This window comes from Trematomus bernacchii, unplaced genomic scaffold (genome assembly GCF_902827165.1).
Source record: "Trematomus bernacchii unplaced genomic scaffold, fTreBer1.1, whole genome shotgun sequence".
NCBI lineage: Eukaryota > Metazoa > Chordata > Actinopteri > Perciformes > Nototheniidae > Trematomus > Trematomus bernacchii.
This window is the reverse complement of record NW_022987641.1, coordinates 1,353,269-1,412,957: the sequence shown is the minus strand read 5'-3', so window position 1 is coordinate 1,412,957 and position 59,689 is coordinate 1,353,269. Positions and strand designations below refer to the sequence as shown.

At 41.1% G+C, this 59,689-nt stretch overlaps 5 protein-coding genes across 6 annotated transcripts; 2 read left to right on the top strand and 3 right to left on the bottom strand.

Moving 5' to 3' along the window:
• Positions 1 to 1,721: 1,721 nt before the first annotated feature.
• LOC117484846 lies at positions 1,722 to 4,642 on the top strand. Its single transcript, XM_034133283.1, has 9 exons — positions 1,722 to 1,953; positions 2,091 to 2,416; positions 2,494 to 2,578; positions 2,686 to 2,820; positions 2,913 to 3,070; positions 3,164 to 3,275; positions 3,631 to 3,874; positions 4,029 to 4,179; positions 4,280 to 4,642. The coding sequence occupies exons 1-9, from the start codon at positions 1,722 to 1,724 to the stop codon at positions 4,481 to 4,483; spliced, it is 1,647 nt and encodes a 548-aa protein (XP_033989174.1). The 3' UTR covers positions 4,484 to 4,642.
• A 3,199-nt stretch (positions 4,643 to 7,841) lies between these two features.
• On the bottom strand, positions 7,842 to 31,719 carry ube2h (ubiquitin-conjugating enzyme E2H (UBC8 homolog, yeast)). The gene is made up of 7 exons (XM_034133326.1): positions 31,453 to 31,719; positions 15,877 to 15,953; positions 14,846 to 14,920; positions 14,703 to 14,742; positions 13,136 to 13,188; positions 11,790 to 11,918; positions 7,842 to 11,413 (listed from the first exon to the last, which is right to left on the bottom strand). The coding sequence occupies exons 1-7, from the start codon at positions 31,503 to 31,505 to the stop codon at positions 11,289 to 11,291; spliced, it is 552 nt and encodes a 183-aa protein (XP_033989217.1). The 5' UTR covers positions 31,506 to 31,719; the 3' UTR covers positions 7,842 to 11,288.
• Positions 31,720 to 32,563: 844 nt separating this feature from the next.
• Positions 32,564 to 38,848, bottom strand: zc3hc1 (zinc finger, C3HC-type containing 1). The gene is made up of 10 exons (XM_034133324.1): positions 38,658 to 38,848; positions 37,311 to 37,413; positions 36,947 to 37,097; positions 36,756 to 36,839; positions 36,505 to 36,632; positions 36,175 to 36,314; positions 35,701 to 35,971; positions 35,358 to 35,567; positions 33,662 to 33,874; positions 32,564 to 33,499 (listed from the first exon to the last, which is right to left on the bottom strand). The coding sequence occupies exons 1-10, from the start codon at positions 38,789 to 38,791 to the stop codon at positions 33,428 to 33,430; spliced, it is 1,506 nt and encodes a 501-aa protein (XP_033989215.1). The 5' UTR covers positions 38,792 to 38,848; the 3' UTR covers positions 32,564 to 33,427.
• A 1,619-nt stretch (positions 38,849 to 40,467) lies between these two features.
• Positions 40,468 to 46,643, top strand: klhdc10 (kelch domain containing 10). Its single transcript, XM_034133628.1, has 9 exons — positions 40,468 to 40,693; positions 42,680 to 42,901; positions 42,993 to 43,147; positions 43,255 to 43,403; positions 43,496 to 43,580; positions 43,740 to 43,806; positions 43,886 to 43,933; positions 44,081 to 44,220; positions 44,663 to 46,643. The coding sequence occupies exons 1-9, from the start codon at positions 40,603 to 40,605 to the stop codon at positions 44,870 to 44,872; spliced, it is 1,167 nt and encodes a 388-aa protein (XP_033989519.1). The 5' UTR covers positions 40,468 to 40,602; the 3' UTR covers positions 44,873 to 46,643.
• A 241-nt stretch (positions 46,644 to 46,884) lies between these two features.
• Positions 46,885 to 58,813, bottom strand: cax1 (cation/H+ exchanger protein 1). 2 transcript variants are annotated; one of them, XM_034133571.1, is made up of 20 exons: positions 58,621 to 58,813; positions 56,271 to 56,435; positions 56,010 to 56,137; positions 54,784 to 54,892; positions 54,574 to 54,690; positions 54,375 to 54,436; positions 53,699 to 53,869; positions 53,425 to 53,610; positions 52,381 to 52,480; positions 51,969 to 52,110; positions 51,334 to 51,517; positions 51,156 to 51,255; positions 50,939 to 51,057; positions 50,033 to 50,070; positions 49,698 to 49,942; positions 49,336 to 49,469; positions 49,054 to 49,148; positions 47,676 to 47,754; positions 47,486 to 47,594; positions 46,885 to 47,243 (listed from the first exon to the last, which is right to left on the bottom strand). In XM_034133571.1, the coding sequence occupies exons 1-20, from the start codon at positions 58,733 to 58,735 to the stop codon at positions 47,170 to 47,172; spliced, it is 2,472 nt and encodes an 823-aa protein (XP_033989462.1). In that variant the 5' UTR covers positions 58,736 to 58,813; the 3' UTR covers positions 46,885 to 47,169. The 2 variants fall into 2 exon arrangements, with proteins under 2 accessions (XP_033989462.1, XP_033989463.1); XM_034133572.1 differs by having other exon boundaries at positions 49,812 to 49,942.
• Between the last annotated feature and the right edge of the window lie 876 nt (positions 58,814 to 59,689).

Genomic DNA, 59,689 nt, shown 5'->3' with positions numbered 1-59,689 from the left:
CCTGCGGAGGAAGAAGAGCTGCTGTCGAGCTTTTTTGGTGATGGTGGTACGTAGTGTGATGAGTCCATGTCAGGTCCTCAGTGATGTGGACACCGAGGAACCTGAAGCTGCTGACTCTCTCCACCGTAGTCCCATTGATGGCGATGGGGGCGTGTCCCTCTCCCTGCTGCTTCCTGTAATCTATGAGGTGTGATTTGTGCCAAAGAACGAACTCACTGAGCAGACAATCGTGTCGATCGTCGCCTACCATGCCGTGAACCAGGGCTGCCAACACTCACGCATTGAGCGTGAGAGTCACGCAATTAACACATATCTCACGCACTCACGCCACACATGCCTTTCCTCACGCTAAGTTTTCGTTCACAACAAATGTATATAAATATAAAAATAAAGTGAAGGAACAGCAAACCGAGCGGTCTACGAAATGAGACGGTCAGGCTTACGGAGGACTTCCTGTTTGCGTCACCTGACACCCGCGGTCCGTAGCACTGCCGCCTAGCAACCTGGACAGCGTCACGCATTGTGATTGGCTGTACGGTATTTGCACACTGATTGGATGTAACGAGGGTATACCGGGGGGTCTGAGCAAAGACGAAGGAGAAGGAGGATGAGAAGAATAAGAGAAGGTAAGGAGAATATATTATAAGATATTTTCGCGCCACAGGTAAAGTAAAAATATTTTCTTTTGTTCTTTTTTAATTAATTAAAGTTAATGCTAACAAGTGCCAGTATAGCCCTAATAATTACTACTACTTATTTCGTTTTGATTGTTATATTTGATAATATATTATCCAAAAATCATATATTAATTATATGCTTTTATATATTATATATTATCAAAAAGATAATTTTTCCATCTTGAAATAACATAATATAATATATTATCAAACATTTATATATGTATATAATATAAGATATTTTAGCACCATAGGTAAAGTACAATACTTTCTTTTGTTCTTTTTAAATAAAACAAATAATTGTAATAAAGAATTTATTAATACCGGAAAATATTTTTCTTATAGTTGATAAATAAATGTTTGCTGTTTGTTATAGGATGTTTTCTAAAGTGTCAGGGACAGCTGCAGGGAAGAAAAGGACCCTTATTTCCATGTGGGCGGCAAACCAGGCCCCCAAGAAGTCCTATGACCCTGAGAGAGCAGATAGGCCACAGGAACAAGAGGAAGAACTACTGTTGACACAGATAGATGAGCCCTCAGAGAAAGAGGGGACACCTGGTACAAAGACCAGAGCCCAGGGCGGTGCCGCAACATATAGGTGCTCTTTTAATAATGAATGGTCACATAAATGGCCATTCATTACAAAGGGGACACTTAGTACCCACTACTGGTGCTCTGTATGCAGAGTAGAAAATGCTTGCTGTCACCAGGGAATAGCCGATGTTGCAAGGCACGTTAACAGCAAATGCCATCAGGAAAAACAGAAAGCAGTGCAATCCAGCACTGGAATTCAGCAATTCTCAGTTCCACTTCCTTCTGCTGGGGCAATGACTGTCCAAGAAGTGAAGGTTGGTTATGCTCAGTGGTGTTGTGGTTATTTAGTGGATGATAAAGACACTACATGATAAGCTAATTTCCTAAATAGAGTTTTGCCTTTTTGGAACTAGCATACTCTATTAACTGAATTCATTGTGTACATTCACATATTTCATAATCTAACACCAATCCAACTGTATCTTGTAGACAAGGAGGGCAGAATTAAAGATGGCGGTGATGCTGGCAAACCATAATCTACCACTGGCTGTCACAGATCATCTGGGGCCACTCATGAAAGAGTGCTTCAAAGACTCACCCACTGCACAGGACTATAAATGTGCAAGGACCAAGACCTCTTGCCTCATAAACAAAGTATTGGCGCCACATTACCAGAACGCACTGGTGATGCTGATGAGGGAGAATCCATACACCATCATTACAGATGGCTCAAATGACACAGGTAGGAATTAAATACCTTTACATCCTGGTATGAACAACATTATTTTTCTTTTTTATTCTAGCCATATTTTTTAAGTATGAGATATATATTTATTTGATGTTCCCTAAGACAATGTGCTAATTTCTTTGTCAATGCAGGAAGAGAAAAGATGAACCCCCTTACTGTGCGTGTGTTTGATGTGAATAGGGTGGCACATCGGTTCCTAGATATGTGCACCACAAGTGGAACCAGATCTGGTACAGCAGAGCTAATCTTCCAAAAGATTGATGCCACCTTACAAAACCACAAGATTCCATGGTGCAACTGTATTGGTCTCTCTGTAGACAATGCAGCCGTGAACATCGGACAACACAATTTAATCGCATCAAGAGTTCTGCAAAACAACCACAGTGTTTATGTACATGGTTGCCCGTGTCATATTTTACACAACACTGCAAAGCGAGCAGGTCTTACCTTTACTGAGGTAAGTGTATGTTGAATATATGTTAAATATTTAGGTGATGTACAGGGGATACAGTTACAAAAAATGTTTAATTGCAGGTGTCACATTTTGATCTGGAGGACGTTGTGGTTGATGTGGGCTTTTGGTTTAAAGGAAGCACCAACCGCAAGGGATTTCTGGCAGGTATCAACTTTCCAGCCAGTTCTACACAAATTATACAAACTAAAATGTAAGTAGTTAACTGGTAATATGCGTCTTATACAACTGTGGAATATATTTCCTTTGAACAGAGTTTTGTGAGCTCTTTGAGTCAGAATACCTGGAAGTCCTACAGCATGCCTCTGTGCGGTGGTTGAGCCTTGAAACCTGTGTGACCCGCATTCTGAGATTGTACGAGCCACTTGCCAGCTATTTCCAATCAACAGGTAAGATATATATCCAAATATATGCTATATTATGCAGTCTTGAAATCAACATTATGTGTGTGATTTGTATCTTTGTTTTCTCTCACTTATAGAGGGGAATCAGCCAAGACTGAAGAGGCTACAGGGAGCCTTTTCTGACCCCATGACTGAAGTGTATCTCCTCTTCTACCAAGCAACCATACCAGCCTTCACCTCTCTGAATCTCCTCTTCCAGAGACAACATCCATCTATATTTTTATTGCAAGATGAGGTATATCTAGAGGAAGTGATTTAAGCCTGCATTCCAGTATTTTGTTAATGTAATATTCGGGTAAGATGTAATACTTTCTTAAATATATTTCAGATGATTACATTCATCCGCAAGCTCTGCTCCAAGTTCCTCTTGCCCACAGTACTGCAGACCCACCTTAAGCCTCAGGACATCCCATATGTGGATAAGGAGAACCATCTGCCTGGTAATTGTAATTTAGTGAAAAGTAAAGTAAGATGAAGTGTGTGTGTATATATGGTAACAGTCAAAAGTCTGGACACACTTCACATTAAATCTAATTATATTGAAGTTTATATATGAATACAATAATGGGATTAGTTCTAGACTGATTGTTTCATGATTTGACACAGAGAAAAAAAGCCTTCAACAACTGGGCATGTTCAGACCTTTGTATAGTACAGTATTTATATGTGTAATTGTCTTTTGGAATTACATGAGTAATCATTCAAATGCTATAATGAAGCTCACGGAAAGGTGTGTATGTAAGTGCTTTTATGAAAGTACATTGGATTTGATTGTGTTTTCTGCATCTCTAACAGGATACAAACTGAATGTCGGCTTCATCACCAGGGTGAGGCTCAATCATCTCCTGGATGCTGGGGACATCACCGCCCAGAAAGTGGAGTTATTCCACACCGCATCCCTCAACTTCTTTGTGAAAGCTGTAGAGTATGCTCTACAAAGGCTGCCTCTAAGTGAGCCCTTGCTGAAGCATGCCAGGTTTCTTGATGTGAGGCAGAGGGCAGAATGTGGGGTGGAGGATGCCCTCTACTTTGTTGACAGGTAAAATGTATATATTCATTTATTTTCTAATTCTTCAGAAATTAACAACCAATATAAACAAATATACCAACTACTCAGTTTCACCCTTACCTTTGAAGTATATCTCAAAGTGAATAGAAGTTTGTAACTCTACCTTTGTTTCTCTTCAAAAAAGGTATGCCCACCTTCTCCCCTACCACAGCCCACAAGATCATGACTCATTGGGGGAGGAGTTCCTGGACTACCAGACCATGCCTGTGCCAATATTGGAAGCAGACCCAGATATTGAGGGCTTCTGGGCCAACATGGCAAGTTTAAAACACAAGGTCAGATATCTAAGTGTGTCTCATTCCACAATGTGGACTAATTTCGAGTGACATGTGTGTATTCATTGTGCAACTTAACCCTGTTGTTCATGTTTTACAGGTGACAGGTGTGGGCAGGTTTGATAGACTCTCCACTGTTGCCAAACTTGTGTTAGTCTTGCCACACTCAAATGCTGACGCAGAGCGAGTGTTTTCTGTGGTGGGACTAAACAAAACAAAAACAAGGAACAGCCTGGCCCTGGAGGGGACACTGTCGTCTCTCATGACAATAAAGATGGCAGACTTGGAGCCATGCTTTAAGTGAGAGCCAACCCAATCAATGCTAAAGGCTGCAAAATCTGCCACCAGCAGTTACAACAGACCAGACCACAGCCAGAGCACAATATAGGTTTATGGAAACTACCTCTAATTGAATCAAGTTAATTCCTGTCAAGTTATGTATGTAAATATTTTTTTAATGTAAATAGTTTGTACATGTTCAATAAATGTGTAACACTGTACACATGAACGTTTCTTTTTTTGTATTTTTTTTTTGTGGTGACTAACCCCCGAAAATGTCCTAGCACCCTACTCTGTCCAGACGCATGTGGATTATATAAAAGAAAATGAACTGCATTATTCAGTGGCAAGTGATGCATCAAACAAAGGTACGATCAAGTGTTTCCCCAATACTGTACTGAGATATTTTCACTTTGAGGAGGGCGTGCAACATGCACTGTTGGATTTTTACAGTGATAGCAACGAAAAGTCAGAAGCTATAACAAATCAGCTGCTATCTAAACTGGAGATGTCTGGACTATGTGAAAAAAATGTCCGCATATGCAGCAGACAACGCCAGCGTTAACTATGGAAAACAACAGTGTTTATCAGAAACTGAAACTGGCTCAAAAAGACGTGCTCGCTGCAAACTGTTTAGCCCATATTCTGCACAATGCAACAAGATATGCAGCAAGCAACTTGGATATTGACATTGAAAATGTTGTGCTTATTAAGCACAACATTTTCAAACGGTTTGGTCACCATTTATGAGAATAAATGAAAAACAGTTATGAAATACTATATGACAGTAAAACAAGAATACAGTTTAAAAGGTGAGTGATTTGTAAAATATCCATAAAGAAAAAGAAAATCTGTTTAAAGTTGTGTTTCATATGGGTGTTGAGAGATGTATCCTTAAATTCATTTTGCTCTCAAAGTGCACCAGATTGATGCATTTAACTTCAATATTTTAAAAAGAAATCTTCCCGGGGGAGCATGCCCCCGGACCCCCCTAGAGGAGGTGAGGACCACCCCCACTTATAAAATAGCACTTTACCCCTGCTTACACCTATATGCCATTTTATATGCTGTGAGCTGATTATCGAGCCTTCATTGTAAGAGTAGCGGGTACACTGTGTATGTGCGTACTCCACTGTAGCGCCCGGTACATTAATGGGAAACCCTAGTTTGTACTTGTTCAATACATTTGTAACACTGTACACATGGACGTTTCTTTTTTCGGTTCACCAAAAAAAAAAAATCTCACTCCAAGCTGAACTCAAATGTTGGCAGCCCTGCGTGAACTATGCCGCGAGAGAAGTAACGTGACACTCTCGTCGCCACCCCTCTCGTCTGAGAAGCTACGTGACGTCTGCGTCTGAAGTTACTTTACTTAGTTATCACCAAATAACCCAATAATGTCACAGCTATGTTGCTGTTCAAGCTAGACTCTATTTCAATATAGTTTTGGTATTAAAATAATGTTACACCTCTTGTATGCCCTGAATGCAAAAACAACCACAGACAAGAATATATATTTTTAATTATCAAAATCTACGTCAACCCATTCAAAATTGATGGAGGCGTTGGCGCACGTTGACACGTCAGTTCTCCGCTCAGTTAGCTTAGTTATCTGTTCTTTGGCACAAATCACACCTCATAGCAGCACGCAGCCTTGAGGGGCTCCGGTGTTGAGGATCAGGGTGGAGGATGTGATGTTTCCCACCCACACTGCCTGGGGTCTGCCCGTCAGGAAGTTCAGGATCCAGTCACAGAGGGCGCTGTTGAGCCCGAGGTCTCTGAGCTTGATGACCAGCTTGGATGGCACAATGGTGTTGAAGGCTGAACTGTAGTCAATGAACAGCATTCTCACATATGTGTTCAGGGCTCCTGATCCTTCTCTGCACCCCCAGTCTGGCTGCTCTCGAAGCGAGCAAAAAAACTGTTCAGCTCATCTGGGAGAGATGCGCACGCAGACACTCAGCAGATGTGGCATTCCAATTCAGACCATTGAAACTCTAAAATGAGATTTAAAAGCAAGTTTACTAAATAAAAGAAGCAGGGTCTTCACAGTTCTGATGGATATGTATAGTGAATGGGATTAGACATCCGCTTAGGGTCACTGCTAACAGATCAGAGTATCAGGAGTCACAGCCAAATCAAATCAAATCAAGTTATATTTATATAGCACATTTTTAAACGATTTTTGGTCGAGCCAAAGTGCTGTACATATAATAAAAATACCCTACAGTAAAGACACTTTACAGCAAATACAACAGCACAGTTTGTTCAGAATATCAGAATGAGAAAAACGACACCCTCCGTCCTTAGACCCTCACATCGTACAAGGAAAAACTTCCAGAGAAAAACCCACATTTCAAAGGGAAAAATGGGAGAAACAGACAGACGGAAAAACAAGCACTCCCTTAGGATAGGTTAAAGTGGACCTATCATGCTATATTTGAATAATATAGTGTAGGACCATACCTATATATGGCATATTTATACTTTTTTCTTTTCAAAATACCAAACAGATCATGCATTTTAGCCATGCCTCATTTCGCTCAATTTGCACTTTTTTTTAGCTCTGCTCTGCAAGGGCAGATTCAGTGAGAACAGCACCATCTACTGGCCTGGCATATGTACTACAGCGTCTCCAGCGCTTTCGAACGGCAATGGCCGTGGCTGTCTCCTCCTGATTGGTGGAGTTGGCCCAATAGCCGTAGCGCCACCATCCTGACGTCAGGACAGTGTTCAAATCTGGATCAGTTTTTATCAGATCCGTTGCAGCCCCTTTTTTAGAGATTTGGGTATGGAGGAAAATAGAGAGGGTTGTGTTTTCTGACACTTGGTGAGTTCCCTGGAACACCGGGGACACATATTCATGTATAAAAGACGTACAAAAGTGCATTTTGCATGATAGGTCCCCTTTAAGGGAAAAGGGTAGCAATTAAGAGAGTAGAAACTAGAAACAGAGGTGGAGAGGCACACGCAGGGAACAAAGGCCCCACTGGAGCCTCAGTTGGAATTTAGCAGAGGTAGGGAGGAAGCTGTGAAAAACAATCATAACACTCCCCTGCCTAGATGAGCTTCTCTGCAAACCTGTTTCCCTCTTATTTTTCAATATAAGATCCACATTTTAGGATTTAAGTGAAGGCCAGAGAGAGGAAGTAAGTTTTAAGTTTTGATTTAAAAACCCCTAGGGTCTGGGCCGACCTCACATGGAGGGGCAAAGTGTTCCAGAGCCTGGGGCCCGCTGCTGCGAATGCTCGGTGCCCTCGGGTTTTAAGCCTGGTCTTAGGCACTATCAACAGCAACTGGTCAGCAGACCTTAAAGCTCTGGCTGGGGTGTAGCGCTGGAGGAGTTTGGCTATATAGGATCAGAATCATCAGCTCAGACAAAGACCTTTTATACACATTGAATGTTTTATTAAAAAAGAAGTTATAACAGTTTATTTTATACACAACTATTTATGAGGTTATAAGCCAATTAATAGAGAGCATTTGTCTTTTTGACAAGCATGCCCACTTCACAATGCAAAGAAAAAACAAGAGGGGGGCAAAGGGGGTGATAAAAATAGGACCAGGGATGGACTTTTCAGAACAAAGACAGAAAAAACCTTTTGACTTTCAACCCTCACACACTAGGTAACAAATACATAGTTTCCATAAAAAACCATGCTGTGTGTGCTGTGAATACGGATGTGGGACTATGGAGCTTCTCAGCAGGTTTGCATTTACAATTTTGAGGTTGTGTCAATCACGTGGTTATCTGGAGTCAAACTTAATTCATTTGTTATTGTAAGGACGAGAAAGGGGGGGGGGGGGCAAAAGGAACAAATAAAATAAAAAGCGCGGTAAACATGTTTTTTGTCAATTTAGAATTCAAGTTGCAATGGGTAGCATCATCATTCACTTGTTTCAGGACATTTTCTGAAGACAACCTGAAACACAAAGGCAGTCATTCTGTCGACCTTGAATAACAGAGCAGGAAAGAGAACGATCTGAAGGTCGTCATGTTTACCAGAGCTGAGTGTATCATCAATGTATCGCCCAGCAGATGCAAATAATGCTGAAAACCAAATGTATGATATTTACCAAAACACAAAAGTCTTGCTTTTAAAAAAGACACTAATATCATTAGTCCCCTGTTGCACCATTGCATCATAATGTGCTATTTTATTACAATTCTCAACTCAGATATACTGTATTTTCAGCACTCAAGTACAATACTGCACAAATGTAAAGTAAAACAAGAAGTCCAATATGAATGGCTTAAAAGTAAAAACTCAACATCAAGTTCTCATCAGGGTGAAGCCTAACTGATAACAGAGGCTCTGATGGGCAAGATTCAAAAAAAAAAAATGAGTTAATGAATAAATAAACATCTGTAGGCAGCGAAGGGAGAGTGGGGGATCTGCATAGTGCGCAGATTGGTTCTGTTTCAGTGGATCACAAACATTTTGAACACATGAAAACATTCACATATCTTCTCACTGCCTGCTGAGCATCACACAAGGTAGCGACAGTTAAAACGTCTGCATCCTGCTGGACGCTAACCCCCAGCTAACATTCAACCCCCCCCCCCCGGGCTGATGGGAGAAACTCTGTTTTTTTTTAAGAATGCCTATGTTCTCTGATCCACTTTTGATTTCTGTACATTCAGATCCATCAGGCTCACTACAGGTCCAACATCATCCTGGTTTGAAATCACTCTGTACAACTCTGAATCCAAAAGAAAAGGGCAAGCAGGCATGTCTATGGAGTTTTACATTTAACAACTGACACTAACTAAGATCAGATGAATGTATGGCAGACTAATTAACTATCTGTAATACAGCCATATAGCACATGTTGTTTGAAGTAGTGAAACTAACTATCCGGTCTAAAGCACACTTCAGCAAATATTAGTATGACTTCCATCTCTCCAGTATGTCTCTGGTGAAAATGCTAATCAATATACAAGATACAACCAAACTCTATTTCAAACCGGAGCCATAGATCCCACATTAGCTCAAATGTGCCTCCACACAGGGTATTTCCAACTGATCACACCTTCCCAGGATCACGTTGCAGAAAGAGGAGAATGAAAGTAATGCGAGTGTGCTTTTCAGTTACTTTTTGGAAACCTCCTGTCCTTTTGTGATGAGGCACAGGAAAAGGAGTTGAGTTTAGAAGCGATTCGTGACCTTTTAAGTTTGATTCAGCCTCCAATCTCCCACGTAGGATCCGCAACAAAGCAGCCAGTGATTCTTACTGCCATCTATGAAGTGAATACATTTCAAGGTTTCTAGGTAGTCTGACTGTCAGCCTCCACAAACACTCGCTCAGTGTTTCCTGTTCAACACTGAGTTTTCATGAGGCTACAGAGAGGTGGATTATCGCTGTACAAGGTAGCATGTACACAAAAAAAAAAATACAGGGAATAGAAGACGAAAAACAGCCTAAAGTCAAAGCAATTTCTTTCAACACTTGATGGATTTACATCTAATCCAGCCACATTGAATCAGAACAGAATCAAACCAACGTTTTTTTTTTTTTTTTAGATAAGAAGTCCAGTCTGTACAGATGAAATTAGATCCCCTCTACGAAAATGGCTACAAGCCTAAATGTCACACATTGGGCTCTTATTTTGGAATCTTCAAACTAATAATGAAAATGTGAATCCTGGATGGCAAACATAGAGGTCAGACCTGAATGAAGGTCATGGAGGAAACGTCAGGGAACAGTGGAATGTGAGGAGGACCCATACTTCACAAACTCAATTCTCTATATTTGTGTTGCTTTTCATCTCAAATAAAACTGACTTAGGTGCTGGTTTTCTAAATTCACCCGAATAGGTGATGATTACATTCTTTCTCTACCTGAAGAGTTGTTTCTGACCGATAATATGAATAGAAATTTGTTGTAAAAAGGTGATTGAAAGCAGGTGGCATCACGATGAGACGTCTGCTGGTGTAACGAGAACATTTAAACTCAGAGGGTTGAACGGTTAAAGGGTGGCTCTGTTTTAAACCAGTTCAAGACCAGTTATTACATCGTTACCGTAGTGATACAGTAACGTTGAGTTGTCACTCCCCTTGTAACGAGTCATGTGTTTTATTAATACGTTGACCTGACCTCATTTAGCAATAATTCTGCACTGCTGCAGCAGGTCAGAGAGTAACAAAGACTTCAAGTAACATGCCAATGCATTTGAACTAAACGAGAAACAAAGGTCTATTTCAGCTGACATTTTTCAATTTGTATAAAAAGATATGCTCAGAAAGCATTCATGGGGGAGTTATGAGCATCTATTGGCACCAAACTTTTTTATATTTTTAAATAAGATGTGCTATGACACCTTGTGTGTGTTTGTGTGCCTCTACAACCATCTGGACCTTAGGATAATATTGCAGAGCTGTGCACCGAGGCAAGCTAGACCTTAGCAGCTCTGCAGCGGAGCAACTAACAAAATGTTTGTCAGAATCATTTAGGAAAGAAAATTAGGATCCAGCTCATCAACAAATAGACTTTTATATTTAAAAAAGTGAAATTTGAGTAAAGAAATAAGACGCTCGCGGGGAGATTTCCTGCCTATGCTTACATGACACACCTTAAAAATGCAGAGATGATGGGGAGAGAGTATGAAAGCGATGAAGGGAGAACAGCTACAGAACGGGAGGGGTGTCTGTCAAACACACCAAAGGCTAAATATCCATAAAAATCCTTGTTTAGTAGTAATAATAATAATAAAAAAATCAACTTGTTTAAATGTGAATATTATAAGTCTGCTTTCTCATGGTTAGGAAATCAAATATAGTCTCTGTGGGGGTTAAAGGTGGAGGCGGGGTGGGGGGGGCCTCCCATCACTACAACTCCATGTCCTGGGCCTCGTCCTCTGAGAAGTCAGACATGGAGCTTTCAGATGAAGAGTCGCCGGCCCCCTCCTCCTGCTCCTTCAGAGCCTCCTCTGTTGCATATTTCTGGATGTACTCTGTGGAGGAAGAGAAAGAGAGAGTACGGTCAGACTGGGAAAAAACTATAATGATCAGAATGACTTTAGGTTGTTCCTCAGAGCGGAACAGGAACACATTCCTCCTCCTGCTATAACTCTGGAGAACAAATCAGCTCTGAGAGCTCACTGCTCCATAGCTTCTCTTTTGTTAACTGGACTTATTTGTCGGATAGTCTACAGATTTCTATCTTTCACAGTTAACTTTTGACCTGTTACTTTTTAGTTCCGTTTTATTTTCTATTCGGAGATGTTTATATTTCATGTTTGTTTATGTTCTACTCTTTTTATTTCCACATTTTAACGTGCTGATAATCCGTTTTTTTGCAGATGTGCAGTAATGATGTGAATGTTGAACCTTTGATTTTCTGCTTGTAGTCCTCAGGCCGGTGGAGGTACATGGCAGCTGCGTCTCCGTTCAGAGGGTCGATGGGGTTGGGGTAGGCCAGCAGCTGAGGCAGGAACGACTCAAAGATGTTGGTCAAATCTGGAGAAGAGGGCAAACGTTTACCACTTTAACAACTGGGAGAAGAAGTGATCACATAATTACATAATCTGGTGATTTAACGGCAGTTATTGTCAGGCTTCTGTCAGATTTGAATATTTCTCTGAAGGAACCTGATGGAGAAAAGCTCACACAGTATTCTGCCAATTACATGTCTGTGTATGTACGTTGTTATTGCCACAGGAAAAATCAACACACAGATATAGCATAAAGTGTTAACCTTACATGGTGTACATGCTAGAAGCAATACCATAAATGTGAACCCTGCAGCCTGACAGCCTCTCTCAGACTGGAGCCACACTGATCTGTGTCACTAGCCTCGTGCTAGCAGGCCTCAGCTTTCTCTCAGAGCCGAGGCCTAGTGGAAACACATGCAGTTCTGCTCTCATCTCCTAGGTGTCACTGATGGGACCATTTGAGTGGGAAAACAAACACTTATCTACCCCTCAATTGTCAAGTGTTCTCATGTTTGAGTGAAGTAATCAGCTGCTTTTGTTGCCTCTTGCTTTGTAAAGCGTTGTTACAGACAATGCTTGGTCGATTGTCCTATTTTAAAAATATGTCCAATCAGATTTTCTATTTTGAAACACCAAGCAAAACAAAATCAGCAGCATTGTATGTGTACACATGGGATTCTTACAGGGGTTTGACTTTATTTTAGAGAAGAAAAATAAACAGGCCAAGTTTACTCACATGGCATGCACGGTTTTCCCTTTTATATCAAAACACTGGAATCAGAGTTAATTCTGAATCAATTTGCTTACATTTTATTTATGAGGAAGGATGCTGAAACATCGGCTCGGGTTATAACTCTAACGCCGTTAATATTGCTCAACAGCTGTTGTTAATGGGGAAATAGGGAGAAGGGCAACATGGAGAGACCGAGTGACAGTGAGAGCAGCAGAGTGACAACACAGAGATGATGTGTGATGTCCCTGCCAGCTGACGCTCCGTAAATCAGTCCCTTCGGAGGTGAATGTTTCCTGACCTTGCCGAGTGAGGGTATTACCTCCTCAGTGATCACTTCTCCCCTCACTAAGTAGATTACAGCCAATTGTGCTCCACTCCCTAATGTGGTCAATGGAGGGGCCGACGTCACCTTTTGGTGCTGAGGGCACAGTGTCAAGTTCTCTGCACATCAACACACAGACCCCAGTGGGGAAACTCAATATGGACACATAAGCGGTTTGGACACTCACCATAAAGGGCCGTCCATGTCTGATTGATGACATCTAAGCACACTGTCCCTGACCTGGTAACCAAGGAGATAACAGAGTTAGAGGTGTGAGAGGAAGAGCCAACATGTGTGTGATACAGCAAAGGAGCTGGATCCCAAGAGAAGACCTCTCTCCTACCCAGAACAGTTCAACAGGGCTGTTCCTTCTGCAAATGTGGCCTTTGTTTGCCTCAAAGTGGAGAACAAAAGGTGATATATATGCAAGTATGTATATGTCAAAAGTACCAGCTACATACATTTACATTTTATATTGTCCCTTTTTTCAAAAATATACTGCCATCGTTTTTTTACTTTTACTTTTTATTATCAATAACGTGTGCCTACTTTGTTATATTATATTTTTTTAATATGCAAGACTATTCTCTTTACTTTATCTGCACTATACTTCTGCTGTTTTTATACTGTAAATGTCCCCATTGGGGGACAAATAAAGGAATTGTGATTCTGATTGTGCATTTTGTGTGGCAGTCAAGTGCATCAGGAGATTCTTGTCAAGCTATGACACATCATATGAACAGGTCGGACATAACAAGTTGTGAGGATCATTCTCTGGAAATATAGATAATTGAATAGACCAATAGGTTTGAATAATGGAACCCTGACTCTTGAAGTTACATGGATCTATTTACATTTGACCTTACACACTATTTAACTGTGTCCGTTGTGTGTACTACTTGTACTGTAAAACTGGTTGACATGTAACTTGCCTCAGTGTATACCTGGTGTTTACCATTCTGTTTGGTTTTGGTAGACCAGACTGTCCTATTAGTGGAGGAGTCCCAGGTTTAGCCTGTCCATCCAGTCCTCCCAGAGACCAACCTTCACACACACTGGGTGTTTCTCAATGTCGAGTACGCTTGCTTGGTAGCACATGTCTTCCGAGTCACTTGCTTCAGAAGAGAGGCAAGAATCCTTCCTGGCATTCAGAAAACGAAGAGTGGAACAGGCGAGCAAGTGTACGTCATATGAGAGGCCCCGCCTTACATTTTCCGCCACAGATTTGGGGAAATTGGTCCGTGCGCAAAGCATTGTGGGGATTTACACATGTGCAGCCTCAAAATTTCTCGCTACGAAGCTCGGTAGAATTCCAAGTATGCTGGAGATTGGAACAGTCCTTTGGCGAGACTCGATGACGTAGTATGCTTGAAATAGTGGCTCTGGAGCAGCTTTACTCGACATTGAGAAACACCCACTGTCCTTCTGTCCTCTTAAGCAGTGGATTACTCACAAAAGATCTTGACCCATTTCTATATTGGTGTGATTTGCTGCTGATGGTGAAAAAACTGGTGGCTGATAACATAACATTAGCTGATCTGTTCAAGTCATAGAAGCTAAAACATGAAAATACTATAAAACACATTAGGAAATATGAACACATTCAACAAAGGTTTTAGTTGACAATAAGGTAGGCCAGCATGACATCACAACGAGCAGACATCATAAGATGTAATACACAAGGTTCAAATGGGTGTTAAGGCACCATTAATATAAATATTGACACTTCAGATTTAGGGCTAAAATCAACTTACGCTTCGTCAATGTTGGGATGAAAAATCTTGTTCATGAATCCTGAAAAAGCAGTTAGAGAAGAGGAAAGTGTTAGAAAACGTGAAGTGGAACCCCCAAAAGTTCTAGGGTTATCTTGATTTTATAATCGCTCATGTGCTCCTACCTATTGATGGCGATTTGAAAGGATATTTGTCAGGAAGATCTACTCGCACCTTCCACACGCCTCCCTCGTACGGAGCTGTACACAGAAATAATAAAAGAACACTGTTGAGGGCAGAGGAGACTTTCATTCCATTCAGCATCATATTTCATCATGTATGCACTCCGATGGATTTGAACAGTGCAGGTTATATTATTTTCTGCACGCTCTCAGGAACACAACAGAGAAGACCGCTCGAGAAATGAGCTGCACATACTACTTCCCTTTGAAATGTTCCTTTATCTTATGCAGTAATGCATTTCATCTAAAGGACATTATTTCCTTCATATAAAACACTAACATCAAAGAGGAAGAAAATTATATTGTGTGATGTTTATGTGCCATACAACAGCACATATATGGCTTAAAAACACACTTGTTGAAGATGTATTGTGCAGCACATGTGGGCCGACAAAAGTGCCTTTATAATTGGCACAGTAACGAGGATCATAAACGGGGTTAAATATCAACTTCCTCTCTTTACCGATGTGCAGTGGTTTCAGTGCGACAGATGTTACGAATAGCACAAGAAGTATTTCCTGATGATGAGGCCACTCTCCTCATCCAATTTCCCCTGGAGGCTTGCTCCTCGCTTCTACACAGTGTGGCCTCAGTCTTGGTTTCAATCCATGTCACATTCCTGGCCTGCTGTCATGAACCTCTTTGTGTTCAATGACTGATTCCTGTGATGGCTGGTGTCAGTCCAAGATTCCTTGTCATTTCATGCTCCGTTTACCCTTCATAGATCATACGTTTTAGCAGAAAGGGCATTAGTGGGAGCGCCTTATACCCCATGTGGTGGAGACAAACATAAACCTTCTTTCATTCGTTTTATAGTTCTTACAACCCAGAAGAAAACGCATGATAAAAACCCTACGAGCACTTTATGGAGCACAATAACTAGCCCTAATGAAGATTCAACAAATAAAAGCAGCTTGTTCAACTTGTCAGGGCAATGCAAATATGTGTTTAATTAGAAAAGAGAACACACTTACTTCCTTGTTGTCCGAAAAACTTCACTACAAATTCATTGAGTCCACTGAGGATGGTGACTTCATGCTTGCTCTCGATGCTGTAAGGCTGTTAAGGACAACATCTTCACAAACATAAACAACCTGCGGGGACTACAACCAACATATTTAAGATCACTTACAATTTGGCCTCTCTAAAATGGAAAGTAAGCAGCAGTTGTTCCAGTGTAACACATTAGAACATGTTATGAAAACTAAAGAGAAAAACGATAGCTCTTGACATATAAGGCAAACTAATCGATGCGGAAAAATAACACTTGGATTCTGTTTTGACTCTTGTCCTGGAGCCTTACTTATTACTGACAATCGATAGCTGCCTGCCTATTTGTCATCTGCACGTTGAATTAATGACCTCAGACTGAATGTGAAGTATGCAGCATTCGTATCAGCCAGCGTATCATATTCACACAGAGCCATGACAGAGTGCAGAAGTCCCTCTCGGTACAAACACTGCCTGAAGTTTTCTTCACAAACTATACTACTGCCAAATGATGTGCCTGCTAAGTTGGCACTGTTTCAATACAAGTACAAAGAATAAAATATATAAACACAACTTTCCATGTGTTCCACCCCTAAACCTATTACCCGGCCAAATTTAGAAAACCTATATTTATTCAAATCATGTACCACAGGAGATATTTATACTCCGGTTACAGACTATATAAACAAACCCTGAACGAATGGTCGCTTATTTTCATTGTATCATGTGGCAAATCCAACATTACAGCTATGAGCATACATGCTTGCTCTGATTATTTTTCATCTCCACTCTAACACAGAATTATCGCAGAGAAATGATTTCCCTTTCATGTGAGCCGAGGGAAGAGGCGCAGGAAACCAGTACAGAGAAAATAAACAAAGGGAAAAGGAAAAAAAGGACACGTTATTGACAGGAGGTACAGGAGACGGGATGAAACTCAGGTTTCTGTGGCGCACAGCAGCAGCTGGCTCGTCAATCCTGATTGAGCGAGTATCCCATTAGCAGTAGCACTGACCCCAAAGGGTTAAATCAAACTGGAGGTTATTTTAAGCTCCGGTAGAGTCTGCGAAGAGCGGCTTCTGCAAGGAAATGTGTCATTGTCAGACAGAGCAGGAAGTTCTCTGCTTGGACTCTCGTTGGAGTCAAAGAGTCATTTTTTAACCGCTAACAACAGGAGACATACAGCATATTAGCAAAAATGACAACTAGCCATATTTAACTTCAGTCAGACACACTGCTTACATTATGTTTATATTGTGTGCCTCACTAAGTTCTGCCCTTCACAAGAGACAACTATGCACCTAACTAATGTAGTGTGAAACTACTGGTGTGTGAGTAAATGTGTGTATGACCTTACGAGATAGAGAAGCGATGCTGAGGAGGGGGATGGTATGGACTGTGTGTTTTATGTTATAGATAGAGGATGGCAGAGATGGGGGAAACGCTAATGAGGTTGAATCAACACTGATAATGCTGCAAGCTAATTGACATTAATAACGCTGACTGAGAAGCCAGAGAAGAACTGACACACCTGTGCAAAATGAAATCCTTACAATTACCTTTCAGACATTTAGTTGACCCCTATGAGTGCAGGGTTTTGTAATGATGGTGTAGCATGAGCTCAAACATGCTAACACAGCAAAGTTACAAGCGGACAGAAATGCAAAGGTCGGCGAGATATTCCACCATGTGGAGATCATGCGAGCGAGAGGTAAAGAGAGGAGCTCAGATTGCACCGATCCACTTCTCACTTAGTGTTACACCCACCCGATAATGACATCAGCACGTTACACACCTTCCTTCCCCACAATCACACATATAATCATCCACCAGGTCACACTCCTTACAAGCCCACTAAGTCATTCATATTAATAACAGTGAGGTGTTTGTTGATTTGCTTGGTAGCAGCAACATCCACACACATTACTCACAATATCTTAAGGAACCATCCCTGACTTTGACGTCATATTTCCACACTCTCAGCTTATCCTGTATAGTGATGAAGAAAACCCCCAAAATGATACATTCACTTTGATATCATTCTTACACAATGTTCTAATCCACTGTTATTTAGTTTATTGCCAAGCAATCATTCAGCCCAGCCAGTAAATTAATCAACAGCAGCAGCACCCCCCCCCCCCCCGAAGGAGTTTGGCAGTCGGGAGTTCCCGGTACAGCCTGTAAATTCTCAACTGTCTGAAGGAGAGAAAGATGTATTGAGAGTGTAGTAGACAGATAGCCAGTGAGCCAGCCAAATGCAGAGAAAAAGATAAGTGGGCTGTCAGAAAACTGGTTGGGTGGGATATTCAGTATACCAATTAACTATGTGCTGTTTTGTCTTTTTCTTTGGGGGGTTTCAACAGAGGTGACATGACACATTGTTTTTTAAAAGCAAAGCCAAATTGGTTAACCTTAAGCTGTCAAGAATGAGCGGTTACATGCCCATTAATGGTATATTTATATTAGAGTCAAATATTGTGTTTAAGTGCTAAAGTGTTTTAACTACAATCTTGAAAGTCATTACATACATGAACATCAGATGATAACCTGAATCAACCTATATCTTCTATTATAAAAAATAAATCAAATCTGACAAATCAAATACATAGTATCTTTCACTAACACAGTTGATAGGATGTAAAAATCATTCCGCACATTTCTCTATAGTATATGTGTCATACTCTGTATATCAATGTACATAAAACCCGCTTACTGTCACCTCAACAGGATGGTTTCAATTCATGTAACTCTTAACAGCGTTTTGATCAAGATTGTGCGTATATTTGTTCCCTATTTTAATCATTACGATTACGACTATCTTTCCATCCCCCACCTTGGATTATAGATTAATCATAATCTGTGGAAGGCACCAGGTCAATATCCTTCTACACACACACTTTAGCTCTATGTATCTGATTAATCTGCTACATAGAGCCCTATCAATCCAGAGGAAAAATACACACTCACATACTCATTGGTGTATCTTGGGTGCCGTTTACACAGGACAAAACGGGTTGTATCTGCTACTTTTCTCTCGCGTATTGCCCGTTCGTTCACACGAGGCCGACACGTAAACACGTAAACAGACCCCGCAAACGATAACAGGTCCCAAGGTGGATAGATCTGCAAACGGAACGCTCTGGGGGGGCAAACGGCTCCGTGTGTACGCCTCTATACGATCATTTTCTGATAACGATGAAATAGCCCCGCCCCGCCCCGCCCCGCCTCCCTCTCCCCACGTCTCCTGCTCAGAGATCAGCTGCTGGGCTGTCAGAAGAGGGGGAGGAAAAGAGAGGCTCCGTTTATTATTCTTATATTATTATAGAGTCGTTATCAATTTGTTTTAAAACTCAATAAATAACAAAGAAGACCTCTGACCGGCACTTTTCAAATTTTGTCCGGAAGATTTCAACTTTAACGGACATGTTGACCGGCGAAAAAAAATGTTAACGGAAACTCTGCCGCACGGTTCCCTCGTCCCTTGGAAGAGGCGGAGAGGTGGGTGTTTTTCATCTGCTGGTGGACTACCGGAGAGATCTACAGCAGGAGCACACGCCGTCCACCGCGGAGAATAAACAGAAGGGCAACCATGGCAACCATGCTCCGGGGTCTTCTTCGCTGCGTTTGGTGTATTTTGTGGCGGCAGCAGCGCCACTTACAGGCCCGGCATATGTACTACAGCGTTTCCAGCGGGTCGAGCGGTCTCGTGTGAACGGACACGTTAATTGAGCCGAATGCGTGTGAACAGAAGACTTTTTTGAAAACGCATACGGTGCGTAAACGCAAACATTCCCGTGTAACTGGGGTCTTAAGACAACCCTGACAGGACTCAAATGTAACAGCAACAAAGCTTTCTACATTAACACCATTTGTATTTATTCATATACTGGCTGAACAACACTCACACTTGAAAACACTGCAAAGAAAGAACTACCAATTAGCCTGCTTCAAAGTTTATCCAAGCACTAATGTCAATGTTATCCTGTTTTTGAACTTGCAGTACATTTAAAGGCTTAAGTGTCAAAATATGCAGTTTGTATTTATGGCTGTGGTCTCGACATGTCTTGTTTTCCTTTTGGTCGAGTCAGGCCACTATCCCCGTCTGACCCGGGATCAGAATATCCCATCCTGACCAACCTCTTTCTGAGTACGGAAAACAAACATGATGGGAATCATAAACACCACTCTGTCAAACAATGTGGTGTCACCCATGCATGAATATTTCTCTCTTTGGAGACAGATTACATTACATTACATTACATGTTACTTGTTAGACGCTTTTATCCAAAGCGACTTACATACTCAATGCTGTGGGCAATCCCCACAGGAGCAATTTGGGGTGAAGTGTCTTGCCCAGGGACACAACGACATGCTGACTACAGTGGGGTTTGAACCTGTGACCCCCTGATCCGAACACCAACGCACAATCCACTGGACCACACGCCTCCCCGACAGATGTTGTTGATCTAGTAAAGAGAGGCACTGGCTAGTATCAAAGCAGTCTCTTGTCTCAGCTTTCTTTTAAGGAGGAGGGGGATGCAATACATTAAAAAAAAATCCAGTATCAACTTAATATTTTCTTGTTTTTTTGAGTCTTTTCAATGTCTTAAAAACAAAAACGATCAAAGTGCTAACTAGCTTTACAACAACATGATCTCAGGAAGAACATTTTCTCCAACTTGGCTCATTGTTTATTTCTTTGGCATGAACAGTCATATTAACAAATACCAAACCAACTCCACCTGCTGACACCTCCGGCTTTGAGTAATCCTTTTAAAAAGGGGCTAAAAGAGCTTCTGGGCAGACAAGACTGAAGTCACAGGAAAGGCAGAAAATGAAATAATCCCGAAGGCATCGGAAGAGTGCAAGGTTTCTGAGTAACAGAAGGGAAGTCATGAAGCAATTGCAGTTCAAAGTAGCACTAACCAGAGAAGAACACTGTCAAAATATGAACACAAGAGGCAAAGCAAAGCCAAGAAGTCTGTTCGAAAGACATGCATAGTCTACTAACCCCAAAAAGCCTGCGGTGAAGAAGAACATGAAAAGATGGGCTAGAATAAGGTCATGCAAGGCATAAGAAAATGATACAGAGTTGTTGAAGACTAAAGCAAAAGAAAAGATGGAAGGAGTGATGCCAAAGGAGGGCAGGAGGATAGTGATGCAGAGATAATGAGGAAAAGAGTTCAGTCTGATGAATGCTGATCTAGCCTTGCAGGCAGGTCTGTGGATTTGAATGACATCATTTCTGTGGACTGCAGGCTTATTATGATGGCTTTGCCTGCTTACAAATAAACAGGAAAAACATGCGTCTGGATTTTTGACTGTACAAAGAAATATTAGCTATAATAGTTTAGAATCCATCCAGATTTCTAGATGATTGGCAGGTCTTTAAGCAAGTTCTTTTGTCCGGAACATAAAAGAGTACATCTCTATTGGACATTTTTCCACAAATCAGAAGTACAACAGGGGATATCATTAATGTGAATAGAAATGGGCCAAGTAAAGAGCCCTGTGGAACACTTTTATTGATTAGCCGTAAAGACTAGGGGCAGCTTTTCATGTTGAGGTTTTCAATAAGAATCAAATTGCTTAAGAACAGATTTTGAAAGAGAACCAGAGCAGGAAAGAGAGGTTCTGCTATTCAGTGCTGCACCTTAGAAACCAAACATCACAACTCACACAAAGTGCCTCTTGCTCTGGCTCCCATCAGAGGAGTGCTCTGGCATTGGCAAAAGTGATAACAGAACGTTTTCGGTTCAGCAGAAGATCAAGGTCAAACTGTGCACAGAGTGTAAATAATACGTTTGTATTAAATCTTTCTAAGTGGGACATTTCTCAGGCTTAGCACAGACGTGAGAGTCGCTAAACAGAGATACAACTTAGCAGGCTAGCATCAGACTGTAATGCAATAAAAGTAAATAACTGAGTAAATTAATTTTCTGTTCCAATTACATCTTTTGTTTGGACAGTACAGGTTTTTTTGAATGGCAGAAGAAATACTATAAGAGTATGTTTTTTATTGAACATCTTCTAGCGAGGCAGAATCAACTTCTCTTTCGTTTTCTCTCTTGCACACAGATTGTAGCAACAAAGCACAATCAAATGCCTTGCAGATGAAAGGCAGGAAATATAGCGGCCGTCCTCAGAGTCTAAGCATGGGTTGGCTTCCTGAGCCAAAAAACATCCGAGGGTAGACTACCGAAAGAACAAGCTAATATTCTCACCTAAAATGATAGAGAAAGAAGGCTAACTCTCGCACAAAGCAAAACAGAGCACATTTGCACATTTGACCCCAAAAAAGAACTAACAAAGTCAATACCAACATTACACCAACAACAAAGCTCTTTCTTCTTCTCCTCCCAATATGGGCTAAATTCCCACTCTCTGATATTCAAAGGAAGACTAAATTAAACTGAATTTTGAAAAAGTACGAGTGTAAGTGGGTTTGATGTATCTGGTCTCTTCAAGCATACACCTTTATCTATACATGTGCATTGCCCCAGTCCTAGCCTGTGTGTAAATATGCCCTGTGTTTGTCCATCAAACGTTCATGTATTAGTGCACTGCACCGAGCCAACAGGATTACTGTGACTTCCACTACACTCAGTGGCCTGAAAACAGAGGCAGCTAGTGTGGCACAGCAGGCAGAGCAAGCGATAGGCAGTGCGAGTGTGATTTAATCAGTCCACCACCAAACACCGTCACTGCAGCCGTCACCAGCCAACCCCACTGACCCACTCCGCTTCATCTCTCACACTGCCTCTCAAAATGAGGCTATCGTCTTACCCCAGCTGTTTACTTTATTTTATTGCTCATTAAGTAGAACTCTCACTGCTCCATTTTGATGCAGATTAGGAGCCTAACCTTTTCAACCATCAGAAACCCCCTTACACTCCAGCTCGTTTACTCAGCAGATAGATAATCCTGTGAATACATGGTGAGCTTCAAGGGGACAAAAATGAGAATAAATTAGACATGCAGCCAACTTTTAAAACAGCGGCCAGTCATTCAGACTGCAGATGGCAAAATACGATTTCATTTACAATTTGATAATATGAGAGCACCTAGCTATACCAATCAGAATGTTCAGATTTGTTTTCTATTTTATATCTCGTAAACTGTTACAAATCAATCAACATGCTGGTTGCCTGTTGCTTCAGGTGATAAATGAAATTAGATTCACTGTAGATTTGGCACTATAGGGGTCCTTCAAGGTTTAGATTTAATTTAAGAATAAAATTGGCTAATCATCAAGCAGGCTTGACAGAACTCGAAGGTCGCAAATGACCACGTTTTCTCTACATGTATAGTGGCCTATGGCAGAACAGAGACGCATTGATAAGACGTTTGAATGTGCTTGACCCTTTCGAAAATAATGGAGACTTCCCCTGTACAGGACCTACAAGCTAATGCAAAACATACTGCCATTTTTTCTCTGCCTCAAATCTGATTTAGCTAAGCTCTGCAACAACCGCAGCTCCTGGGCAGGGTTATTGTCAGTGTACGGCGTAGTTGATCTCAGCTCCAGTACGAGGCGAGAGGACCTTGGCTGGTACTGATAACTGAATACACTGCAGGTACAATGGTGTGATCCTAACAAGCCTGCGGTTATGCAAGCTGCTATCACTTCCCTATTCTATTCCACAGGAGATGCAAGTGATCTCCCCCCCTAGCTCTGTAGATCTACTTAATAAACCATACTATAACATACTGGTAAACAGATTAACACATGAGTTGATCTATGTAGAAGAAAACTAATTATTAAAGTGATCTAATCCTTAAAAGGCTAAATCGGTCCAACTAAAGGTTGTATACTAAGACTTTAGCAGCACTATGCAGATTAAATTTGGATGTTTGCACATTTTTCTCCATATAAACTCATGAAAGGTTTGTGCTATTTTTGAACATGCAGCTTTCCTTAGGGTTTAGAATTGAACAACATGACACAAAAACTCACAAATTGGTTACGTATGTGGCAAACGTTAACACTAAACAAAGCAACCATGTTTTTTCTCGCATGTATGCCAACTACAGCTGCCTCACAAATCATTCTAAGGAACGGTTTTCTTATGGTAACAAGGCTTAGGGTAATTATGATAACTGCACCACAGCAATTGTTTTGGCGCTCGGTTTGGTGATAAGCACTCCAAAAATAAGAAGGCTCAACATTTGGTATAGTCCATGCTGCTGATACAGGTTTCTACCTACTAACCACTTCTAGTGGAGTTACTTGGATCCATGTCAATAATATGGAATAGAGTAGGTGACCTTGCACACAGCTCTTTCCGACACAATATGTTCTGATGGAGCACTTGGTGCCAGCGTGTGCGGTCTGAGAGCAAGAAACCTTGCAGCATGTTTTACATATCAATGGACTCATGGTCCCAATGGACTGACTCACTGAAATCCACATGCTAATCTCTGATAGCTGTAAAGTGCTGCACTTACTGTATAGTGGATGGCAGGTCAATGAACTCAATGAATACCTCAGGTTTGATTCTGCTTTAAAAATAGAAAAGCATTAGTGTACGTTTTACCTGGCCTCATTCAAAGATAAGTGTTAATGAAATGTTTTTCTCAGCTCATCTAGAGATGCGTAAACACAGAAGAATACAATCTACCCCCGCCCTGGGGGTAGATTAAACACATCACCAACATAATAGTACCAGCTTTGAAAATGTACATACATATAAAAGCAGTTTCCTCTTAATAGTTGAAAATGTGCATGTGCAGTGAAACAATAACAAAAAGGAAGCTTTCACTTTAAATCAAAAACATGATGCTCGAGATTGAATAAGGATCTGTCTATACACTGCGTTGGCTCCCTGTAAGAGCTGGAGCAGCACAGTACTGCACAGGCGAAGTTCTTTGTCTTCTCTGGTGAGAGATGTGAGCCCACCCACTGCAATCAAACGTGAATCCCTCAGCTGCTCCTCCTCCTCTCAGCCCTTCACTAGATCAACAGTCTATTTACAGCATTAGCACGGAGTCTCTGTATGCATGCATGCGGATGAGCTGCGTGCATGCATACACAACACATATTATCATTAATGATCACAAAACTGAGCCAGGGCAGGAGAAACTGAATCTGAGAGAACCATCTAATGAGTCTTTTGTAAAGACATAAAAAAACAACTGGATTTCAACACTGACATGTTAACGAAACTGATAACTAACATGAACGTAATGAGACAGACACACGGCTAATTTGATCAAATTGATACAGAGGGGACGCATGAGGCAGCTCCCCAGATAGACTCAAGTGTAGGACGTGGATAGCGTTTGTTGCACTTTTTTGATAAGGCTCTTTTTTTCAATTTAAGAACAAGGGGCTCATTGTCGCTGGCCCATATGCCAACGTGTGAGCAAACATGTAGCTAACCTATCCTCACTACCTCGGTTTTCCACATTAAAGCAGCCGTGCACGTGAGCAGCAGAGGCAGACTGAACTCCCAAGTGCCTGAAAAAGAAAATCAGCCATGCGTGCAGGAAGCTTCACTGTGTCTTTTGTAAAGACATAAAAAAACAACTGGATTTCAACACTGACATGTTAACGAAACTGATAACTAACATGAACGTAATGAGACAGACACACGGCTAATTTGATCAAATTGATACAGAGGGGACGCATGAGGCAGCTCCCCAGATAGACTCAAGTGTAGGACGTGGATAGCGTTTGTTGCACTTTTTTGATAAGGCTCTTTTTTTCAATTTAAGAACAAGGGGCTCATTGTCGCTGGCCCATATGCCAACGTGTGAGCAAACATGTAGCTAACCTATCCTCACTACCTCGGTTTTCCACATTAAAGCAGCCGTGCACGTGAGCAGCAGAGGCAGACTGAACTCCCAAGTGCCTGAAAAAGAAAATCAGCCATGCGTGCAGGAAGCTTCACTGTTAGTACTGTAGGATTAACAGTGGGGGCCTCAAACCTCCTACTGTCGGATATGCCTTGCTCCTGGGCCCCCAACACTGGTCTGTCAATCAAGGTGGGGGGCCCCATGACTAGAATAAGCCTTATCCTCAATTCCCTATGTTACCTTAAGGTCACTCATGTAGAAATGAATTCATAGAAGACTAGGAGCTAAGTAAGGGCAGGATGACGTAGCAAACCAAGAAAACCTGCATGGATGCAGACAAAGGCAAATGTCCACTGAGCACAAACAAAAGAGATTAAGATTTAGAAGCAGGAACTGAAAGAAAAGAGCCAAAACATATATATCTTGGGAAAGAATACAAGACAAAACCATTTGAATATTATGAGCTTTTCCCAGGAGAAACACACTGTATGTTTCAGTTCAGCCCTCCATACCATCACTGGTTCAGTATGTGCAGCAGGGGGCCCCAACATTGTCTTGCTCAGGGTTTGAGCCTACAGATTATGTATTAACCTGTGGCCACATAAACATGGACTATGAAGAGATAACTGGGCTTTAGTGTGAACCATACGGCCATATCAACTGAAGCCAGGCTAAGTGGAAGAAATAACATGACACACACTATGGATTTGAAACCAAACATATAATTTGACTGAATTATTTGCAACGTTTGTTTCCGGTTTTATACCTACATTATATGTTTTCCAGCAGAATAAATAATATGATGTTGTTGGTTAAATGTATTCTGTAACCATCTTTGCTTCTTCTATTACTCATACGCATTTTGTTTATGCCAATTCATCAGCAGACCAGAGCATTCCCCATTCTTGTCATGAGTCCATCATGCTCCTATTCATCCAGTCAATCTCTCCGTCAGGCCCAGCTATCAGACAGAGAACTGGCTCCTTCACTACAGTAAACTGCGTCTAGTTGGTTCAGTCCTGCAATAATGGCGCTGTGTCCAGATTAGCTGCCTGTGACTGTGTGACACGGTCTGACACACCAGCGGGAGGTGGAGGTCACAGAGGCTTCTGTAAACGGGACACACAAAAGACCCCACTGCTGATGCTGTCCGGATGTCGTGTTCCAGGGGCACAATGGGGCTAAAACGCCAAGCGGAGGGCAGATAAAGCTCAGGATTGGTTTCCCTCTCAAGGAGGACGGATGGATGTGAAAGGGAGTAGGGGGGAGGACATTAAAATAAAATAAAGAGGAGGAGGAGATGGACACACTGCCCCTGAAAGCCTCCCCTATAGTGGGGGAATAAAACCGGATTACTGAGGAAAAGGACAAATAAATTCTTAAAGAAAAATAGAGCACAAACATGACATACAACATTCCTGTATCATACAGCTAATTATGACAGGTACGCTGATGGAAACTGGGGCTGATGAAGCATGTAATACCCCTCCCAACAACTCCCCACAGTCTCAAATATATTTCATCTGTGGCCATGCTTCAGAAAACTGCTATCCAATCACTTTCAGACCTTCTGGCAGCAAATGAGAGGTTGAAAAGTACAGCTGAGACACACTATTGTTTTCTTAAAAATGCCCTTAACATCCCCTCTGATGTAATGAGATTTTCTATCAAAACAAATAAACAACTGAAGTCGCCAGGGTCATGCTTTGATAAAGATAAACACTTCATGAGAAGAATGCAGTGGATAGAGAAGTGCAGTTTCAAAAAGATGAACAAGCAAGTCTCAAACTCTGCCACTCATGCTGAAAAGCCCTTTAGGTTACCTGTATCTTAAAGCAGGGTACCATACATTATTAGTTATAACATGCTACACATACAGCATCCAGAAATGATTTAACGTTTATCTATTAATGGTGTATTATAAAAGAGGCCAAAATATATAGCTTTTCATTACCAGATAATCTATTGAACATGTTGGCTTTGTGACAACAGAAAATGTATAAACACATTTGTACAAACATGTCTTCTTCTTCTAGTAATTCATACTTAATATAAACTGCTGCGCAGATAATTCCACACTGTTCCTTTTCTGTCCTGTTCTCTGCACTAAAATTGGGACATCACAAAAGCTTGCGTTAGCATTCAAAATAGGCCTTTGTAATCTACCTGTGCTCAAATTCCAGCAGTTTACCACTTGAACGCTTTTGTAAAGCGAGAAGAATGATGAATACATTCAAATAATAGCACAACAACCTACACAGTATGTGCTGTCAACCCCACACAGCAATGTGAATGAACAGCTCTTTGAAATGACACACTCTTAAGACTCTTGGTTCAAGAACGCCATGTACCAAAATTGAAGCAACATGTCCAAGACCAAGACCAGTGGCTAAAAGTTCAGGAGAAAAACTCGAATTAAAAGGTTTACAACTACAGTTTGGCAAGAACCATACAATATACAAGCCTTCTCTTTTCACTCCGGACTAAACGTTTGGAAAGAAGGGCGTGAAAGATTATAGGACACACAGAAAAAAACAGTGGCAGTGTAAACCAACACTTAATGCCTTCTCCGTGACTATATTTCATTAGATGGTACAAAGAGTTCAGGCAGCTGGCATGCAAACACCAACTGTACATTTGGTGCTGAAAGCAGGCTGCCCTCCATCGACCTGGCTTAGGACAAAGCTTAAACCCGGTCGTACCACACGCTGAGGTTACTCTGACATTCATTTTCATGAATTCCCTAATGGCCCACGGTCTAGATTCTCAGCTCTCCAGTGGCATCAGCAAATTAATGTCTGAGGGCTCTCAGTGTCAGCCCATGAGAAAGAAGCTGCTCCTGTGTAAAACGCAGTGTGAGTTTCAGGTTTGGGTTTCACCAGAGGGAGACGCAGGGATAGGGAGCACAGAGAGGAGGTTGTTACTGCTAGTTTTACACTGGGGACAAAACAGCTTCCCATAGCAGTAACCAGGAGCTCTCCCTACTTTAACCCACCAAGATGGACTATTCCGTTTTCAAACTATGTAAGCATTTCAATCTCAATCCTGCCGAAAAAAACACACGGCAGTCTTCCTCAACACTGACTCCTGCTCAGTCATGGTATGGTAAATCACAAGTGATTGCATGGAATAGAGCCGTTGGCATACAGCAAACCTGCCCCTGCCTGTCAGTCAAGTAGCTTTAGAAGGAGAGGGGGTGTAGTACTATTGCATGTCTGTGTGCTTCAAAACTATCTGCTTTATAACTCTGACATGGCTGCCATAGCCTACACAGGAGTGTATTCAACTGGGGGGAGAACAACCTGCTCAAATAAGCACTGTTGTGAGCGAGCAGACGTTATGAAATGCCTCAGGCAACAGGCCAAAATAAAGTTGAAAATGTACATGTCACAGATATTCCAACTCTAATGTGATGATAGGTGATGTATTATGAAATGCGGAATCTGTATTACATAAATCAGATGTTAGTTCTAAAAGAAGCACACTTAACAAAAGCTAAAACATTTAAAGGGGACCTATCATGCAAAATGCACTTTTGTACGTCTTTTATACATGAATATGTGTCCCCGGTGTTCCAGGGAACTCACCAAGTGTCAGAAAACACAACCCTCTCTATTTTCCTCCATACCCAAATCTCTAAAAAAGGGGCTGCAACGGATCTGATAAAAACTGATCCAGATTTGAACACTTCAATGACGTCACAGAAGTGGCGCTACGGCTATTGGGCCAACTCTCCACCTATCAGGGGAATGTGGGGTTGGGCCACGGCCGGCCATTGCCGCTCGAAAGCGCTGGAGACGCTGTAGTACATATGCCAGGCCTGTAAGTGGCGCTGTAGTCTGCCACAAAAGCAGCGAAGAAGACTTCCCGCCCATAGTTACCATGGTTACCCTTATGTTTATTCTCTGCTGTGGCTTTTTTTCTCCCTCCCCGAGGCAAGCGTTTGCTCCCGCTGCTTTAATTCAATGCAATCCCTCCCCGTCGAGGCAAGCACTGTAATTCTCTCCGGTTAGTCCACCAGCAGATGACAAACACCCACCTCTCCGCCTCTTCCAAGGAACGAGGGGATCGTGCGGCAGAATTTCAGTTTCAGTTTCTTTCGCCGGTCAAGATGTCCGTTAAAGTTTCAATCTTCCGGACAAAATTAGAAGTGCCGGTCAAAGGTCTTCTTTGTTATTTATTGAGCTTTAAAACAAATGAATAACGACTCTATAGGCCTATAACAATATAATAAAACACGGAGGACGAAGATCTTTTTTTCTCCCCCTCTTGACTTGATCAGAGCACGGCTCCCCTCTCCTGCAGGGGGGCGTGGTCAGCTAGCAAACAGCACATAGAGCGAAATGAGGCATGGCTAAAATGCATGATCTGTTTGGTATTTTGAAAACAGAAACGTATAAATATACCTTATATAGGTATGGCCCTACAATATATCATTTAAATATAGCATGATAGGTCCACTTTAAATTGATCAGACACTAAGCCCTTAAAACTTTGACTACAAAATCAGTATTTTGAACTTTGATTTTGGTTGTTTCAGACCAGCCCAATTCTAGGCCCACATTTGACTAACCCGTGCAGCCATCCCATCAGCTGTTCTAAGTCCCGCCCTCCTGTGGTTTCCAGCTAGTAACAGGCTACCCAATCATAAAGCTGGTTCCCACTGTGTTGGTACAAAAACAAAACGAGTTGTTCAAACTGTTCTTCTAGAAGACTGTATGGAATGACAATGAATTGATATGGCTAAACTCAGAGCTCCCTTTGTCAGCTCTAAGTGAGCTTTAACAAATACATCGGCAGGACAAAAGTAAACATGGTGACTTGAAAACAGAACACACTAGATGTTTCCTAAAAGTTCAAGCATTCCACAGAGAACAACTGCAGGCCACCTGATGTAACACTTAACCAACAGCTGCCACGTTCACTTCCAATTATTATAAAACAAAATATATCACAATCACTTTAAAATGATAGCCCATATTTGTGCCTGCAGACACTGAAGTACAGTGAGACACAGATCAGGTGGCCATTTTGATGTTGAAATTAACCAGCAAGCTCAGCAGCGTTACCATGTAACAGTTCAACTGGCAGATGCAACAACACAATTATAAAACATTTAGTGTGGTCACAATTCAAAGCTAAGAAGAATGCTATAAATGCCGCATCAACATCAGAGCTTTAGGAGAGTAACGTCAGAACAAAAGACAGCAGTATTTCAGTTGACGTTAGCCTTACGTTATGTAAACAAGCTCCTGTGTCAACGTGTAAAGGGCCAGTTTGACTCAACTCCCCTGACAACAGGCTGGACAAAGAAACCACATTTGCCAAAAGGTGTTAATACACAACCAGGTCTATTTGTGAGACAAGATGACAGACTGTCCTGGAAAAGCTAAATAACGTTAGCGTCTGTAGCAGCTATTTTCAAATATAGACAGCATGCTACACAGCCAACGTTAAGACTGACGACACAAACACAGAGTTGGTAAAAAAAAAGAAGGTAAAAAGACACAGAGCTGATCTGATTATCCTTCACAACTGTCCCGATAAGCGACTGAGGGTTCGCAGGACACAAATAGCTAACACTTGGGTTTGCTAGCAAAATGTTGTTTACACAAAAACATTCACAGTGAAAGCTTTTTCTGCTTAAGGTTACCAAGAGAAACAAGCAGCATCAACACATTGGGTTAGCTCATATCACATCTCCACATACAGCAGGACATAGCGAACAGACAGCGACTGTTGTTTATGTTTAGAAAGGATACAGTTTCACCACATCGGTATCCATTCGCCTTTTACCCGGACTTGGAGACGACATTTTCGTATTTCCACCGCAGAACACCAGTAAGTAAACTGAAAGCTAGCCCCCGAAACGCTAGACAGTCTAGCAAACGGTACTATCCGAAAGTTAACATTTACTTTCACAAATGTTCCCCGCAAAACGTCTTCACTGTTCAGTGTCTGCTGGCAGCTGAGCGGTAGACCTCTGCTGTTCACTGCCTCTGCGTTCTGACCATGGTTCTGACTAGGTGGGATCCCTCCGCGGACTACGTCATATATCTGCGACAGACGTCACCATAAATGGCTATGTTTGTAGTTTTATTTAGAAACCTTTAGTTTTATATTTTACATTTTTAATGTGCTATTTGACACAATTTACACTTTTATTTTATATTTAGGGAATAAACAATTTATTTAGAAATATAATGACAGAAGAAACTTCACTATGAAGACATTCTTCACAATTTGGCCCTCACTCAGTTGCACTGGCTTTGTCTGTTGTTTTGCCTCTCTTCCATGTTCTAAGGTAAAAGACACACCCAAGTGCTGAATGGCTGGATTTATAACTCAACATGTCTTGACACAGCTGGAAATCATTGACAGAAAACCCTTCCACAACTTGCAGTTGTGTTGCATAGATGTTTGAATCTAATTTTTAGAAACAAAACTTAAATCAGATAATTTCAATCACTTAGCTGGAAATATATAGTAACACAAGACACAAATGAGACCAAATGAGGGGAATGTTTACAAGAGCACAACCATAGCTAAAGCTATACCATCGCTCCAAGTATAGCCTCATTATATCTATTTAATAACAGACATCCTTTTCTCTTGTAATCACAAATGATGCAGTGAAGGCTGCCTTTGTGTTAATGTGATCCCTTCACACCAAATGTTTTGAGTTTAAAGGCATCAAAATGTCTGCCAGTGAGTGCTGAAAGGCTTCAGATAGCAGCAAAAGGTACAGATTAGATAACAAATACATTCTCATCCCATCGCCGTCTGAATGCGTTTTCCTTGTTTTTGCAATATAATATTTCATGGAATCCTCATTAATCCTTTCTTTTGATAAAATGTCAGAGGACCACAGTGTAACAAACTTTCAGAAGAGCAATTTATTAAACCCTTTTAGGAAACTCTACATTGATAAAAGCACATGCAAGACAGAGAAAACTGCTTTTTGAATGAGATGTCACAGGAAGGCCAAAAGGAAGTACAGTCATCCTGTATGCACATGGTTGCGCTTGCCCTCAGTGATCAGGATTGATGTAATGAAAACAAACATTTCACAATATCAAAAAAGGATTGTTCTTTCCAAATGAGAACTTATATCCACATTACTTTTCACAACGGCACACACAAAAAGTACTTCCTCACAGTTTTTTTGCTAATCTGAGGTTAAAAACTGACCACTCCTCCAATGCCTCAACATACATTGAAGGTAAACATTGCCTTTCCAGTGACAAGCCATGTGGCCTTTTCTCACAATAAGGATTTTTCACCTTGTATTCCACAGAAATCCAGACTCATGATGTCATGAAGGACTGCTGAATCAGACTTCATGGGGGGTTAATGGTGCTCGCCTCGTTTCTGGTTAATTTGTACGTTGTCTGTCTTCTATAACTTGAGGGCTTCTTGTGTATCCACGACACAAGGCCTATAGAAGCCCCAATTACTGCACATCTCAATCTTCATGAATCAGGATTTAAAGGTTTTAAAGCCTAACAGGCATCCTTCACATATCTCACTGTTCACAGAGAAGACAATCATTGATTTGTTTAGAAACACATTCATCTTCCTTTCCCCCCCAAGAAATACGTTGACTGTAAACACGACTTTAAAGGGATGGCATACATTGATATGATATGACACTCCTGTCATTGGACTCTGTACCACAAAATAAGGGCCGGTCAGTTCATCTATTCAGTGTTAAAATGCTGTCTGTATGCAAACAGTCTACTGAGACGGAGAGGAGGCCTGCCACTGACGAAATATAGCAAACACCCTTTTAGACTTATCTCGAGGGCCCTGGGAGAGAAAAGAGAAGATAGAAAAACATTAGATATTGTCTAAACCACAGTTAAATAGAGAAGTGGTAACTGGAGAAAAAAAAACATGAAGTCTGTGCATCATTTTCATGCCATGTGGTCTTTTCTGTTGTAAAAAGGCTGGGTTGATTATTCAACTTGCCTGTCCTGGGCTGCCTCCTGTTGGGTTGGAGTTTCTCTTCATCGGCATGAGTAGATCGAGAGCAGCCTTCCAGCCCTGCTGATGCATCACAGAGTCTCCATCCAGAAAGGGGGTCACACCTGGATCTACATTCTCCTTTCCCGCAGAGACCCAGGGACACCAGTCTCTGTGCTGAGCCAGGGGGTCAAAAGTATTCTTGGGCAGGAGATCATCCTGAAAAAAGAAGGTTGTTTTGTAACAGCCAATTCATTTGAGTAATACAAAACACTTGTTTCAAATCTAACCATGTTGAGGATTATATTATTATCATCAAAATTGAGATCAGAATTTTATCTCATGATGCTAAGGGAAATAATGTTTGTATAAACCTAAAGCACCTATGCTCTCCTTGTTACTGTTTGAAAAACTCTGCTTGCAAACCAGGTGTTTTTGACAGTATATGTCTCCTAATAATTATTTCTGCCCCTTTCTACCTGTGCACAACAAATTATTATCATTGTCTCTTGCAGATGCTTCCTATAAAGAAATTAGGAGCACTAACTGTGATGTAAACAGATCTCCTTGCTAATGTACATGGGTCTTAGGCCTAGGCTCCACGGGAACGAAAACGGGTTGAATCCGCATATTTCTCATGCGTATAGCCCTTTAAGCTCGACGACGCCATAACGGAAACGTAGAAACAGACCCTGCAAACGACAACGGGTCCAAAGGTGGATAGATCTGGGAACGGAGCGCTCTGGGGGGTCCAACGGGGCCGTGTGGTCGCCTATACGGTCATCCGTTTCTGATAATGACGACGCAATAGCCCCGCCTCTGCTGCTCACCCCCGCAAAAGTACACTGCACACTGAATTCAGATTATTTATCTTTATCTCGATATGGACATAAACGCGAGTGAAGTCTAATCTGACAGGACGGAGACACGCAGCTCCTCCCGCTGTGATGCAGCGGGAGCAAAACACACACTTCAAGTCAGATCATCACCCTTAGCTATTTTAATTACCTCTCAAACTACCTAAACTAGTTATAAATATGTTTATTTTTACTGTCGAGTCATCATTACTGGATCAGCTGCTGCATGAGACAGACACTGATGCTGTGAGAAGAGAGGAAAAAGAGACAGGCTCTGTGTATTTTATTATCATATATCATTATATCGTCGTTATTCATTTGTTTTAAAGCTCAATAAATAACAAAGAAGACCTTTGACCGGCACTTTTATAATTTTGTCCGGAAGATTTAAACTTTAACACACGTTGACCGGCGAAAAACTCTGCCCGGATCCCTCGGCCCCCACCAAGGAGAATAAACAGAAGTGCAGCCATGACAACCATTCTTCTTCGCTGCTTTTGTGGAGGAAGTTGCTGCTTTGGTGGAGGAAGTTACAGCGCCACGTACAGGTTCGGCATATGTACTGCAGCTTTTCCAGCGGTTGGATGTAAACGGAGCCGTCTCGTGGAGCTTGACACAATCCGGTGTATATTGCGTGTGGGCGGAAGGTTTTTTGCGGTTGCGTTTGCGTTACTCCGATGCGTTTTGCCGTATGCGTTCCCGTGGAGCCGGGGCCTTAAGTGTCATGCATTAATGAGATTGCATAGAATTAAGATTTGAAAATGACCAGGCAGCAAGTTGGCCCTGTGCCAAAAGAAAACTGCACAAAAGCAAGGTGTGAAATCAGTAATAATGTTAGTTCTTACAGGACCACCAACTGATGACAGGCACAGGCGTTTGGGAGGGGGCAGAGGCCGGGGGCTGGCAGGGCCCTCAGCTCCAGGGCTGTCCCCCTGTCCTCTGCCGCGGGTCGCAGTCCTTTTGCCCCGGCCCAGAGGACTTTGCAGCTCTTCCACAGGGCTGGGTGAGTCTCTGCTTCGGGCTCGCAAAGACACGGGGGAGGCAGTTCCCTCACCCTGTAACAAAAACCAAAGCATTTTTTAAAAGTGGATTTAACTTGCCATTGTTATACACCAGATTGTAGTTCTGCTTTGAGTGAATATATGAGCTAAGCTAGTTTAGCCTGTCAAGCCCCTGCTTAAAGCTTGCCTGGTCAGATCGGGTGAAGTCCTGGCTCCTGAGCTTCATACGAGCTGGAGGGGTGGATGAGGCAGAAGTGGGCTGGTCCCCCTGGCCCTCAGGCAGGGCCACGGCAGCAGTAACTGTAGTTGGAGTAGAGGGGGTAGAGGGCCCTACAGTGTGTGTTGAAACGTCTACATCGCATAGCGTTCCCTCCATCTGGAAGAAGTTCCACAAGCCCACTTTGCGCATACAGTACGAGCATCTGAGGATAGGCAGGTTCATCGCGTGCAGGGCGGGGCTAAAATAAAAATTCAGGGCTCAGACATCTTAAATCAGGTTTACTGAATGACATCACCTCTCCTTTCATTGTAGCTAGTACATGCTAGATACATTTGACACCGGAACTGTGCTTTTTTCGTTCTACGTCCAGTGTCTAATTTGTGTGTACTATAAAAAGGTAATGCGTTAGTGTTAGGTGTATTGAATAGTCCAGCATCTCACCTTGCAGACCAGCCACAGAGAGAAACAATGCATGCAGCCACCTGGACAGCCAAGGGTTCAGAACATGGAGAATCTTTCTTTCTTTTGTGTTCATCCTCGATCAGCTGCAGTATAACACTGATGACCTCCTCTGTCAAAGACTACAAAGGAAGCAAGGGATATTAATTACATGTGAGCAACTGAAATGGCAATTTCTTCAGTTGTTTTAACAATTAACTTGACAGTCCTTTCCATTATCTCCTGGAAGAGTTCTTAAGGAAAGCCATTTCTGTACTTCTTTATAGCGAGTGCATTTTTGTCAGTATCCAAAAGTCTCTTCTCCTAACTCACCATAGACTTCAGCTGCTCCGGCTTCATGGCAGGCAGCTGCTGTGCGAGCAGACAGGCGCTCTGGAAGCGCTCTAAGAAGGCGGTGAGAAGTGCTGACGGTTCACACGCTGGAACCAGCCAGAAACTCTCTGAAAAACATCAACAATAACCTTGACCATCATGCAGATACCTCAGGGTAAATTCAGCTGAAATGACACGTGTATGCTACTGATTATTTTTGTAAGTATGCCATTGAAGAAGCCGGCTCCTACCTGGGCTTGGAAAGTCAGGCCAGGGGCAAAACATCTCATGCTGCGACTGAAGCTGCCTCGAAATCTCCGCAATGCGGGATCCATCTATTAAGACACAAAGAGAGATGCTTGACCTTTCATTTTTAGGCAGACATCAGGGTTACCTTGCCAAAATGAAATTTGCCCTTGTGTTTTCTGTAACTTTTACTCACATTTTTCAAAGTCTAAAGTTGGTTGTAGTGTTGCACAGAGGAACGCCTGGCAGCTGGAGCACTTGAGCATATCGCAACCGACGTTGATCCAGCCATATCGGGCGCATATGAGAGGGGACAGAGTGCGGGGTTTGCCTGCCCATTTCAAACAGTGCCATGCTAAGGAAACCTTCACTCACACAAAAAGTATCATCACATTCATTAATACTCTAACTTTAGATAGCTAAACAAGGATCATATCATTTCAATAGATGTGATATTTCAAAATTAAACTAAACATCAACCTGAGCCATCTTTACTGATCACATGAGATGCAGAAAGGCCTGGATGAATCATACTGGGTTTAAATTGAGTAAAAGGATATTGAATATGACTCCACTCTTGAGAAAAAGGCCTCTTTGTTCGTTGCCTCACAAGGTGCTTGAGTGTTGCTCTTTACTTCCAGAACTTTCCCATTTTCTTGTTTACTGAAATACACACGAAGAGAAAAACAGATCTTCAGTTTCCACACACTTGTTTAATAATCAAAAACATTTTGTTCTTTGATTGTATTGAATATGAGAATATTTGTAAGATTGCCAATTTCTTCTAATAAACGTGCTTGTTCAGCTGGACTGTAATGCTTACTGCAGGCCTACTGTGTGCAATTAAACAAATACAAGTGAATTGCTGGGGATAGTAATGTTCAGGAAACAGGCAGCAAACTAGCAGTAACATGCATTTATCCTTTCACTAGAGGAAAACAGCTTCATTCTACCCCGGTGCTTACAACAAACTGTCTGCTATACTAATGCATAGTCGGCATTGATGGCTGGGCAGCAAGTGGACAATACCTCAGATATTAAAGGCTGTGGTGTAAACTAAGTATATTTATTCAAGTACAATTTTCAGGGACTTGTAATTTTACTTGAGTATTTAAATGTATTTGCTACTGTGTACTTCTACCCCACTACAATTCACAGATAAATCATGTACTTTTACGCCACTACATATATTTAATACATTTAATTACTTTACAGATTTGGATTAATGACGTGGAATATAATTAAGTCAGACTTTAGTTCCACCTGGAGTAAATGCACAAGCTACCCTGCAGTATACAAAGTCAATAAAACTAGCTGCACCTTTACCAGCTTTGATAACACTTTAATGATCAATAATTATAAAACATATCATATATATTATTCTGAAATGGACCAATCTGCAAGAGTACTTTTCATTTAGTACTTTAAGTACATTTGGATTATACTTGTGTACCCTTCCTTGAGTAACATTTTGATTGCAGGACTTTTAATTGTAACAAAGTATTCCTACACTCTGGTACTTCTACTTTAGTACCAGGTCCGAGTACTTCTCCCACCTCTGATATAAGGCAAACTAATGGAGGACCATGCTAGATTAGAACTTTGTGTCCCCATCCCCTTTATCTGGAACATGCACGGCAGCGATAGCACAATGACTACTATAACAAATCAGTCCGGTAAATGGACTAAATAACAACTGCAATCATGAATACAAATGGTGATCGAACTCGCATTGCTGGCCTACAAGATTCCATTATCTGTAGACCTGTGCCTCCTCACATTCCGCTGAGTGAAGGCGGCGAAAGCAGCAGAGAAAGCTAGGTGGCTAGCCAAATTAGCTCATGTCAACTTGCTCTTCGGCCTCTTAAAATCAAACAAAGGAGCGCGCGACTGTTCCAAACACCCACCTGTTAGACCCGACCTGTGCCGGGGACACTCCTGTATTAAGAAGTGCTCGGACTTTCTCTGGAGATGCAAAAGAAGACTTTCGTTGATTAGTGTTGCCGAAGCGATCCCCACGACTGCCGCTGAGAGTCGCCATGATCGGCTCTGTGGTCCCCGGGAAAATAAGACCTGAAACCAATCGTTCCGCTTTGAAAGACCCCGACCACAGCACGAGCCTGAGCCCCCCGAACTGCCTGACTCTTCACTGACCAGATTTATTTATTATTCAATTAAGGAGGTGTTTCTATGTGTGTCAAAATGTCATTTTAGAGTATTTATTCAAGACTATAACATCCCTGTTGTGCAATATTACTGTGTGCAATATTACTAATACTATATGCAATATTACTGTGTGCAATATTACTATATGCAATATATATATATGTATATACATCGCTTCATAATTAGTATTATTATTATTACTGGCTGCTGTGCTGTCAACTTCTGTAATAAATAATCTGTCAATAACCGTGCAATATATACTTTCACTTGTAATATCACCTGGCTGCTATCAGACTATTTGATACATAGGCTACACTTATTATTATTTTTAAATACTGTTACTGGTACTGGATGTGTAATTTGTAAAATTGTAATTTGTGTCATTTCAATTTGTATCGATAATATTTTATGCATGCTTCTTAATTAATATTTAGCTATGTTTGGCTCTTTACTTTGCTGTAACAACGTAAACTTTCAGTTTGTGGGACGAATAAAGGTATTCTGATTGTGAAATAGGACCTTTAGTTGCAGGAAACCATATATGTCCAAATCTCTGTTTTATTTGACAGGGGAGAATGAGTGACTTTATTAAAGGCAGCATACATTAAATCTATATTATTTTGTATTTTTTTAGGGAATAACCTACTACTAACTTCAGAATCACCTCTAACAAGCTGGTGAGGGAACTGGATGTGATGTTACAGATGCCACTAAACTGCATTCCTAATGGGCACGGCCTAGATTCAGTCTGGACGTCATGTGCCTATTCCTGCTTTGTATGGAGTGAACAAAGTATACTCCACCTCATCTGCAGATTTTTAAATCAATATTGCCAAAAACATAAATAACGCACGAACATGCTTTATTTGCAATTGTTGACATGCCACAGGTTTCCTTTTTTCTTTTGGTAATCCAGTTCCATCCAACAGGGCAGACCACCTGTCCATCTATCATAGGAAAAATACATAGACATATCCTATGGAGGGCACTGTTTAGCCATTTTGAACAGACAGACCCCAACTCATGTGAAAGGTGACTGTGGAGTCAGAGGTCTATTTGGACATTAGTGGATATCTGAAAATATTGTTTTCTCAGATATAGAGATTATTTAAACTTAATTTTATGATTTTATTTTGTTCAGGGCAGCTACTAAAATGTAGTTATTTAAGGTCATGCGCATGGTAATATTTCTAAGGATTTGGGGAGTTTAATGACATGAAGATGTGTTTACATAAAATGAAATATAGGCTAACTAGATTACTATGAACCCATAACGTTACACTATAACTTCTTACCTGGAGGATTTTGGACTCAATGTTTTATTCTTCTAAATACTGCGTTCAGCTCTGCTAGTGTGCGTTTTTTTTAAGTGAGAAACTTTCCACAAGATGAATCCTCCTCTCCAGCGTCTGAGGTCCATGCACCGCACTTGTTGGACAGAGAGAAAAGTACCTGTTGTTGTTGTGGAGACCGACCGCTGACACGCGCAGCCCCGCCCATCTCTAATGACGCCACGTCCCAATAACAAGCCCTCTGATTGGTCAGGTGCCTCACGGCCAGGGGGTAACATTTGTGAATGGCTTCATACTGACTGAGACGTGAAATGATTTATAATGTTTTATCAGCACTTTATGTTGTTTTTATTTGATGTGAAGTTCTCCAGGACTGGATTATAACGGAGAAAAGATGTCGGACGGTGAAGGAGCTCGCACGCGAGACCAGCTGAATATATTCGAGAAGCTGACACACAGGCCGCCCCACGGGGAGACGTTAGCAGGTCGGTCAACAACATTAGCTACACATGCTAACGACAGGTTAAACCTCAACCATGGCACATTTTGCCTGTCAAATTCAAAATGTGAGACTGAGATCATCTGCTCCACATACTATGTCACCTTTACATGTAAATAATTCAGACGTTGCCCTTATTGGTGACATTGCTAAGCTCTATGTTCAAGCTAGCAACATTCAGCTATTCTGTATCTTACATAGCTTTTTACACACCATGTCCAAGATAATACGTGTTACTTAATGGATTAAAAGGGTTATCATAGCGTTTACTTATTGGTAAAACACTATATTTGACCGACATGGTCCACTAAGTAGCAATATGTCCCGAAACACAGTCAACGAGTATTAGCTAGGTTTACAGACCTGCACACACCTCAATGCTTTGAGGTTGTGTTTTTAGATGAGTCAGGGCTGTGAATCGTTACTGGGTAACACGTATTAATAACACGAATAATCATTATCTCCAGAAAATCATTGGTTTTAAGTAGCTAAGTACATTTACTCAAGTACTATACTTAAGTACAATTTTGAGCTTCTTGTACTTTAATTGAGTATTTCCATTTGATGTCACTTTGTACTTCTACTCCACTACAATTTAGAGGTACATCATGTTGTACTTTTACTCCACTACATTTATGTAGTACCTTTAGTTACTTTGCAGATATAGATAAACAATATTATCAACGCTTAAATAACAATTTAGTTACACCTAGATACAATTCACATGCTACCCAGCAGTAAATTAAATAATTGCAATTAGTACTCAAAGGACATGCATGGTTTTGATGATCCATGATGTGTGGACAAAGCCAGGAAGGATCGACTACTTTGAGAGTCTTTTGATTTCTATTATTTTCAATTTGACTGTTATTATTAGATGTATATGTTGGGAAGATATTTAGTACACATCCTGGTCCTAGTCTCTATTCTGATGTGCGTGTCACAGAAACAGTTTGACACTCAGCAAGGCCAGTCATACCTAGGGTCCAGCAACATAGTACACAGTCCAAATCAGGTATCTCTGATTGATATTGACAAGCAGCTGCAACAAATATTAAATGACGTGAAATACTTGGTCACCATAAACTGCCTACATGTATAATGTATTGTTTTGCTTTTCTTTGATCATATTAATTCAACTAACTGATTACTATGGTTGGGCAATAATTGTATATGATTATTAATTGTCTTTCTATGGAGTCATTGTGATAAATTCATATTTTGATTGGCATTATAACAAGCACATACTAACTCAAAATGCTCTTTCTTTTATTTGACGCTTTACCAGAAAACATGCCGTTTTGTGAGATATATTGTATCAAGATATGAAATGACCTAGGTTATTAGTTTTTACAGAGTAGCAGTTCTAGAAATGAATAGTTCTAACAGACCTCTAACCACTGACAAATGTGGCCCAAAGGAGCAGCCTTTCCCCCCCTCTGCCTTCCAGCTACATTGGTAGAGGTTTGTGCTCGTCTCACATGTCAGAAATGAATGAAACACTAACTCTAGGTATGTAGTCATGTATAGCTGTCTGAACACTTAGCTGTTTATTTTGAACAGTTGTGCTTAAGATTTCTGTTCAGATTTCGCTCTAGAGTTTGTTGCCCTTGTTGTCTTTTGGACAAAACCATCTGCCAATCAAATGTAATGTAATGATAGAAGTGTTGCAGTTAATCATGGTCTGCTGCGATTCAGGAATATTTTATTAGGTTTCAGACATAAATAAGAAAACTAAGTATAACTTTTGTTGTGTTAAATTTGTATCTGTGCTTTCGACCATGCCTCCACTAAACATTCCACAGGTCATTTAATGTTATTTAATTAGTGCAAATAGAGATATTAACTTAGTTAAACTAACTTGTATTTCAGTTGTTTTCTCGTATCTTTTTGTGCGGATGTTTAGCCAACTGTCTGGTACCTCTGTCACTATGCTCTCTCTCCTCATTAAAATATTTTCCTCCCTCTCCAGGCCACCGTACTCCCCCTGCCCGCAGTGGGCATCGCTGTGTTGCCGACAACACAAACCTTTATGTGTTTGGAGGGTACAACCCTGACTACGATGAGTCAGGAGGCTCAGAGAATGAAGACTACCCCCTGTTCAGGGAGCTGTGGAGGTACCACTTTGCCACGGGCTGCTGGCAGCAGATCCAAACAGACGGCTATATGCCAACAGAGCTGGCGTCCATGTCAGGTGAAACATTGTTTGAACATTACACAAACACAATCAAGTTTTCTGTTGCAAAATGTTTAAAATTGAGATTGGTGTTCCTGTGTTGCTTTAGCTGTTTTGCACGGAAACAACCTCCTGGTGTTTGGCGGCACCGGGATCCCCTTTGGTGAAAATAATGGCAACGACGTACATGTTTGTAACGTGAAGTACAAGCGGTGGTCACTGCTCAACTGTCGGGGAAAGAAGCCCAACAGAATATATGGACAGGTAACCTCATAAATCACCCTGCCATGTGATTAACTCTGGTTCAAATTAAAAGTAGGGATTTGAAATATTGTAGAGACTGAGGTTTGTTCATATCTTTCCTTCTTCAGGCAATGGTTATTATAAATGGCTTTCTGTACGTATTTGGGGGGACAACGGGCTACATCTACAGCACAGACCTGCACAGGCTGGACCTGACCACCAGGGAGTGGATTCATCTCAAGCCCAACAACCCTCCAGACGACCTTCCTGAGGAACGGTAAGTCTATATGACCCCTGAATGTGCTGAAGGATCAAACATAGCTAGAGATGTAAGTAAATCTCCATGACACGCTGTTGTATTTGTTACAGGTACAGGCATGAAATAGCACATGACGGACAGAGGATCTACATTCTAGGAGGAGGAACTTCCTGGACATCTTACCCTCTGGACAAGGTACAACATCAATAAGGGTATAACTTACCAAACACATTTCACTGTGTGCCAGCCAGAATTCAAAATGCTTATCACTGTTTATGTTACCATTTCATTTTGTACACAAATCCATGTTAACACTCCTTTTGCCTCACAGTAATTATTGTGTCCGTTTAATAGATACATGCTTATAATCTGGAGACAAATTCCTGGGAGGAGATTACAACTAAACCTCACGACAAAATAGGTCTGTATTCCGTACTATAAACTGAGCCAGTTTTTGTTCTCTCACAAAGCCATTCTAAAAGTGTCTGTGCTTCTGACAGGGTATCCTGCTCCCAGGAGATGCCATAGCTGTGTACAAATTCGAAACGGTGAGCAGCTCTGCAACCGATATCATCTGATAAAAATCCTACTTCTGTTATTCCGCCATCATCCTGACATTTGATATCACATCCGCGTATGTGTAAGTGTTTTAGTAGTACAACAGTGTCTGACAGTTCTTTTTTTCTCTGTTGTAGATGTATTTATCTGTGGAGGCTACAACGGGGAATTGATATTATCTGATCTGTGGAAGATCAACCTGCAGACTTTCGAGTGGAGTAAACTACCAGCAGTGATGCCTGAGCCCGCCTACTTCCACTGTGCTGCTGTCACTCCAGTTAGTACACCAGTCTTTAGTCTACGCATTCATGTTCAAATAATGAGCCGCCGTTTGAGGGGAACTCGGTTACTCAATCCTCTTCATTTAGACGAAGTGAAGAGAAGTTTGATAAAAGTAATTGAATCATGTAATGTAAGCCATGAAATTCCTTTAAATGCTGAGAACAAATCCCTTAATGTTAGTCAAACTTCCTACTAGATAAAGTATTTTAAGTTCTGTAATCAAAGCAAAATGAGGGGAAATGTGAGTGACTGAGAAATACTGTACTTTCTATCAGATGGTATTTAATGAACCTATATTTAAACTTTTTCAATGTTTTAACTGCACAAAACGAACTGAAATAATTGTCAGTCACACTCCAAAGGGGCATCTCAGAACCTAAAGCTATTATCTCTAGTAGATATATATCTGAATATAATATTTCTCCGTCCCTCCCTAGGCTGGCTGTATGTACATCCACGGTGGTGTGGTGAACATCCATGAGAACAAGAGAACTGGCTCTCTGTTTAAGATCTGGCTGGCTGGGCCCAGCCTGCTGGAGCTCTGCTGGGAGAAGCTCCTCAAGTCCTTTCCCCATCTGACTTCACTACCCACAATGCAGCTGCTCAACCTGGGCCTCACACAGGAACTCATTGAACGCTTGAAATAGGTCGCACAGTAGAGGACGGACAAATAAATGGACAGACTGGGAGGAGGCGAGGTCGGACAGAGCACAGAATTTGATTCAGAGCTAAATTCTGGGGAAATGCCCGCTCCTTCCCCCGCCTAACGTAGCCCCGCCTTAAAACCAAAAACAATCGGATGCCTTTTTTTTTGTTCTTATTTCTTTCGCAGTTTTAGTGATAAAGAAAATAAATATGGAATGTTTAATGGATTTTACTCAACCCCCCCCAGCCACCACGGTTCCTTACATGATGCCTTTGGGTCAAGCTAAACATGAAATCCTGCTCCTCATCCTCCAACCTGTCACACCCGGAAATACTTCATCTTGCCACGTCTTGTGTTCAACGACTTACCCCCCATTATAAAACAAATCTGCCTACTCTAGTACTTTTAAGAATTCTGTGCAAAGGACGAATGCATGTGTATTTATTTGAAGGACTAAATCAGTTTTCCTGGGGGTCTTCTCGTCACCCGGTATCGCTGTTTGCACTTTGTCTTATACTTGTGGACATTTTCCTCTTTTTTTTTATAGATCCTATAAGCAGCTGACCTTCAGTCAATGAGTGGCAGCCAGTGGTTTTGCTAAAGACCATGCCAATGTTTAGCCAATTTAATTCAAATCTCATGAATGATTTTCATTTCTGCTGACGTGCTGTTTTAGGTTTTTAAATGTGTTTGCAACCTACCAGGCAGCCTTTTTATTTGTTATATCTTTACGGTATGAAAATCTATTAAAGCCAGTGTTTGTCTAAAGGGAAGGAAAAACATTTATTTTTATTTTAAAGTTATGGTATGCCTTGGAAATGTTCATGAGTAAGATGTTGTAAGTTAGGAACACTGTATGCTCTTAGTTTGTGAAGGAAAGGGTGAATGCAGGGTTTGCCGATGTCTGAGCCTTGTGTTTCCGGATCTCTCCATCATACAGCCTAGTTGGGAAAACCATCTGCAAAAAAGTTCAAAAGAATTTCACCCCGTTTCCTTGCAGCTCTCATTTGTAAACCAAACCATGCAACACATCACTGTGAATTTGGTGCTCTTTAAACTTAATTCTAAATGCTTTTATCAAATAAAGACTTAACTCTGTTCACTATTACTCCCTCTCTGTTGATACTAACTGTTTTGCACAAGGAGTTGATTTAGAAGCAGGCTCATACAAACATTTGTTATACTGCAGTGCCTTTTTCAAACTTGAATGAGGCTGAAATATTGGCAGTAAAAGATCTGTGTAGGCATGCAATAGTTTTTGTTAAAAAGTTAGTGAACATTTACATAAAATCACTCTTTGCTCTTTGTGAAAAATAGCGATTGTGTATCCTGTTTAAAGGATGCAGAGGCTTTGATTTAGCTGTTAATGGCCAGAGCTAGTAGACTTCAGGATGCATCACATTGGGCCTTTTGGACATTACGCCTGTCAAGTTACTGACTTAATTACAGTTGCTGTTTCATTCATGATTTGATCAGATGCCAAATGATGTTGCAACTTGAACAAAGTGATGAGTGCTAAGAGATAAGGAGAGGCCCAGGATGAGACGTTTGATCTGCCTGCTCTTCTTTCCCTTGCCCTTTATTTTCCTTCTGCATAACTCACTGCTCTGTGCATGATGTCATGACCTGCTTTTTTTTTTTTTTTTATAAACATCAAACCTTTACTTTAGGAAATAGCTTTAAAGGTGACCACTAAAATGTTGTACAGTAGGCTTGTGTGAATGTTGTGTTGGAGTACTGTCAATAAAAGGTTCTGTGAATAGCTCTCTGAACCTCGGTTCCCGTTGCTTCACTAAACATAAGCATGATGCACGACAGAAATATGTTCTAGGTTTTGCACGAGTTAATGTTGCCATGTCCAGCCAGAGAAAACATGTTTAATCTACGCTATAACAGGTGTGTCCTCTGTCCTGTTATGTGGACATACTAAATGTGCCAAATGTTAACAATTAACTTATTTCGTCAAAACAAAAGGACGTTGGTACTGAAGATACAAAAATATTCTTATTCCATGTTTTATAAATTGTTGCATTTATTATATTCTTTATAAACAGCATATTACATACCAGAAGCAAACATAATTACTACAAATTCACATTTCCAAAAGATTCACAGATTTCTTTAACATTGCCAGGACGGGAAATATGTTCCAGCATCCAAAACAACATTTCATATCATATATTGACAAATAGCTCACAGCTATTCACTTACAGCTTTACTGTGCAATTTCAAATCTCAATCCAAATATTCGTCCATCTTTTGAGGCGCTGAATCCACTGGGAATGTTGGAGACTTTGATCAACAAGAGCGTGGAGAAGGAGCAAAGAAGTAAAGAGCCAGAAGGATGAGGTAGACCACCACCAGAGCAGTGCCTGCAAAACAAACAGAGTTCATCAAAAACACATGTGTGTTAAGACCTTTTATCAAGACTAAAATAAAAATCTGTCCACACATCCTCTTTTTCTGCTTCCTCATGACGATGCATGCTTTAGAAGTTAGATATGACTGATTGTGTACTTGTTCTTTTGCTGAAACATCCAACGAATCTCTCTTGGTCAGTGTGAACTGCTGCGGTTTATTTCTGATGTGGAGTAATCTCGGAAATATGACTCACCCTGAAAGTAGTCAGACTTTCCATCCATGAAGATGTAATTGACCAGAATGACACTGAAGATGCTGGCCCAGAGGTGAATATCACTGAACACCAGCACAAATCCCACATCCTGGGAGAAAATAAAAGGTTTGCTGCTGCAGGATTGAAACTACTTCATTATGTACAGATGTATTCATTACGGGGCACTTACGTAGAAGGCGTTGAAGAGAATGAGCAGTGGAATCTGAATCATGCACACCTGCACAGCAATGCAACTGCCCACTTCAAGGCTGTGGACCAAAGATATACAAGTTATTTGATACTTCTTTTTATGATGGCTAAATTGACAATGGTATGGACTAGGCTTATACATTTGTACATACTATGTTAATACACGAGTAAAATGACATTTAACTACCACACATTACTGTGCTTTAAATATTGTGCTCGCTTGTCAGATCCATTAGCTCAAAATGAAGTGAATCAGAATTCCTTTATTTAAAGGTCCCATGTCATGGCCATTTCTACTGATCAGAATTCCATTGTTGAGGTCTACTAGAATAGATTTACATTGTTCAATGTTCCAAAATCACATTGGTTTCTCATACAGCATCTCTGTATAGTATGTGTATTCACTCTCTGTCCTACACGCCTTGTTGGAGCTCCTGCCCCCCCCTCCCTGTGAGCCCACTGTGCTCTGATGTGTGTTTGTGTGTTACAATGGCGTTTGTTAGCAACCAGAAAATGACACCAGTAATGACAAACAGATGAGAATGCTGCGTGGGGTCTGGATGCCGTGTTGGCGGGACGTTGCGGGGCTCGCTGCTCCGCCCTTTGAGGCTCGAGGAGCGGACAGTGTGAGCTGGATTACTGGTGTCGTTTCCTGGTTGCTGCGTGGGGTCTGCGAGACACCGCGGAACTCAGCCTGAGCACGCGAGTGTGTGGCGAACTGTGAGTGGAGATCCACGGAGCCGCGGCTAAGAAAAGATAAGGCTGAGTGAGTGAGTGAGTGAGTGAGTGAGTGAGTGTGTGTGTGAGTGTGTGTGTGAGGAGCTCCACGGATTGGTCCATTTGGACCTGGGTATCGTTACGTCACTATACTCAGGAAGAAAAAAATGGAAAAAGAAAAATCTCCAACGAGGCGTTCTGGGGCAGCATACAGGGTGTACTTTGAGGGTTTGTGACTCTGCAGACGGTTTACATGCATAAAAAGCTACATAACACACAATGGGACCTTTAAAGTTAAAGTTAAAAGAATAGACTTACATATTAAAACATTTAAATAACCAAGTATGCACACTTTATTAATAATAAAAAAACACAATAAGTGAAAACAAATGATAGCAGTTAAGTACACCATTAGAAAGATGTAGCAGTATATATTTTTTTTAAGTGACCATATCAAATTAAAGAGGTTGCTGGTACTGTTTATAAATAAATAATTTGAGAAAGAAAATTAAGCGTGAATTGCACGAGGGTATATTGCACATGTGTGTTTATTGCCCAAAGTGTTATATTCACAGGTGTTATTGCAAGGTAGTGTTATGGCAAGTATGGCCTTTATAAAGTGGAATAAATGATGCTGGTACCTCAGGCTGATGTTGTTCTGCAGTGCAAACAGGATCCCATTGACAATCTCAGGAATCTCCGGCACCATGGCCAACACTGTGACACTGATGAAGTACTGCAACAGGAAGTACACAGAAACACATTGAGGTACACACATCATTGCTTTGGATTGAGTTAATCTAAATGTGTATTCATCAAAGGTTTGCTTCTAAATGCTAAAGTGGGCTTATCAACCAAGGAGCAATGACTTTGAATCTAAGTGGTGTTTTATTCCTCTATAGAAAACAATACATGTTGATTACCAGGGAGATGGAGGAATGGGCCAGTATGGGCTGGATATTCTCCGTGCTGAGGTCAGCGCAGCAGGCCATTAGTACCGTGGCAACAATCAGCACTACAAGGGCCCTCGTCCGGGACCAGTGCACTACATGATGCCCTGCAGGTGGAAAACACAGCATGAGTGTAATATGTATTACTTACCTCAATGTTGGGCGACATTTTTCCTCCCCTTTCTCATCCAAAGTCTACTGTATTTTAAGTTTTCCCCCTCACATCAAGGGTTTTAGCATGCCGTTTCCTTACATACACTAACATAGCAGGCAACAAGCAGTCAGTGCATTTCATGCTCCTTCACCCAACATATTAAAGAACACTTCACACACACCTGTGGCAATGTGACTGTTGGAAACAATGCTGCCATTAATACACGTGTTGGCTGCAAGTAGATGGCCCGAGGTGACATCACCAGTGGTGCTAGTGCCCTCTTGTGCGTACTGACCCCCGGGGGCCTGGCCCCCGTGCCCGTCGCTGATGTGGATATCATAGATGTGGGAGTGGGTCTTCAGGGTGAAGATGAGGCCGATCAGGTAGGCAGCAGGCAGCAGCACGGAGATGGTGTACACCAGGGGCCTGGAGGACATTTATTTCATTATTAGATAAAACACTATTGAGGGGACGAGCCCTGCAAAATAAAAATAAAGGCATGGTGCATGTACTTACTCAATATGGGACAGGATCAACTGTGGGTCCACTGTACTCTATTAAAAACAACAGAATTGGAGAAAATGTGGTCAGCACATCACACATATATTCTGTGGTCCTGCCCAGAACTGAGTGAAAACTGGAAGGATGTATTTGATGCTCTCCAGGAAGTTGTTCAGTAAGAGAAACCCAAGGACCCTACAGTAGTTCTCCTTGGTGTACTCCCAGAAGGGTTTACTGGCAGAGATAAAGCATATTTACTACAACTCCTGTTAGCGTCAGCCATCAAGTGCATCACGCTTTGATGGTTAAACCTGAACCACCAACATACAGTGTAACGACTGGACCCTGAAGGGTGGGGAGTTATACGAAATTGAAAGAAATATTATAAATGTATATACAAATTAAATAAATCACACATGCCTTGGTTTACGGCTTCAGAAACCAACATGTTTCTAGAGATGGATGCCTGTAATGCCTATGCTACGACAATAATGTAGTGCTTAGTATACACAATACTTAATTTAGTATGATCAAGGCCAAGTCCCCTCAACCATTGTACCTTGTTAGCTTGATTCATTATTAATTGTTTATTTATGTTCCCCCCGCATTAATCGTTATTATTAGTGACTATGCAGGGAATTTCTCATTTATTTTTATCTGCTGTATTTGTTGTTTTAATCTTGTCAACTGCTTCTGTATTGGTTTTGTACGATGACCTGTATGTGAACTAGAAATGCTTCACTATCGGTGCAGCAGGAGTGTAAAACAAAAGAGTATGTAAATATGGCAATTAAAGAATTTATATATATCAAGCGGTCGGTGTAATCTTTATGGTAGAAGAGTGAGGAATGTCCCTTCCAAGTCCATGAGCAGTTGATAAAACGTTGTGAAACACATGAAGCTCTGAGTGAAGCGGCTCACCGTGTCGTAGTGACAGTCCCTGCAGATGAACGGGACGCTGCTGTTGCCTGGAACATTGGTGCAGCTCTCACACACCAGATCCCCAAACGTCTTTGAGAAGAGGGTGGGAGCAAAAACACCTAGGGACAATATAACATCATGAGGATCAAATATTATGAATCTGGTAGTGGAGGACATATCGTTTGAAATTAATTGAATGTGCCGCTACGATACAGACCTCCTACGGAGATGAAGAGCAGAGCAGAGCTCACTCCGGCTGAACGACTGTTAAATCTCTGCTCTCTGTGTTTGATGCCCCCGATGATCATACAGATACCCTGTCAAACACAGACAGTCATTCAGAGGGTCATACTGCTGCATGTTAACTGATGAGTTGTTGCTTCTCAGGCCCTCACCGGTACGAACAGTATACACCCGAGCAGGGTCCCAGTGAGCGCTGCTTTGACGATCTCCTCATAACATTTGGTTTTAGCGTTGTGTCCCTGCAGCAGTGCTGTGATGTAGAAAGTCATCTCTGTGATGGAGCCGAACGTGGCATTCACCACCGCCCCCACTGCAAAGTTACTCTGAGCAGAAATGCTGTGGAAATACGCACAGTCATCAGAATTCAGGAGCAAAATTACACCACAAGTCAGAATCAGAATTCCTTTATTAGCCCAACAGCGGGGACATTTACAGTGTTGCAGCTAAAGTGGCATAGCAGGTATACAAGGCAAGCAATGATACAAAAAGAAAAGCACGCATAAGTAATACAAATGACTAAAATAAAAGACAAATAAGAAAACCATGGCTAACAATGAGTAGCAGCATGTTAGAAAAAACTAAGTGTGATAATTAACATATTAAAGTATTGAGACCATATCAAATAAATGTATGTTTTTACTAGAAGTGATTATGTCACACTACAATTGGTTAGTGCATAAGATTGCAACAGTCTGTATTGTTTGGGGGGTCTACCAGGGGCCGTGGTGGTTATACAGTCCAATACTCACCTCTTTATTCACAACTATCAGGGACAAACTAAACGTACCTGGCTATTCCCATGCCAATATAGTAGGAGAGAGGGATGATGGAGATGATGGCGGTGATAAACTTGGTCTCTGCGCTGCAGAATGTGTGTTTACGGTCAGTGTATCCAATAATGATCGTGATGAACACCAAGGGGAGCAGGTCTGCAGGGAGCAGGGACTTAAGGAGAACACATTGATGGACAGCAGACAGAGCAGGGCTGGATCCACATGTGCATCTGCAGGACATGATGCCACCTGTTCAGACCATACATGACATGCAGATCAGGGCCGCTGGTTGCACACAGTCCATATTACACTTTGTGATAAAACAAGGGTACAGTATATTGAAATGCAATCTAATTTACCAATAGTTGACCTCTTGGAATTTGTCTTACAAGCCCCTTACTGTAATCAACAGCAGGAAAAGGATACTGATGGGGATAATGTTGATTCCTTGTACGCTGTATTTGTAGTAATACACATTAAAGGCTCGATAACAGCATAAGATGACTTTGGTCTCACACACAGCGGTCTGCAAAAGAGAACACAAGACATTTAACCCCAAAGTTACAAAATTTTTTTTAAAATAAGATTTCAATGGTCCATATGGTTTAAAGGGCAAGGTTAGATAATTGAAGAAAACCTTTTCTGTGCTCTCTTCTAGTGGTATGTGGATTTTGAAAACATCTGAGCCACATGTCTTTCTATGAACAATTTATCTTTTCTTTTTCTTTTGAGGTCCATTCCAAAAGCAAACTGCCCACAGCGCAAGAGGAATAGATTTGAAAAGCAATTGCAAATAAAACCAAAACTATGTTCAGCGTGGGGAATGTGGGGAAGAACAACAGAACACTGTTCTGTGTGATTTGCCTGAACTGACCCGTTAAGGAAAAGTCAGTAGATGCACTAATTAGATTTACCACACACTTCAGTAACATGTTACCATAGCTAATAAGGAGACTAATATAACCTTGCACTTGATGTTTTGATACGCTTGACTGGTGCAGCTGAGGAAGGAGAATACTGCACACATTCTTTGCCTTGACATCTTTCTCTTCACTGTCTGCTGATATTTAACAACTTGTACAAAACTGCTCCACCAGTTGAGAATCTGCTCAAAGAATGTAGGTCAACCCTGTGAGAAACTCTATGAATCAGCTTACCACAACAACAGTGTCTCTGACTCCAACCATGTCCTGAACAGAGAATATGAATTGTGACCATCAAATCAGAGATGCAGGTTCCCACGGTTTAATAAAGTTAGACTGAAGCACTCCTTTGTGCACCAGTCTATCCTCAAATTAAATACAGAGCTAAATCCCAGGTCTTTGAGCATGTTACTCTTAAGTGATTGTGATGTTGTTTTCCTTGCATCATGTCTTAATATTTGTCCTTGTTTGATGTTGCAAATGGTGCTGCTGTGATGCAAGAAAAATGTCAGACTGGATCTGACAATAACTGTATCGTACATCGTACCTTTTCCAGTTTGTGAACCTGAACGTCCTCTGGAGCCATGAGGAGGACGATGGTCATTGTGCGGGCGTTCATCTTGGCTACAGGTATGGTGAAGACCAGCAGCCAGGAGAGCACACAGGCCAGCGAGTGGACCACCGCCAGGACAGGGTAACCTAGCAACAGCCAAACATAAGTGCTGACGCGACACTGCAGAGAGACAAAGTATATTCAAAAGCATTATTAATATATAAATATTACTTGCATCCAGGGATTAGGGTGATTCTGACCTTCTTACCCAGTGATTGGACGTTTTCCCAGCTGCTGGCTCTGGGACGGGGATCTCCACAGGGATCGGGGAGGACATCAGGAGAGGAGCAGAGTCCTTGTTCCCAGAACGGTCGCTCTCCTCTGGGATCACCTCACACTTCGGAGGCTTCGCAATGGATCTCCTAACTACCTCTCCAGCCTGAGAAGGGCAGACAATCAACAGGATATGGTCAATGACTTTTCATCATCATGTAAATCTCAGCTTCTTTTGAAATGGCACATAAAGGTAGGGTAGGTAAGTTTGAGAAACCGGCTTGAGATACACTTTTTGTTATATTCCATGGAATGCTCTTAACATCCCGATAGCAATGAATATCTTAAGTGCTTTGACAAAAAATCCATAAAAAAAATGTCATCTGTGGAAGCGGTAATACTGTAAAAAGCACGACCAATCATTTTAGCCGGCCTGGCTAAAATAACTGGATGGCCTACCTGCCTGTCAGCCTTCCATCTGTGCACAAACTTATCTCGTGTCCTCATTGGTCATGTGCGCGTTCGTGTGTGTTGGAGGAGGGGCTCTGTAAGGAAGTGGCAGATTTTCTCCGGTTGTGTATTTTCAAATTCTAGCGATCTCGAGCCGGTTTCTCAAACTTACCTACCCTACCTTTAAATATGGAAATGTTTAATACTATATTTCAAAATACCTTTTCTATGGACTTCCCAAATGGCCAAATAAAGTACAACGCCAACCTAAAACAAAGTTTGCCTGAAAGAAATGAATTTATTTATAGAGCGCTTTTCAAGAAAATCAAAGACACTTTAAATAAATACATAATTAAAACGACACACTTCAAATATATAAAACACAAATGACATGATGCAGCTGGTGTACAGGATACGTACCATAAGGTGCACCGATGATGGTTAGGAACATTACAGGGCAAATGAGGAAGTAGATTAATGATATCCACCATCCGAATAAAATTACATAAATGATGTTCCCAAAGGTGATCACCGAGCCTGAAAGAGAGGAAAGATAACAAGTACGGGTTATTGCTTTCCTGTAGGCTGCAACAGAATGAAAGTTTAAGGATAGAAAAGAGAGAAGAAGACCTTCTTGAGGCTTAACAACACTGAGGTCAGAGTAGAGCTCTTTGATGATGTCCGATCGGTCTTCAATGGGCTTCTCTGTCACGTGACCCTTCCACTTCCTGAAGCCAAACTGAAACAAGCATGGCACAGAACAATGAATGTCAAGAGGACTACTTATAAACTACCATAATACTCAGAGATGGGAAGTAGTGGAGTACAAATACTTCGTTTCTGGTATCAGTACTTTACTACATATTTTTCTGATGACTTTTTACTTTTACTTCTTACATTTTTAACGCAAATAGCTGTACTTTTACTTCTTACATTTCCCAAACAGGCTGGTTCCTTTAGTTTGAATGTGTGTTTGGTGGCGTGATCATTATTATTTAGAGTCATTGCGTGCCTATTGATTTGAACACGATCCGTGTATCCATCATTTCCTGGTCTTCTCTAAAGAAGAGGGACCAATGAAAACGTTGTCATGTAGCCGTTGTTCAGCATGGAAACATTCATTAGCTAACAATGACATTATTGTTCTTTTAATATAAAGGGAGGTCAGGTACTCTTTAAAACAGCTGGTAGTTATGGGTACTTTTTACTTAAGTACATTTCAAAGCCCTCTTTACTTTTACTTGAGTAAAGAAGTTTAGTCAGTACTTTTAAGTATTTTTAAACACGAGTATCTGTACTTCTACTTGAGTAAAGGATGTGTGTACTTTTGCCATCTCTGATAATACTTTACCACATTTATGCCAAAGTGTTATAAATAGTAAAGTTTTAGCAAAAAGACATATGTTGGAAAGTAGTAAGCATACAGTATGACTTGGATCATATCACAGGATATATTTTACTTTTAATAAAACCTTGTAATATAGTACACTATGTTTAAATGTTGCTGTCCCTTTAGTAGATCGGTATTCTAATTTATTCAGTATATTTTAAAGTGCATCGATACTTTTCTGATTATGTATTTTCTACTGATAATATGTATATATAGTTTTTAATGTTTAATGTTTATTTTATTATATTTTAGAAGAATGTTTTAATTCTTGTACATTGATTGTCAAAGCACTGCTGTGAGAAAACAATTTCCCAACTTGTGAAATAAAGTATCTATATCTGTTTTTGATATTTCATTCCCTGTGAAGGCATCAGAGAATAAAAACATTCAGTGTAACAGGGGGTGAGAAATTGGTATTCTGATTCTAGGGTTAGGGGAGTATACTCTAAAGCCAGTCGTTGCCCACCTTGTAGTTGTTGGCCTCCCTGTGAGCCTCCACCTCATTATCAGCTCTGATGGTGGTCTTTGTGGTGCCTTCATGCCAAGCCTCTTCTCCATACTGAGACGGAGTAGATCGGGTGATGCCATGTCCTCCTGTGCAGATCACAGTGAGAAAGCTCTTCCACATGGCAAGAGAAAATACACTGCTCTCTCTCCTTTAGTTGACTTATATGAAACTACATATCTCCCATGTCCACAGATCCCTACAGAAACAGTGGTGGTTTACCTCTGTGCATGGTGAGGAAGCACTTGGGGGTGTAGTGGCAGTAGTGGTGTGCAGAAGCTTCCGGGGAGGGGGTCTCCACTGCGCCCAGCTCTGGATGCTGGAACCTTTCATCTTGACACTGTTGCTGCGGCAACCAGTGATGCTGTTCAGGATCCACAGAGTTCTCTAAATATGACAAAATCATGCAGAACTGTCAAGGGTTTAAAAAGGCAAAGTACAGTACCAACACTTGAAATCTTGCCAAGTATATTTGTCTAACATCTAGACAGAATATGTCTTTGCACTTTGTACAAGACCTAATAAATAAGATATACTTTATTCATCCCAAATTGGGAATTGTTTTCGTTGCAGCAACATATAAGACAAGGCATTGCACATAATTAGAAATTAAAAAGAGTAGAAAAATAAATAATTATAAAATAGAATCATCTCAAAATAGAAAAAATATGAGTATAAAATATACAAGTTGACTGTGAATATAAAAGTAGGATAGTAACAATACAGTGAGATAGGGTCTTATTTTTAGACAATGCATCTTAAGTATATTGTTCAATCAAAGACTCTTAAAAAACATCTTATTTTGACTTGTATCTCAGATTAAACTTTTTTGATTTACATATTTATTAGAAAAAAATTCAAATCAGAAAACTAAAAACTTTGGAGCATTTCTGGCTCGTTTTGTAACACAACATTTCCTGATTCTGGTCAAATATAGATCAAAATAAGTTTCCCCAGCTAATAACAACATCGGATTTATCTAAATATCCCACCTTATTTCAAGAAATCTTACCAAGCAATGTTCACTTGTTCTATTGGCAGATTTGTGTACTTATTACAAGCAAAAATACCTTGTTTTCTTTATTTTTGGATTTGCATCAGTAATATTTTGACATGACATGACTTGTAGGAGAAGCAGAGAAAAATGCTAAATGAAGTCTGGAGACGAGTAGATCCAATCTAATTCAATACACTTGACTGATGTATTGAATATCTGTTTCTCTGTTCTCTACTTTCTGTTCTTTGTTGTGCATAAGTTGCTCGGGCTGAACAATGCTGTTCCTGCAGATGAGCAACAGTGTGTGTTCATGCTTAGAACACAGGGAAAGCCATGGATGTATAGAGAGAGAAAACAGTGATGGTGAGAGGACGGTAAATCTGGAGGGGGTATTTGTTTTGGTGTCCGTCCTTCCCCATATCCGCCGACTCCACCTAAAAAATCAATCTACACACCTCCCTGCAGGGTATCACTGCAGAGGTGTGAGCTTGATTGACATCCTCCACCAAAGCCCTCCAGCCATGGAGATGTGTGTGACTAACAAAAACCTCCTGAGAGTCATGCAGTGTCACCTCAGCCCCCAGCCCCCCCGCCCCCCCCCCTCCCTGCAGGACTGATCACATTAGAAATGCATTGCAGCACACAGAGACATGAACTCAGTGCTATGCTTTGCAATTAAAACAGAAGCATGCATGGACTGTTGATATTTAATCTGCTTATAATGCCTTGACTGTTACTCCCTGTGTCTCAGTAAAGAAACAGTGGATGTATTTTGAAGGCAACTGGAAGAGGATAAGTCTCATTCAGACTTCACAACTGACTGGTGCCTTTTTAAAACTACTTGCTGTGAGCTGACACCTTTTGAAAACAGCAATGAATTGTGGGGAGATGACAGAACCAGTGTGTTAGATGAAGAATGAAAGTGGGGAACAATCCAGACTGACAATCTACCAAACCAACATGATGTAAACAACTTGGATTAGGGTTCAAAAGTTGTGATCATCCCAAAACAATCCCTTTTAAAAGTACAGGAAAGAACTGCTTCTGATTCAGGACACAATCCTCACCACTAGATAGATAGATACTTTATTCTTCCCAAATTGGGACATTATTTTAACAAGGTGTTTTTAAAAATAAACAGTGAATATATAAATATCTGCAGTAGAAAAGAAACATATCACAAAGAATACACAATATAAAATGTTCTGGATAAGTTAGAATGTTCTGTAAAAGACCAGTAAACAATATACTTCTAAGCTTCTGTCTGAATAAAAGTATACCAAAGTTCACATCAGTTAAGTTTATAATAAATTCACACTTTACTCTAGGAAGAAAGTGACTTCTTTAGTTGTCAGGCAGACAGCAGACAGAGACAAATGCTGAGCTCTAATTAGAGGGAAGTTTGCAGCACAGGTGACTTTGATCAACGCGTTAACGACCAAGTCAAATGTAAAATAAACACAAAGACGAATCTGACAGCCTGGGTTTTAAACACGCAGATAAAGACCAAAAAGCAGCGTGTTAGTTGAACGGAGGTCCCACAAAGCTCCAGCAGCGGCAGGAGCTTGGTCTTACCTGAGGTGTCCGCCGCTGACCCTCGCCGCAGGCTCTCCACATCTCCCGGCGTCCGGGAGCACTTTCTGAGGAACATGCTAGCTCTGTTTATCCCCGAGTCTCCCTCCTGTTTCATCTGCGCGAGGAGCGGTAACACACTCCTTAAGAAGGCTGATCTGCGCGAGACCTTTATATATACAGTCTATGCGCGAGACCCACCAGCAGAGCCTACACCGGCACACAGAGGGGAGGGAACTATCGAACACAGAAACATTTAAAATATTACCATTTTATGTATGAATGTCACTCCTACGTCCTATTTTATTCACACGTATGTGTTACATGTATCTGTTTCTCTTTTTTAATTTTTTTTATCCATTAAAGCGCTGTGTGTGGGATTTTAACCTTTGTTACCACAGTTTCCCTAGTGTTACAAATTGACACTGCAGTTTTTAGTAAAACCAGGTTTGGGGAGTAACAGATTACATCTAAAGGGATTACATAAACAGGATACAAAAAAAAGGTAAGTGTATTCCGTCACAGTGACAACAAAAATCAGATTACTGTTACGTTTCTAAAAATGGGGATTACAACGTTAGTTAAAGACTAAAAAGAGCGTAAAGTGTTTGTTGTGAAAGGATCAGATTGTATTTCTTCTTTGTAAACTGTACTGTCCTGTGGGCTAATACTTTAAAGGGGACCTATCATGCAAAATGCACTTTTGTATGTCTTGTATTTTGTATGTATACTACATGAATATGTGTTCCAGGGAACTCACCAAGTGTCAGAAAACACAACCCTCTCTATTTTCCTTTTCGGATCTGATAAAAACTGATCCAGATTTGAACACTGTCCTGACGTCAGGACAGTGGCGCTACGGCTATTGGGCCAACTCCAGCAATCAGGAGGAGACAGCCACGGCCATTGCCGTTCGAAAGCGCTGGAGACGCTGTAGTACATATGCCAGGCCTCTAGATGGTGCTGTTCTCACATAATCAGCCCTTGCAAAAACAGAGCTAACATTTTTCAAATTGAGCGAAATGAGGCATGGCTAAAATGCATGATCTGTTTGGTATTTTGAAAAAAAAAG

What these genes read in the sequence shown, in the direction of transcription:
- LOC117484846 (XM_034133283.1), top strand. Translation starts at nt 1,722, where the DNA reads ATGGCGGTGATGCTGGCAAACCATAATCTACCACTGGCTGTCACAGAT. An exon ending in CCGCAAGGGATTTCTGGCAG is followed by an intron (nt 2,579 to 2,685) that starts GTATCAACTTTC and finishes TCCTTTGAACAG; the next exon opens with AGTTTTGTGAGCTCTTTGAG. An exon ending in TGGCAAGTTTAAAACACAAG is followed by an intron (nt 4,180 to 4,279) that starts GTCAGATATCTA and finishes CATGTTTTACAG; the next exon opens with GTGACAGGTGTGGGCAGGTT.
- ube2h (XM_034133326.1), bottom strand. Translation starts at nt 31,505, where the DNA reads ATGTCGTCTCCAAGTCCGGGTAAAAGGCGAATGGATACCGATGTGGTG. An exon ending in GATACCGATGTGGTGAAACT is followed by an intron (nt 15,954 to 31,452) that starts GTATCCTTTCTA and finishes ACAGCCTTACAG; the next exon opens with CATCGAGAGCAAGCATGAAG. An exon ending in TTTCAAATCGCCATCAATAG is followed by an intron (nt 14,743 to 14,845) that starts GTAGGAGCACAT and finishes CTGCTTTTTCAG; the next exon opens with GATTCATGAACAAGATTTTT.
- zc3hc1 (XM_034133324.1), bottom strand. Translation starts at nt 38,791, where the DNA reads ATGGCGACTCTCAGCGGCAGTCGTGGGGATCGCTTCGGCAACACTAAT. An exon ending in GCACAGGTCGGGTCTAACAG is followed by an intron (nt 37,414 to 38,657) that starts GTGGGTGTTTGG and finishes TGTGTATTTCAG; the next exon opens with TAAACAAGAAAATGGGAAAG. An exon ending in CAAGAGTGGAGTCATATTCA is followed by an intron (nt 37,098 to 37,310) that starts ATATCCTTTTAC and finishes TTAGCATGGCAC; the next exon opens with TGTTTGAAATGGGCAGGCAA.
- klhdc10 (XM_034133628.1), top strand. Translation starts at nt 40,603, where the DNA reads ATGTCGGACGGTGAAGGAGCTCGCACGCGAGACCAGCTGAATATATTC. An exon ending in AGAGCTGGCGTCCATGTCAG is followed by an intron (nt 42,902 to 42,992) that starts GTGAAACATTGT and finishes GTGTTGCTTTAG; the next exon opens with CTGTTTTGCACGGAAACAAC. An exon ending in CATCTTACCCTCTGGACAAG is followed by an intron (nt 43,581 to 43,739) that starts GTACAACATCAA and finishes TCCGTTTAATAG; the next exon opens with ATACATGCTTATAATCTGGA.
- cax1 (XM_034133571.1), bottom strand. Translation starts at nt 58,735, where the DNA reads ATGAAACAGGAGGGAGACTCGGGGATAAACAGAGCTAGCATGTTCCTC. An exon ending in ATTGGCATGGGAATAGCCAG is followed by an intron (nt 51,518 to 51,968) that starts GTACGTTTAGTT and finishes GTATTTCCACAG; the next exon opens with CATTTCTGCTCAGAGTAACT. An exon ending in TTCTCTTCAACGCCTTCTAC is followed by an intron (nt 47,595 to 47,675) that starts GTAAGTGCCCCG and finishes ATTTTCTCCCAG; the next exon opens with GATGTGGGATTTGTGCTGGT.